Here is a 70,981-nt window from a genome sequence, read left to right on the forward strand (position 1 = left end):
GAAGGGTTAAGGAGAGGAAAGAGAAGAGGGAAGGGGAGAGAGGTCAATAAAGTCTCTTGTTTCTTACCGGTCGGGGCACTCTGGGAAGTTGTCCACATCAGGAGGAGACCAGGGACAAAAGGGTCCCAGTTGTGGCTGCTGGGTCTGGTCCATTGACAGGCAAGCTGGCCCCTGAGTACCCCGAGTGGTCAGGATGTCAGTCTCAGCGAAGAAGAATCCCACCAGAGTCGCCATTTGTTGCAGGAAGGAGGACCCCTTCCAGGGCCCGAAACTGGACTCTTGTCTAACACTTGGAAATGAATTGTCCGAGGAGACACATGTGCTGACAAAGCAAGAGATTTTATTGGGAAAGGGCACCCGGGTGGAGAGCAGCAGGGTAAGGGAACCCAGGAGAATATAAGCTGCCACAATTTCAAGAACTGGTTTCACTGAAACAGCAACAGACTGACCCTGGAACTAAAGACTACTTAAAACACTGAAGATGACCACGGTCAGACCAACAACCAACTCGAAGATGACTGTCTCTGTTTCTATGTGTAAGCCTCTCTTTGTCTACAAAACCTATTGCCCCTTGACTGCTTGGGGGCTAGTGGGGTGGTGAGAGGCAGGTGCCCGGAGAGGTGGGAGGGAGTGGGGTGCGGTGCTGTGCTGGGGGGCTGGAGGGGGGCGGCGGTCAGCCTTTGAATGGGTATCTGCCGCCTCCTCTTCCTCTCCGGCTTGCCAGCATCCAAAATAAAGCAAGCTTTTCTTTCCACCAACCTTGCCTCTTCATTGGCTTTTGGGCAGCAAGCAGAACCCTACTTTTGGATACAGTACTGTCACTAACTGCTTTGAGGGCAGCTTCAGACGCTGGTGGGCAGCGAGGGGAAATTCTCCAGGGTCAAGAGGCCAACTGGCAGTTTGGGGGTCTCCACTCCGCCTCGCGTTAGGCCCCTGCCTCCTTCTAGGCTTGAAAATGGCGGATAATACGACCACGCCGCAGTGACTAGGTGGCTGCCTAACCGGATTAACGGACGTGAGCTCCTGGAACCTCCCCTAGCTCACCAGCCTGCAAAGAGTGGCTGTTTCTATGATCCGTGTTTGCTTGCCACAGCTCCACCAATAATAAGTGCCTAGCTTGTGACCGCCCGCCAGGTCCCCGCACGTATGGGAACCTTCGCCTACTCCGCTTACCCCACGCCCTGCCGCCCGCAACGGCGGCGGCGGCAACTTCGAACTCACGCTTAGGTGACCGACGGACCATTCACCTGTGTAAGGGGCCCGCCAAGACCAAATGGCCCCCTAAGCGCAGGCGCAGTACGTGCTGGCCCCCGGCTGGTGACCCCACCCCCAGTCTTGCTAGCCGCCCCCGCCCCACAGGGCGGCTGGGGAGGGGCCTAAAGGTAGCACGGGCTCTGATTGGGCAAGGCCTAGCCACGAGGGCGCCATTCTCTTCCGGGCTGTGTGCCGCCAGGGTCTGGGGTGTGTAGCGGTGGCTGGGAGCGTTCTCTCGGCTCGTCTGCATCTGTGGAGCGCGGCAGCCTCTTCGGGGGCGTGCAGTCCCAGCTGGCCGCGCCTGGAAGCCCTCTGGGCTCAGTGGGCGCGGCCCCACACGGGCGATCGTTTTAAGGCGAGGAGAACGCGTCTGTGACTACCCTGTGCGGGTTAATTTTGGAAGCGATGGTTGAGGGTCCTGGCTTGAGACTCCTTTATGTTGTTAATTTTGATGGGAGCCCAGCTGGAAGCTGCTCCAGTTAACAATGAGTTCTCAGTCTGGAGAGTTAAAGGCACTTGAATTGTAGGTACTGATTTTGTTCCGCTGTGAGGGCTTCCATTTGAGCGGTCGGTAATGAAGTTACAAATTTTTAAGAACATTCAAGTTGTCTGAAAACGTGTGGCGAAGGGAGCAGAATGAGAGGAAAGGGGAGGAATTCTTTTTTTATCTTGAGGAGTTTCCTTTTCTAGATGGTGGTAAAGAAGAGAAAGTTTGGGAGACCTAACCTACAAACATATACCAAAAATAATCTTTGCAATCCATTTTGATATTAGCTGGTGTGAGTAAAAGATTCCGAATGAAAACAGGGTGAGGCCTAACACGGATTTATTCCAAATGGAAACAACGCAAATATTAGAGGCAAGAGGTACATAGCATGAAATGTTGAAGGCCCTGTGATAGTCTTGTCCGTTTTAAGCAGGAACACAGATGAAGGTAAAACTGAAGAAAATGAGTCTTTCCCCAAAGGAGATAGAAGATGGGGAGGGTGAGATGTCAGAAGATAAGGACAGTGGCAGTAGAGATGAGGTATCTATATGTACAGTGTGGAGCAGAGTAACTAACATTAATTTCAACAGTCAAAATCTAGAGTAAAGCACTTAAACTGCACTATTTAACTTAAAAAGTGATTTTATGAGCGCTTCCAACTAGTTTCACAAGCCCACTGTAAACTCCATACCAAAATCTAAAAAAATCATTTTTTTTAAAATTGGAGACCACTCTTAGGAGCATAGATGCAAAAATTCCAAACAAAATGTTAGCAAACTGAGCATCAGTGTTATGTAAAATGGATGATGCATTGTGACTAAGTGTGGTTTATTTGGTAAAAGTGTTCTTTGTTTGAAAAGTGATAGTGATTACCTAGAGATACTGGTTTGAAAGACAGTTTCTTTATTCTTAAAATTGCTTCCTTAAATTCCATTAGTTTGCATGCCCACCAAACATAATGTTTCCATATTTATCCTTTTGGCAGGTATTTAGATCCCTAGAATGTTCTGCTTCTGGCTGGGTGAAAGTCGCTCAGTTGTGTCCAACTCCTTGTGACGCCATGGACTATACAGTCCATGGAATTCTCCAGGCCAGAATACTGAAGTGGGTCGCCTTTCCCTTCTCCAGGGGATCTTCCCAACCCAGGGATTGAACCCAGGTCTCCTGCATTGCAGGCAAAATCTTTACTAGTTGAGCCACAAGGGAGCCTCTTCATTAATATTTGAACATAGATAGGTTAAGTTGGGTCTAGAAGAATTGAGGTGGGTGACTGGATACACAGCTAAAGAATATTGAATGCCTCCTCTGTGCAGCCACTATGTTAGGACTTGATACACTATCTCATTTCATCCTCACAGTGACCTTGTTAGGTAGACTAAATAGGGTTAGTGAGTGGAAAGTAAATTATCCAGGGGGCAGGGGGATGGTTGAAATAGGTGAATGGGATTAAGAGGTAGAAACTACTAGTTATAAAATAAGAAAGTCACAGGGGTACAGCACAGGGAATATAGTTAATAATATTGTAATAACTTCATATGGTGTGCAATCTGTAAAAATACGAAATCACTGCATTGTACTCAGATGGTAAAGAATCAGCCTGCAGTGCAGGAGATCTGGGTTCGATCCCTGGGTTGGGAAGATCCCCTGGAGGAGGACATGGCAACCTACTCCAGTATTCTTGCCTAGTGGGCTACAGTCCATGGGGTTGCAAAGAATTGGACATGACTGAGCAAGTAATAGCATAGCACGCACTGTGTTGTACACCTGAAACTAACATGATATTGTGTGGTAATATCAATACTTCAAAAAAAAAGGTAAATTATCCATACACACCTTTGATTGTAATTGAAAACACATTAAATGTGTACTCAGGAGATTTCCCTGGCAGTCCAGTGGTTAATACAGGGGGTGCAGGTTTGAGCCCTGGTTGGTGAGATGATCCCATATGCCTTCTGTCCCAAAAACCCAAAACACTAAAAAAAAAGAAACAATGTTTTAACAAGTTCAATAAAGACTTTTAAATGGTCCACATAAAAAAGTCTTTAAAAAAAAATGTGTATTCATTTGCTAGTCTTTTGATGTGGGACTAAGGCCTTGTCTTTGACTTCACTGTTGCAGGAGCTTATCTTCTCTGTATACGCAGAGTGTATCTTCTGCAAGGCCTTGTCTTTAAAATTTGTTTCTTTAAGGCAAAACAAAACTGACAAAACAACCCAGGAAAGCAATTTGAATACAGACTCCTACATCTACATTTTTACAGTTTTTTCCATTCTTTTACGGTTGCTCACCCACACCTAATTTGACTGCAGTTTTTAAGCATTATCAAGTGTGTCCAAAGCGTTCAAATTTGTTTTCATAGATTCAATAACTTTTTGGATTAATTTTATTAGTTTATATGAAATTTATTATGTAATTGAAACTGTAATACACTGGTCATATACAAGCTTTCAAGCAAAGATAGCTGAAGCTTATTAAAGATTATTTCTGCTCATGGGGGACAGAAATGCCCAGGTGTACTGAGTACTATGTAGTAGCCCATTAGCCATACGTGCTTTGCATCTCCCAGGTATCGAGTTAGTAACTCTTGTTTGGAATTGAGATGGTCATTTAATCCTTTCACAGACGGAGCTTGGTGTGACGTAGTTAAGTGGACAAAGATTGGAGAGCAACTACTGTTCTGTGGTGTCCACAATACAGTGCATTAACTCTCTATACCAGTCAGAGCCAAAACATTTCCTGATGAGTGTTTTTTGTTTTGAAACCCAGACTGTATTAGCTCAGAGGAAAATAGGAGTAGTCACATTATACTTTCCTTAAACTGAAATGCACGTGGTATGATTGTAGACTGTTCACACTGGCAACCCTTGGTTGTTCCTCTTTAAAATGTGTTGCCTGTAACGGTTTGCTTTGATTGGTGCAGCATATGGTCCCTTTCACATGCTTTCCCTGATCCCATGTCACTCCTATGGCCAGTGAACTGGTCCTTCATCTTATGCCTATAAATTTTGTTCATAACCAGTAATGCTAATCGCATCATATTGTAGTTACTCATCTCTTCCTGTGATGTGGGTTGAGATCTGTATGTGTAATCAGTTATGTTTTATGTTTTGCTGGGTCTGCCATGATATCACAGATGTAGGGATAGCTGCAAAAACCTGAAATTTACTTTCTTACAGTTCAGGAGGCCAGACAGCAAAGATCAAGTTGCTGGCAGGTTGGTAGCTTCTGCCGCACCTCTCCTTGGCATGCAGATATCTGACCTATGGCTGTGTTTTCACCAGGTCATCTACTGCCCATAGTTCTTCATTTTTGTATATGGTGAGTCTTCAGTGAGTGTTCTGCTAAAATTTTCATCTTTAGTCATTGAGTTTTGTAATACCATGCCCAATTTTTAGTGGCTCTGGATGGGAATTGATGGTATAATTGGGAAGCACGAGGTCCAGCTTCGGGGGCCTGGCTCTCATTCTTGTGTATGTTTCAGGTGCCAGTGTGGAGCCCTCTCTTGTGGTGTTTCGCAGAGCTCAGCGTGTCTGACTCTTTGCAACCCTACGGTTGGACTGTAGGCCTCCAGGCTTCTCTGGCCATGGGATTCTCCAGGCAAGAATGCTGGAGTACTCCACAGGATCTTCCCGACTAAGGGATGGAACCTGCATCTCCTACATCTCCTCCACTGCAAGTGGATTCTTCACTGCTGAGCTACCAAGAAGCCCCTCTTTAGTGTTTTACTTGTGTGCAGAGATTTGGGACTCTACAGGCACGTGGAGCCACTTAGACAGTAGTTGATTTGGTGTGTTTTCTTAGGCAGAATCTTGCATAGGTTTTAGAAACCTAGATCCTTTCCTGTAGAGATTCTGATTTGAAAGTTTTAAGTGAAGTCCCAAGAATTCCCCCCCCCCTTTTTTTTTTCTTAGACAAGCATGCCAGGTGATCCTGGGGCTGGGAGCTCTTTTACTGCACACTGAGAAATTCATCCTGGAGAAATCAGCGTGGATGCTAATGTGGGCCTGAGCAGACTTTGCACTTGCTCTCTGTGCAGTGTGACTGCCACCTCCTGGCCACAGAGGAGATATCCCTTTATTGTTGCTCTTCCTCCAGCTCAGTTGAAGAATCCACCTGCAATGCAGGACACCCTGGTTCGATTCCTGGGTCTGGAAGGTCCCCTGGAGAAGGAAAAGGCTACCCACTCCAGTATTCTAGCCTGGAGAATTCCATGGACAGTCCATGGGGTTGCAAAGAGTCGGACTCGACTCTCACTTTCACTTTTTCACTTTCCTCCTCCAGGTTGTTGTCCTTCAGAAGAATAGTAGGAAGATTACTACTGCTCCAGGAAATAAAATAAGAAAAAAAAAAAAAAGTTTCTTGGTCCCGTTTGCTGAGAAGTTAATATCACCACGCAGGAAGGGGCCAAGTTTCCAAAAGACAGGAGGATTGCCAAGCTCGAGGACCATGAGAAGAGGGCTGAGAACTCTGGGGAGGATAAAGGTAAAAACCATGAGTTGGATCAGTTTGAGGGAGGTAAACAGACCCTCTTGGGGTGTCCCTGCTGGTGACTACAGTGCCATGGTACATGGCTCTTGGAGGGCCTCTGTGGAAATACTACCCTTGGCACCCCTGGCCGATTCCCCAGACTTGGTTTGAGGAGTCCCAGTGGACATTAGGCTTCTTCTCTCCACTTGACCAGATTCAGAGTTTTATCTTTGAATATTGTATATTATTTGTTTCTCTTTGTGCTTGTAAACCACGCAGGTTAATTGTTCCCTAGATTTGACTCTCAGTGATTCTTTTATCCTAACGGCATCTGTGTAACATTTTAAATGGTATTGCTTCCAAAGCAGTAATTCTCAGCATTGGTATTAAAATACAGTGGCAGTACATTTTTAATTACTTCAAAAATAAAAGGTTGAAATGACAGTGAATTTTTTTGTCTTAGATGTGTGTATATAGTCAGACTTACGAGCAGTTACTCCCAAAGATGAATTTGTTATTTTCATTCTCAGCAAGTCTGTGCAGTAGTAATTGATTAGGTGGGTTTTCATTTAGATTCTAGAAAAGAAACCTTGTGTCCTACACGGGCCAAGGGGAGATGAGCCTTTCCCTGGGGGTGGAGGAAAATGATCAGGATCATGAGGATGACGACAAAGGCTGAGAGGAAGAGGAAGGTCACATTGCAGGTGGATTCTTTACCAGCTGAGCCATGAGGGAAGATCCCGGTATGGACTGCAGCGTACCAGGCTTCCCTGTTCTTCATATCTCCCATAGTTTGCTCAAATTCATGCCCATTGAGTCGGTGATGCTGTCTAACCATCTCATCCTCTGTCACCTTCTTCTTTTGCTTTCAGTCTTTCCCAGCATTATACCATAGCCTGGATCCACTCCCATGGCTCGGACCACAGAGAGTTCCGTGCTTTATTTGATGAGTTAGATGCCCAACATGGAAGCATGTTCTGCTCCACGGGACTGAAGTGGCTGAGTCTTGGTGTAGTCCTAAGGCAGTTTTTGGAACTGGTGGAAGAAGTTGAGTTTTTCATGTCCTCTGGAGGAGAATCTGTGCCTCAGCTCATGAGCAGAGATCGGGTCAGAGACTTCGCCTTTCTAACCATGCTGGCTATTTCTCTAGAAAGGCATTCACGGGTGCTGGCACAACTGTATAATTCAGCTGACTCATTCCTGGTGAAATTGTGTCTTTGGGAGACTCATTTGGCACAGAACAGCCTGGCCCACTTTCCTATGCTGGAGTTAGTTTCCGAAAATGAAAACGATGGCCTGCACTACATCCCTCAAATTAAAGAGTTGAAGACTAAATTCCAAAAAAGGTTCTCCGATTTAGCAGTTTATGAGAATGAACTAATACTGTTCCGTTCCCCTTTCTCAATTAGGATCATAATGTGAATGAAGAGCTACAAATGGAAGTTAGTGAACTACAGGGCAATACTACACTGGGAGCCAAATACCACGATGTTGAGATTCCAGAGTTCTACCAGGCATCTTGGGAATGGTTACCCTAAATATAAACACCATTGTGCAGAGATTCTGTCCATGTTTGGAAGTACTTATGTTTGTAAGCAGCTATTCTCTGCTGTGAAACTAAAGAAAACCTCAATGTGGCTCCCAGTTAAAAGATTCAAGGATGAATTCTCTGCTGTGTGTTGCAACGCAAGGTCCACAGCCTGATGTTGACTGACATCTTGTGGAATAAGAAAGAAATGTCAGATTTTGAATTTCAAAGCTGAAGAGTAATAAATTATGGAACTTTGAACAGTTATTTCTGTTTCCAAATTACTTTTTTTTTCAATGTCAAATTTAAAGTGCAATCTCTGGCATTGTATTTGTACCTTATAGGATGTAAAAATAACAGTTGATTATATCCTGGCAGTTTATTTTCTTCTATACTTTGCCTTTCTAGCACTTAGACTATTCAAATTTATAAACCTCTGCCCTAAAGGCAGCCATACTTTCCTTAAAGGTACTTGTGAACCAGGGATGTGAACCAGGGAGTCAGCTGGAAGAATAGAATGTTTAGACACCTTGTGCAGCCCTGTCCCATAGGAAGACAGACATACCAAACTGACCGAGGGGCTCAGGCCAGGTGTGCACTGATGGGCCTTCACCAGAGTAAATTCTCTGGGCATCACATGAGCCACAGGGTTGATTTCCAGGGGTGGAATTCCTCTTCCATTCTGCCAGGCTCTGAGAAGGCCAAAGAACCACGCTGTCGTCCAGGGAAGGAGAGGCAGATGGCATCAGTGATCCTCAGGACAGCCTCCCAGCGGAGGTCCTGGCCACTAAGGAGGAGAAACTCAGCTGGACAGTCACCGTGGAGCAAAGGGGGATGGAGGCTTTAGGACAGATCTAACCCATGGCTCCAGTCTTGGCTGGGCCATCAGTGCTCTCCAGAAGTCTTCCATTTCTCTTGTCCTCATGACCCCCTCTTCTCCCCCGAAGCCAGACCGTTCTCTCACTCTTGTTTGGTAACATCACCTACTAAATAAAGCCGTACTAGAACCCCTCCCCACCCCACCCCTGTCACCTGTACACTCGTCGTGGATCTGCAGCCTCCTCCCCTCCTAAGGTGCCTTCCTCCTGCCCCTGACCGATCTCCACCCCTCACTGCACCCCAGTCTCCATCCCCTGCCTCTTTAGGGCTTTCCTCCATCCTCTGCCTTTCTGTATTTCTGGGATTTTTGTTGGCACTGGCTCCTTCCACTGAAATTAGACATGACCGTGGAGGACTTTCCTAGTGGTCCTGTGGCTAAGACTCTGCGTTCCCAGTGCCAGGGGCCCTGGCGTGGGATCTTCTAAGCTCATTCACTGCTCGTTGTGGGTTAGCTGCTAAGTCGTGCCCAACTCTTTTGTTACCCCATGGGCTCTAGCCTGTTGGGCTTCTCTGTCCGTGGGATTTCCCAAGCAGGAGTACTGGAGTGGATTGCCATTTCTTCCTCCAGGGAAGGCATGGTCTCTAAGAGTTGTTTGTACACCCATGTTCACAATAACTAAAATCCAAGTGTCTCTCAATGGATTGATGGATAAGCAAAATGTGGTTTATACTTATGATGGAATATTAGTCATCCTTAAAAAAGGAAAATTCTGACACATGCTATAAATTGATAAACCTGAGAACATTATGCTAAGTGAAATAAACCAGACTAAAAACAAAACAAAACCCAGTATGATTTTACTTATTTGAGATGCTTATAGTAGTCAAAAATCATAGAAGCAGGAAGTTGAACAGTTATTGCCAGGTCTATGGGGAGGGAGGCTGGGGAGTTCTTGTTTCATGGGTATAGAGTTTCAGCTTTATAAGATGAAAAGAGTTCTGGGGATAGATGGTGGTAATAAATGCATAACATTATGAACGTATTTCATAACATCAAACTGTGCACTGAAGAAAATTAAGACTTTGTTGTGTGTATTTTACAATAAAAAAAAATCTAAGGAAGAATCCCCCAAACTTCTCACCTAACATGGGACCACAGAGCCCCATGTAATAGGGGCTCTCCTGTCTCTTTGATCCCCACTTCATTCCCCACGGCACACCAGATATTTGCCCTCTTTCTGTGCCTTGAGTCTTTTGACATGGCTGTTCCTGATGCCCGGAGTACTTCTCTCCAGTTCTTCTGACACTTGGATCAGAGCTTAAGTGTTGCCACTTCAGAGAAGCCTCCCCGACCGATCTCAGGGTGACCACCTCCACCTGGTCTACCTCGTCACTCCTTGTTCTGTCTTCACTCAGGCGATGTTCTTACTCCCCAGATGTTCCGTCCTTCTCAGTGCATCATATCAGGAGGCATGTGTTGTCCATCTGCCCCTTTCCAGGCCATGTTCACATTGGTTGTTAGGTTAAGATGATTTCTGTCAGGTTTCTTTATTATAAATCACTTGCTTAGGGACTTCCCTAATGGTCTAGTGGTTAAGACTCCATGTTCCCAATGCAGGGGCCCAAGTTTGATCCATGGTCAGGGAACTAGATCCCACATACTGCAACTAAGACCTGGCATGGCTGAATAAATAAACTGATATTTTAAAATTAAATTACTCATTTTTAATTATCTTATAGAGACTTTGCAACTCTCTAAATATCCTATTTCTTATCCTACTTCTCCCTTCCCCCTGCCCCCACAACCCACCTTAGCATCTGTCACTAACTCTTGCCTGACACAGTTCAGTTCAGTTCAATCACTCACTTGTGTCTGACTCTCTGTGACCCCATGGACCACAGCATGCCAGACCTCCCTGTCCATCACCAACTCCCAGAATTTACTCAAACTCATGTCCATTGAGTCAGTGATGCCATCCAACCATCTCATCCTCTGTCGTCCCCTTCTCCTCCTGCCCCCAATCCCTCCCAGCATCAGGGTCTTCCAATGAGTCAGCTCTTCTCATCAGGTGGCCAAAGTATTGGAGTTTCAGCTTCAGCATCAGTCCTTCCAATGAACACTCAGGACTGATCTCCTTTAGGATGGACTGGTTGGATCTCCTTGCAGTCCAAGGGACTCTCAAGAGTCTTCTCCAACACCACAGTTCAAAAGCATCAATTCTTCAGCACTCCGCTTTCTTTATAGTCCAACTCTCACATCTATACATGACCACTGGAAAAACCGTAGCATTGACAAGACGGACCTTTGTTGGCAGAGTAATGTCTCTGCTTTTTAGTGTGCTGACACTGTTATTACCAGGGTATTTGCCAAATGGTGGTTTTCAGTTTTCCTCATTTTACATTTATGGGTTAGAACCTATCATGAGAAAGGATTTTTCCTCCACCCTCCTTTATTTTATTATTTTTTACTTTATTTTTTTTTTTAGCCACACCGCTCAGCTTGTGGGACTCTTAGTTCCCTGACCAGGGATTGAACGTGGGCCTTCACAGTGAAAACATGGAGTCCTAACCACTGGACTGCCAGGGAATTCCGCTGCCTTTATTTATTTATTTCTTCACTCATTCAAATATTTATATTGATATGGATTCACAGATTCTTATTTTATTCTGTAAGTTCTTATTCTATGGATTATCACCCATTACTAGCATTATTTCATCTGTTGTATTGTCCCTGGTTTGGCATGGGGACAGGACATTCGGGTTGCCCCCTTGTGTCTACTGACATGTCCCAGTACGTCCCCCATTATTCTTTGAGCTCTTCCTTCCCTTCTGACCCCATAAGATGTTGGAGGCTCATCTTGTACTCTCCTTGCCACAGCCCTGGAAATAGCCATTTCTCCGAGGAGTCTTGGTGCCTGTTATTGGAGAATGGCTTTAGACGCCAAGATCTAGGAGCTGGGTGAGTTCACTGGTGTTGGGCAATATGAGTTTCAAGCCGTCTCAGTGGTCAGAATTAGGAAGCGTATATGCACACACATTCTCATCCAAAGCTATTTCTCTATCTTATCAATATGTATTTCTGAAAACCATGAGTTCGCAGTGGTGCCCCCAGTTCCAGTGCAACACCATGGTGTTCACTGTAGCCTACCCTCATTCCTGCTTTCCTCTTTTTATTTGGCTATGCTGGGTCTTCATTGCTTTGCATGGCTTCCTCTTGTTGCTTTCAGCAGGTGCTTCATTGTGGTGCGAGGGCTTCTTACTGTGGTGGCTTCCCTTGTGAAGCACACACAGCTCCAGGTACATGGGCTTCAGCAGTAGCAGTGTGTGGGCTTGGAGGTTGTGGCTCGAGGGCTCTAGAGCTTGGGCGCAATGGTTGTGGCACATGGGCTTAGCTGCTCCTAAGCATGCAAGATCTTAGTTCCCGGACCAGGGATCGAACCCGTATCCTCTACCTTGGCAGGTGGATTCTTTATCTACTGTACCACCAGGGAAGCCCCTTCTTCCTTATTTCTAACTTGTTTTTTGACAGTGAGAAATCTGGCTTTTATTAGTCACCATGTATTTACTTACTTGCTTAGTGCTAGAATACACATAAGCAGTTTCTGAATTTTTAACTCAGCTCTGTGAACAACAAACCTGCTGCTCAGCGTGCATGCTGTTCTGTTTCTCCCCAGAGTAGATGGTCAAATACTCTTTTCTGAAGTCGCTCAGCTGAGTGTCCCCCAGTGTCCTCAGTGTCGTGATGGCCTCCGCTGTTGCACAGTTGGGCTCCTTTGTTCCTGTTTATATTCCACTTTGGGTCGTCTCCACTCCCCTATTCCCAATTGCCTGTTGATTAAAATTTTGTTTAATTTTTGCAACACAGTAATGATTCTAAGAATCGGAATTGGAACTTCCCTGGTGGTCTAGCAGTTTACTTCCATCTTAGGGAGTGCAGGCTCCATCCATGGTCAGGGAACCAAGATCCCACAGGCCACACAGCATGGCCTAAAAGTAACAACAAAGTCGGAACTACACAGAGATCCACAGAGAAGTGTCATTTCCCCTACGCCTTCCCCTGGTCCCTGGTTCTTCATACGGTGCCCCTTCTGCAAGTAAGCAATCTCACTGGTTTCTGGTTTATCTGCATTTATTACCGTATTTCGTTTTTTTTTTTTTTTTAACCGTATTTCTTTTTGCACATGTGTATAATTTCTAGTTCCCCTTCTGTACATGATAGGTAATAAATAATCACTTTTTGCATTTTGTTTTTTTCACTTTGCAGTTTCTTAGCAACCATTAGTAAACATTTGGGGCTATTATGTTATGACCCTGCTTACTCACCAACAGTTCATTTCGACAGTGTCCCCATCTTAGAAGGGGCTGTGGAGAGAGGTCAGGCTGGAGAGGCAGGCAGGGTCAGATCCTGGCCAAGGAGGTTACTTGCTGCCGTCATGAAGTGGTACAGGATGGACTGCGATGAGGCCAGGGCCAGGGTGAGGAGGCAAGGAGACCAGCCAGGAGACCCTGCAGTGGCATCGGCCTGGACATAGGCAGAAAAGATGGAGGGAAGGGGCCAACTGGGGAGGGTGACATCTGGAGGTGTGGGGACAGCAGACAGAGGCACAGAGGCATGGATGCCTCCCGGATTTCTAGCTTGGTGACCAAGGGAGAGAGTGAAGGCAGAGGATCTGGTTTGAGGGAACCTGAGAGCCTCATTGAGTTTCAGGCAGAGCTTGTTAGAGGGCCATGGTAGAGGGTGTGTGACATCACAGAAAACGATGCTTTATTTATTTTTATTTATTTCTCTGGCCACGCCATCTGGCTTGTGGGATCCCAGTTTCCTCACCAAGGATTGAACCCAGGCCCTTGGAAGTGAAAGCATGGAAGCCAGGGAATTCTGGGTGGTACTTAAATGATGGCTGCACATGGAATACCAAGAAATGAGATTCAGAAGCGGGTGTGGGAGCTTCTCTGGTGGTCCAGTGATTAAGACTCCAAGATTCCAATGCAGGGGGCTCAGGTTCGATCCCTGCTTGGGGAACCAAGATCCTCCATGCCGTGAGTGTGGCCAAAAAACAAAACAAAAGAGTGTGGCATGATGTTAAATGAAAGAAGGCAGACCCAAAAGGCTACCGGCTGTATGATTCTACTTATATGACATTCTGGAAAAGGTAAAACAAGAGAGACAGGAAATGGATCAGTGGTTGTCGGGGGCTGGAGTGAGGGCCTGGGAGAAATCTTGGGGGTGTGGAAATATTCTGGATTATATTGTGACTGCATGTGTTTACTGAAACTCATTGAACTGTGAATCCGAAAGGGTGAGTTTCACTGTGTGTAAATTACACCTAAATAAATGACTTTCTAATAGAGTGGAAGGAAGCCTAGGGGACTCTGATGGCTGTGGGGCAGTGAGTGAGGAGTGTTCAGAGGAGAGAGGGGGGCCCTGACCTGAGCCCTGAGACACTATGGAATAGAGGAATTGAGTGTCAGATACCAGAGGGGACAAGTAAGACAAGGCCCACAACCTGGCCATTGATGACCTTGACCAAAGAGGATTGTTTTTCCCCATGTGGGGTTCCGTCCTCCCCACGTGGGTCTCCATCCTCCATACCTGGGATCCCCATCCTCCTCCCCAACGTGGGGTCCCCATCCTCCCCCTAAGGGTCCCCATCTTCCCCATGTGGGGTCTCTGTCTTCCCCCTTGGAGTCCTCATCCTCCCCCGTGGGGTCCCTGCCCTCCCCACATGACGTCTCTGCCCTCCCCATGTGGGGTCTCCGCCCTTCCCCCTTGGGGTCCCCGTCCTCCCCCCTGGGGTCCCCATCCTCCCCCCGGGGTCCCCGTCCTCCCCACGTAGGATCCCTGTCTTCCCCTTAGAGTCTCCGTCTTCCCCTTCGAGTCTCCACCCTTCCTCCTTGGGGTCCCCACCCTCCCCCCATGGGGTCCTCGCCCTCCCCATGTGGGGTCTCCACCCTTCCCCCTTGGGGTCTCCATTCTCCCCACGTGGGGTCCCCACCCTCCCCATGTGGGGTCTCTGTATTCCCCCATGGGATCCTCATCCTCTCTCCCGTGCGGTCCCCGTCCTCCCCACGTGGGGTCCCCATCTTCCCCCTTGGAATCTACGTCCTCCCCCGTGGGGTCCCCACCCTCTCCTCGCGGGGTCCCCTCCCTCCCCTCGTGGGGTCTCTGTCTTTCCCTTTGGGGTCCCCGCCCTCCCCACATGGGGTCCCCGCTCTCCCCACGTGGGGTCTCTGTCCTTCCCCCTTGGGGTCCATCCTCGTCCTCCCCCCTGGGGTCCCTGTCTTCCCCACGTGGGGTCCCTGTCTTCCCCTTAGAGTCTCCATCCTCGCCCTGTGGGGTCCCAGCCCTCCCCACGTGGGGTCCCCGCTCTCCCCACATGGGGTCTCTGTCCTTTCCCACTGGGGTCCCCGTCCTCCCCCCCTTGGGATGTTCATCCTCCCCACGTTGGGCCCTTACTCTTTCTAGGCTTCCTATCAGACAGTGAGCTGAGGAGACCAGCACAATCAGGAGCCCCAGGAAGGCTGATGGAAGGCACAGCAAGGGGAAAGGCCCACCCCATCTCTGGGAAGTAGCAGTGAGTCCTGCCACCCAGCACCATAATTTAGGGCCTACCGCAAAGTGAAAGTGAGGGCTCCTGTTCAACAGTTAGTAAGACTCCAAGGCGGCAGGGCATGAAACCAGTCCAAGGGCCTTTCTAGGTGTGGGTGGCATGCTCATGAAGCTGGCCCTGCTGCCTCCTGAGAGCTGGGTTCCCAAAAAGGCACAGGAGACCCCAGTTTCTGGCTGGAGAGGCCCAGCTTGGCTCTGCAGCTGCGCCTCCCAGGCTCTAACAGAACCAGGACATGCCTCAGGACTGCCATCTGCTGGTCTTAGCTGGCCATTGCCTCTCCTTTCAGAGAAAAGGACCTTGGGTGGAACAGGAAAAGCGGCTTGATCACCAGGTGACTCAGCCCTTACTTTCACTGAAAAGAAAACAGCCCTGGAGGGGATATTCTGCCCCAGGTCGCACTGGCCACAGCACAGAACTGTCGTGCTTGAACCTGTAACATAGAGCTGATATACCGCCATGCAGATGAGGAAAGGCAATTAAGAATTTGAGGGACTTCCTGGTAGTTCTGTGGCTAAAACTCTGCACTCCCAATGCAGGGGCCTTGGGAGTGGATTGCCATTTCCTCCTCTAGGGGATCTTCTCAACCCAGGGATCAAACCAGAGTCTCACATCCCTCCTGCATTGGCAGGTGGAGTCTTTATCACGGGCACCACTTGGGAAGCCCTCTGGTCAGGGATGATCTTGTGCAAAGTCGCTCAGTCGCGTCCGACTCTTTGTGACCTTAGGGCTTGTAGCCTACCAGGCTCCTCTGTCCATGGGGTTCTCCAGTCACGAATACTGGAGTGGGTTGTCATTCCCTCCTCCAGGGGATCTTCCTGACCCAGGAATCGAACCTGCGTCACTTACGTCTGGTCAGGGAACTAGATGCCAAATGCTGCAACTGAGAGTGGGAATGTGGAACAACAACAACAAAAAAAGGTCCCACAACTAAGAGATCCCTCTTGCTGCAATGAAGATCAGGGATCCTGCATGCCGCAACTGAGAGCCAGCACAGCCAAATAAATAATAAAAAGAAAAAGAGAATTTGACTTTCTTGGCTACTGTGGTTGTCTCCTATGACCCTTCTCTTGTCTGGGCACTTCTCTAACGGTTCTTTGTGTATGAAATGGGCCTGGGGCTGCAACAGGTGGCCCAGCCCCTCATAGAGCAGCGTCAGCCCAGGAGTGGGCCTCGAACCCAAGGACGGTGGAGAGGACTTCTTTTTGGCTGTGGCTGCCAGAAAAGATGTTTCCTCGCTCCCTCTGGACTAAGATGTGTAGACATGGGGGTCACTGTTTGAACTGCAAAAAGAGGTTTTGCCACCAGGATGAAAGCTGTTCTGAAAATGAAACTGACATGGAGAAATGGGGAAAGAAAGAGCAAGAAGCAAGTATAGGATGAGCTGCTGGGTCAAGCCAGCCCTGAAGAGCTGAGAGTCAGGGTAACCAGCACTCTGTAGTGCTGAGAGCCAGTGAATCTCCTTGCATATTTAAACAGTTCTGAGCAGCTACTTACAAGGAAAAGTGTCTAATGCAAAAGTCCCTCTAACCTCCATCTGTGTCTAGCCCTGGCTGTGATGATCACAAGACCTTAAGCCCCTCAGTCTCCTGAGTGTTCAAAGGCACCAGGCCCCTCTTTCAGGGCTCCTCTCCCCAGGGCCTTTGCACAGGCTACTATGCCTGCCCAGGGTACTCTCCCTTCCCCATCTAGCTGACAGACTCCATGGGCACTTAAGGTCCCAGCCCAGAAGGCATCTCCTCAGCGAGGCTCTTCCTAACTCTGATTCACTCTAGAAACACGTGCTGAGTTTCCGCTCTGCCAGGTACCAAGTTAGGCCCCTCCCCCTGCCCTGCCCCCACACCATCACCCCTCAGCCACATAGGGGACACTGGAGGTGCTGCAGTGTGAATCAGAGGGTCATACATATGTCCTCAGAGGAAGAGATCTGGACCTGGAAGGGGGAGTGTGACTGGGTGAATCTCCAGTAAGACTGCAAAGCTGGGTCAGGAAGTTGGGGGAGCACAGAAGTGGTGAGGAGGGTTAGGGTTCTAGATATATTGTGATGTCAACTGACTTTCTGTGCTTGCCAAGCTCCTTTCTTTACTTATTTATTTGGTTGTGCCGGCTCTTGGTTGCAGCACGTGGGATCTTTGTGTGTGTGTGTTTGTGTGTGTATGTTAGTCGCTCAGTTGTGTCCAGCTCTTTTCAACCCCATTGACTGTAGCCCACCAGGCTCCTCTGTCCGTGAGATTTTCCAGGCAAGAATATTGGAGTGGGTTGCCAGTTCCTTCTCCAAGGGGATCTTCTCAACTCAGGATCAAACTTGGGTCTTCCGTGTTGCAGGCAGATCCTTGACCATCTGAGCCACCAGTGGTGGCAACTGAACTCTTAGTTGCGGCAGGCAGGATCTAGTTCTCTAACCAGAGACGGAACCCTGGGCCCCCCTGCACTGGGACTGTGGTGTGTTAGCCTCTGGGCCACGAGGGAAGTCCCAAGCAACCTGCTGATTCAGCTTCCATAGTAGATCTGCAAATAAGCTGGTCCTGACCCAATGAGAGCTGTATTTCTTCCCAGCTTATATTTACAGGTTAACATATTTTTATATGGACTGTTAAATTGTGATATTATTCACATACCATAATACATACTTTTTTAAAGTGTACAATTCAGTGGGTTGGGTTTTTTGTTTTTATTTGTTTTGGGTATCTTCACAAAGTTGTGTGACCATCACAACTATCTAATTCTAGAACATTTCTGTGACCTCAGAAGAGGCCCTATGCCATCATTAGTCTCCTCCCCATTTCCCTTTTCCCTTAGTCCCTGGAAACAAACTACTTATTTCCTGTCTCTAAAGATTTGCTAATGTTGGATATTTCATATAATGGAAACATAAAGTACGTGGTATTTTACATCTTCTTTCACTTAACATATTTTCATAATTCATCCATATTGTAGCATAGATAAGTACTTTCTCTTTATTGCTGAATTACATGCCATGTCTGGAGAGAACACATTGCATTCATCCACTCATTAGCTGTTAGGCATTTAGGCTGTTTCCATTTTTTTTTTTTTTTTTGGTAGGAATAATGCTACTATGAACAGTCTGGTGTAAGGTTTTTTTTTTTTTTAATATTTATTTGGCTTCTTCGGATCTAATTGCATCAAGTGGGGTCTTTTGTGGCATGTGGGATCTTAGTTCCCTGACCAGGGATTGAACCCGCATCTCCCGCACTGCAAAGCGAATTCTCAACCCCTGGACCACCAGGGAAGTTCCTCATGTGTGAGTTTTTGTATGATCATTTTCTTTCTTTTTTTCACCTTTCCTTCCTTCTTTTCATTTTGGTTGTGCTGCGTGGCTTGCCAGGCTCTCAGTTCTCCAACCAGGGATTGAACTCAAGCAATGCAGTGAGAGCCTGGAATGCTAACCACTAGGCCACCAGGGAACTCCTGACATCCACTGTCATTTCTCTAGGCTATATGCACCTAGGACTGCATCGGCTGGATTATGTGGCAACTCTGTGTCTAAACATTTGAGGAACTACCAGACCATTTTCCAAAGCAGCTGCACCATTTTACACTCCCATCAGTAGTATACTAGTCCTCCAATTTCTCCATATCCTCACCAATTCATTTTATTATCTGACTTTTTGATTATTGCCCTCCCAGTGGGTGTGAAGATGTATCTTGTTGTGGTTTTGATGTTCGTTTCCTTGATGGCTAATGATGTTGAGCATCTCTTCATTACTCAGTATTTGTCATATCTCTTTGAAGAATGTTTATTCAAACCCTCTGCTCATTTTTTAACTGGGTGTTTTGTTTTCATCTTTGTTGTTGAGTTATTGGAATTCTTTGTGCACTCTTGATGTTAATCCCTTATCAGATGTATGATTAGCAAATATTTTCTCACAGTATATATTATTATCTTTTCACTTTCTTGATGGTGTCCTTTGCAACACAAAAGTTTTTTTTTAATTTTTTTGATTTTGCTGAAGTCCAGTGTGTCTCTTTTTTCTTTTGTAACTTATGCCTTTGGTGTTGTATCTTAGGAAACCCTTGCCTCCTGTAAGATCAGGAAGATTTCTGCCTACATTGTCTTCTTCAAGTTTACAGTTGTAACCCTTACATTTGTTGATCCATTTTGAATTAATCTTTGTCAGTGGTAGGAGACAGGCATCCAATTTCATTCTTTTGCACGTGGATATCCAATTGTCCCAGCACCATTTGTTGAAGAGATTGTTTCCCCATTGATTTATCCTGGCACCTTTGTCAAAATCAGTTGACCATAAAAGCATGGATTTATTTCTGGACTTTCAGATTTATCCCTCTGATTTATGTGTCTGTTCTTAATGCCAATATCACATAGTCTTGACTATTGTAGCTTTGTAGTAAGTTTTGAGATGAAAAAGTGTGTCTACCATCTTTGTTCTTTTCTAAGATTGTTTTGACTATTCTGGGTCTCTTGAAGTTTTGTATGAATTTTAGGATCAGCTTGTCAACTTCTACAGAACAGGCAGGTGGTATTTTGATAGGGATTGTGTTGAATTTGGAGAGAATTGCCATCTTAACAAAATTAAGATTTCCAATCCATGAACACAGGATTTCTTTCAGTGTAGTTTTCAGTGTACAAGTCTTTTACTCTTGTTAAACTTATTCCTACAGATTTTTTATTTTTTATTAATTTGGCCATGTGGCATGTGGGATTTAGTTCCCTAACCAGGGATCAAACACAGACCCCCTACATTGGAAGCAAGGAGTCTTAACCACTGGACTGCCAGGAAAATCCTCATTAAGCTTATTCCAAAATGCTTTATTCCTTCTGATGCTAGTGTAAACAGAATTAATTCCATTTTTGATTGTTCATTGTTATTGTATAGGAAATATAATTGATTTTTGCACACTGATCTTGTATCCTGCAATCTTGCTGAACTTTTCATTAGCTCTGTTAGTTGTTTTATGAGTTCTGTTGGATTTTACATACATAAGGTCATGTCATCTGAACATAGAGATAATTTTACTTCTTCCTTTTCAAACTGGATGACTTTTTTTCTCCCCAAAGTCACCCTGAATATAACCTCCAGTACAATGTTGAATAGAAGTGGTGAGAGCAGACATCTTTGTTTTGTCCCTAATCTTAAGGGAAAAAACTTTGTCTTTCACCATGGAGTATGATGTTAGCTGTAGGTTTTGTGTAGATGCCCATTATCAGATTGAGGAAGTGCCCTGCTGTTTCTTTGCTGAGTGTTTTTATCGTGAAAGGGTTTTGTGAAATGCTTTTCCTGTGCTATTTGAAGTGAGCCCAGTATATGGTTTCTGTCCTTTATGGTTAATACATTTTTAAAAGCAGGTAGAGGAATAGGAACCAGGAGAATGGGAGACAGGAGACAGGGAGACTTTTTACTGTGTATTCTTTTCTCTGTTTTTGGTTTCCTGCATGTATTTTTTATTCAAAAACGAAATTCTCTTTTAGAAAATTATGGCAACAGAAGCCCTCTGTGAAGTCCACCATCTTGAACACGTTTAAGTCTACAATTCAGTAGCGGCGGGTGTGTTCTCATTGTTGTGCAAACTCCAGAACCTTTTCATCTTGCAAAACTGAAACTCTATACCCATTAACAACAGCTCCCAGCTGCCCCTCCTCCCAGCGCCCCCGGCAACCACCTTTCTACTTCCTGTATCTATGAGTTTGACTCCTCTGCGCTGTGCTCTGCTCTGCTCTGTTTAGTCACTCAGTTGTGTCTGACCTTTTGGGGACCCTATGGACTGTAGCCTGCCATGCTCCTCTGTCCATGGGATTCTCCAGGCAAGAATACTGGAGTGGGTTGCCATGCCCTCCTCCAGGGGATCTTCCCAACCCAGGGATCAAACCCAGGTCTGCCGCATTGCAGTCAGATTCTTTACTGTCTTAGCCACCAGGGAATAAGCCCTTGATTACTCAAGATACCTCATATAGTGAAATCATACAGTATTTGCTTTTTGTCACTCACTTATTAGCATAATATCTTTAAAGTTTATCCATGTCATCAGTTCAGTTCAGTTCAGTCGCTCAGTCGTGTCCGACTCTTTGCTACCCCATGAATCGCAGCACGCCAGGCCTCCCTGTCCATCACCAACTCCCGGAGTTCACTCAGACTCACGTCCATCGAGTCCGTGATGCCATCCAGCCATCCCATCCTCTGTGGTCCCCTTCTCCTCCTGCCCCCGATCCCTCCCAGCATCAGAGTCTTTTCCAGTGAGTCAACTCTTCGCATGAGGTGGCCAAAGTACTAGAGTTTCAGCTTTAGCATCATTCCTTCCAAAGAAATCCACGTCATAGCATGCATTAAAATTTCCTTTCATTTTGTTTATCTATTCACTCGCTGATGGACATTTGGGACCTTAGGCTATTATAATAGCTAAACGTGACTGTTGAACAGAGTGTGCAAAAGTCTTTCAGACCCTGCTTTCAATTCTTTCGGATACATACCCAGCAGGGTTATTGCTGGATCATAGGGTTGTTCTGTTTCCAATTTTTTGAGGGCCGTTGTTTTCCATGATGGCTGCACTATTTTACGTTGATAGCAACAGTGCACAGGGTTCTAGATTTCTCCACCTCTTTACTTATACTTGTTGTTTTCTGTTTTGTTTTTTTTTTTTTAAATAGCTCATCCTAATAGACATGAAGTATAAATTATCTTTTAAAATTTCAGGTTTCTGAATCTACAAAACTGAGATCCAGACCCTCAACTACTTTTAATCTCACCGTCTTTCAGTCCTCCACACAAGGTAGGGCCCTAGATCTAGGTTTGACTCTCCCAGATCCAGGAGGACAACTGGAGGAATGGATAGGAATAGAGGTGGTGACCCAGTAGGGGAGAGTGGGGATTCAGGAAAGGCAGGGCTCAGATAAGGTAGCCACAGACTAACGTTAGACTGAAGGGCCTGGAAGCAGCTGCCTTGTTCTCTGGAGTATCTGTGATCTCCACACTCTGGAATACCCATGAGAACTCCTGAGTACTCTCTGGCTAATCCCAAGTTCCTCCAACAGCTCTAACCTATGTGGACATCATTCACAGAATCAACATTTATTGAACACCAACTGTTTGCTGACATTGCAGAGCCCAGGGTTCAAAGAATGAATTCCACATGACCTCAAAAAGCTCACTACTGAGTAGGGAAACAGATGTGGAAGCAAACTGTGCTTCCACAGGCACTGTGACAGATGGTGCTGAGAAGTTTCCGAGCCAGTCTGCAGGTAACAGGAGTCTCTCCAGGAAGAGGTGGCTGAGTGTGGAAGGTTGACCAGGAGGCAGGGCTGAGGAGAGGTGGTCTCAGGGGGAGGCATGCAAGAAAGGATGCAGGTGGGATAGCCCAGAGGGCCCACTCGGGGAAGGTCAGTGGTCCAGCTGGCTGAAGCCTGGAGATCACAGTTGAGTATAGGACCAGGACTTGGGTGACACACTTTAGTCCCCTCTCTGCAGCAGGAAGTGGGCTTTCAATGGTGGGATTGTAACAGGAGGGAAAGGGGCAGGGCACAACTTTTGAAAGAATAAGGACACGACCTAAAGTGATCAGAATCAAATAAGACCACGATGGCAGACAAGACTAGACCTTGCTCCTCAATCAACAAGTGAAAAGACACACCCAAAGGTGCCATGACAGTTCCAAGTCACTGTTAAAAGACGTAGGAGTAGATGGTGGCCCCGGTCCTGGAAATCTCCACCCCCTCTCCAAAAGAGTTGGAATAGTTCTCCCACTCATTAGCATATCAAATTACCCAGCCTATAAAAACTAACCAAGCCACATTTCGCAGCTGCCACGCTCGCCCTCTGCGGTGGCCCACACTCTATCTGTGGAGTGTGCTTCTCTCTGAATCTGGATAAATCTACTTCTTCCCTATCACTTTGTCTCTCAATGAATTCTTTCTGTGATGAGACATTAAGAAACAGCTTCATGAGGTCAGGAAACCAGGTACCATTGGTTGTGCCTGGGTATGAGTCTCAGCCACATGGGTTCAAGTCCCAAGCACGGTTTTGGCTGGGTTTGAGTCCCAGCCACATGGGTTTGTTGTAGCCACGCGTTCTGGGAAACAAGCTCACTCAGAAGGACAATGCAGACAGTGGAGTGCAGTTTATTACACCAGTGGGACCAAGGCAGAGTCTCCTCTTAGCCAAGGACCCCAACCAGTTTTTGTGAAAACCTTATATACCCTAAGTGTACTTGCTCAAACCCACCTCCCCAAATTCCTTGGAACTAGTCTGGACAAGGTAAAAGAGAGATACGATCAAAGTTAACCCATGATTCATGTGTCATAAGCCTAGATAGTTAAACAGTGGACATATATTAATAGGCCCGTGGTCATATCCCGATAAACACAATGGAATTTACCACTTTGTTCTGGTACAGAGATAATTAGCATATTCTTTTAGGCAATGGAGAGTCCAAGTACAAGTCCTCAGGCTCTTTTATCCGGGGTGTCTGGTTTCTCATTGGTATGCCATTTCTATAGACAGCGGGTACAAAGTTCAGAGTCCACTGGGAGGGTGACCATGCGTGTAGCCTAACATTCGCAGCCTGGCCTAAGATGGAGTCCAGCTCTGTCTGTTTCCTCCTTCAGGTTGAAGTCCCAAGCAGAGTTTTGGCTGGGTTTGAGTCCCAGCCATGTGAGTTCGAGTCCCAAACTGGGTTTTGGCTGGGTTTGAGTCCAAACCATGTGGGTTCAAGTCCCAATGTGTGGTAAACAGTTTCAGGCTGAGGCACTGGAGGGTCACCCTGGTGGCTAGAAGTCATTGAAATCTTTTAATTATTAAAACATGCTTGTGTCCATTGATTAAAAAAAATATTGATGTGGCTACAGATAGAGTAAGTTACAGGGGAGAGACTGGTGTCAGGGAGGCCAGTTCAGAATTGCTGCTTTAATCCAGGCAGGATGATGAAGCCTGAAGTAAGAGAGAAGCACAGGGAAAAGTAGGGGGAGGATTCCAAAGATCCCTGAGGGCCAGGCTGTGGGAAGCCCCTGCCTTGGGGAGAGAGCAGTCTAAGACACCTGCCTCTGACCTGGGAGGACTGGTTGCTGTGTCTTATTTATGGAGGTACGCAAGGTGGCAGTTCAGAGTGGAGGAAGAAACTGACTTTGTAACCCTTGAAATTTGAAGATGTATAGGACACCAAAGGGAGCTGCCTGGAGCCCAGGAGGAAGGTGGCTCCTGCAGAGACCCTGTTTGGGTGCCATCACGGGGGCAGTTGTCCCTGAAAGGTGGAGCCTAAACCAGAGAGGGTGCCCCAAGCAGAGGGCAGGAGGTGGGGTATAGACAGAAGAGAGTTGAGGTCACGGGGCCAAAGAGCTCATCCAGGGAGAGAGCACAGAGGGAGCAGACAGAAGGTAGACAAAGAGGAAGGAGGCAGCCGAGAAGTCCCAGGGAAGATGCGGTCAAGAGAAAGAGGTCCAGGAAGCTAAGGCCAGAAAGTGTCCTTTGGGCTGGCCACCAAGAGGGTGCCTGGCCCTCCTAGGGAAGAGCGCTGGAGGCCCTGCAGGGTCTGGCAGCAACCCTTCTCCACTCTTGCCAGAAGCTAGTTCCTATAAAGGACCAAGGAAGGGAAGGATACTGAAATGAGAGGTGTGGCTGATGAATAGGAGTAGGCCAATTATGGAGTAGGCCCCAGGAGGCAGGTGGGATGGGGCTCCTGGCCCCAAGGAAAGGTGTTGTTTTAGAGAAGGATTCCAGCTTCCCTTGGGCCTTGAGGGTGGAGAGCCAGGGCCTAGCGCTGTTGTAAGTGAGAAAGTGGAATGCCCTGGGGGAGGGTCTGTTTTTCTCCTGGAAGTAGAAGGTGGGGTAACTGTGGAAAGGGAGGGGAGGGGGGAGGGGGGAGAGGTGAGGAGCCTCCTGGGAGAAGAGACTCGGAACAGATGCTGGAGAGGTGGGAACGTGAGCTCCTGGGGGACTTCCTAGGCAGCTGCCGAGGACGGAACAGTTGGAGATTCCCGACCTGTGTCACACAAGATTTCTCCCCAGTGCGGTCAACCTCCGGGATGTAGGAGACGGGAGAGCTGACCGAGGGCCTGAACTGCCAGCCCCTCTCCATCAGGCTCAGAGGCCTCCTGGGCACTGTGTGGTTGGGGAGCTGAGGGCTGACCCCCGAGTTGGCGGATGAAGCTTCGCAGGCTCTTGGGAAGACAAATGCTGGGTCTTTTGACTGGATCTCTGAGCCCCACAGGCAGTAGAGGCACAAGTTGCCTTGAGCATGAAAACATTGGCCTAAATGCCAAGCAAGGCCTGGCAGGGGAGGAAGCGCTTAGGATCCCTCTTCAGAAATCTGGCTGAAAGTTCTGGAAAGCATCTCAAGGCCTCAGGGATGCCCCAGAAGACAGAAGCAGGATGGGTTGGTGAAGGGAACCTGGTCATCTTTACAGCCTCACAGCAGACACCCCAGGCCTCTGGGCTCCGGCTGGCTTGAGCACTGGACTTCAGGCTGTGAACTGTTCTCCTGGCGAAGAGGGGTGCCCACTGGTCCCCTGGGCAGCTTCCTTGGGTGCAGCTCTGGTCCCCCCACTACGGACCTACCTTCAGTGGACAAGCCTTCCGGGGATTACAGTGCGTGCATGACATTCCATTTGGCTTCTCAGTAATCCTATCGACCTGGTAACCAATTCCTTGCATTGAACTCCTGTTTTCATTTTTTCATTTTTGGCTGCTCCTCACAGCTTGCTTGCAGGATCTTAGTTCCCAGACTAGGGACAGAACCCAGGCCCTTGGCAGTGAAAGCACAGTCCTAATCACTGGACTGCCAGGGAATTCCCAAACTGCTTCTGTTTTAAATACCTGATGTGGACTTTCGTGGTGATCCAGTGCTGAAGAATATGCCATGCAATGCAGAAGATGGGGGTTTGATCCCTGGTTGGGGAACTAAGACCCCACATGCTGTGGGGCAACTAATCCCGAGTGCTCTAGAGCCCACATGATGCAAGGAAGATCCCGTGTGCCACAACTAAAGCAGCCAGATAAATATTTAAAAATAAGTAAAAATAGGTAAGTATCTGATGTGATTTTTCTTTGATGTTTGGAGCCTAATGGAGGCCTTTGGTTCCTGGAGGCCAGGAACTGGGAACTGGCATTAACCCTTCTGAAGATCAGCAGACTTCCTCTAGGGGCCTGGGAGACCCTCACATTCACATGAAGCCCATTGTGGTTGGGTGGGTCAGAAGGGTCCAGAACTGCCCACGGGTGCCCAGAGTGGGAGCCTCAGGGCAGACAGAAGCAGTGGGTACTGGGAGCTGGCCAGGCCATGGCAGTGCGGCTGTGCCAGACCACAAGCAGAAGAGGTGGCCCACAGCTACTCAAGTCCCTCTGGGGCTCTGGGCTGGTGTCAGAAGCTGGTCAAAGTCTCCAGTGTGAAAATTCAGGGAAAAGAACTAGAGTGATGCCTCTAGGGGTTATGGTAGCCTCCCACCTCTCCGCTACCCAGTCCCTCCTCTACCAAGGGGTATAGTGCTCTGGGCCAGCAGATAACCCCAGCCAGCCAGGACAGGTGGGATCACTCTCAGGTGGAACTGCCACCAAAAAAACCCAGCCAAAGAAAGTGAAAGTGTTAGTCACTCAGTTGTGTCCAGCTCTTTGCGACCCCATTGACTGTAACCCACCAGGCTTTTCCGTCCGTGGGATTTTCCAGGCAAGAATACTGGAGTTGGTTGCCAGTTCCTTCAGAGGATCTTCCTGACTCAGGGATTGAACCCAGGTCTCCCACATTGCAGGCAGACGCTTTACCATCTGAGCTACCAAGGAAGCCCAAAAAACCCAGCCAAAGGCAGCATTTAAGAAAGCATCTATCAAAATATGAAACGCCATCCCCTTTGATCCAACTGTTCTACAATTAAGTATTCCACAAGTGTAATTTGCACATGTGCAAAATGAAGTATGTAGAAAGGTTTATTGGACTTCCCTGGTGATCCAGTGATTATGACTTTGTGCAGAGGGCACGGGTTCCATCTCTAGTCAGAGAACTAAGATCTCACATGCTATATCACTACATGTAGTGCCAAAAAAAAAAAGTATTAATAAAACAGGAGACTTCCCTGGTGGTCCAGTGGTTATGAATCTGCCTTGCAGGGCAGGGGATGTAGGTTCGATCCCTGGTCAGGGAACTGGTACCTGTGTGCCACTAACTAGAGAAAGCCCATGAGCCACAACAAAATAAATGATTAAAAAATTTTTTGAAGATTATTTACTGTGAAACTTGTAATAACAAAACATAGGAAACAACCCTAAATGTCCAGCATGGAGACTGGTTAAATAAATGACCCTTCCACTCCAGGACCACTCTGTAGCTATCGAGAAGAACGAGGCAGCCCTGCATACACTGATGCGGAATGAGTTAGGACATAAACCTAGTTACTGAAGAAGAAAGGAGAGTTCAGCACAGTACATACAGTATGACTGCATTGGTATGAAATAGAATACATATATCTAATTGTGAACACACTAGTGGATCTGGAAGGATAGAGAGACTGCTGCTGGCCCTGTCCTAGGACAGAATGGCTAGAGGACAGGGAGGGAGGAGATAGTTTACTGTGTATTTTCTCGAACTTTCTGAACTTTGTGCCATTGGTGTGCTTTAAAACTCAACAAATAATTCACTTTTATAAAACTGGAAGAAAAAAAAAAAGGCAGATTTGGAAACAAACCTCCTACACCCCTGCCAGTCTACTCTGCACAGGTGCTGTGGTCCTGGTTACAGGTTGGAGATGGGGGGTTGGGAGGACTCTGATGGCAACAGAATAAAGCTGGAGGTAACTAAAGAGCCTCTTGATGAAGCTGAAAGAAGAGAATGAAAAAGCTGGCTTGAAATTCAGCATTAAAACAACTAAGATCATGGCAACCAGTCCCATCATTTCGTGGCAAATAGATGGGGAACAAGTGGAAACAGTGACAGATTTTCTTTTCTTGGGTTCCAAAATCACTGTGGATGGTAACTGCAGCCATGAAAATAAAAGATGCTTGTTCCTTGGAAGGAAAGCTGTGACCAGCCTAGACAGCATATTAAAAAGCAGAGACATTACTTAGCCAATAAAGGTCCGTCTAGTCAAAGCTTTGGTTTTTCTAGTGGTCATTATGGATGTGCGAGTTGGACTATAAAGAGAGCTGAGCACCGAAGACTTGATGCTTTTGAACTGTGGTGTTGGAGAAGACTCTTGACAGTCCCTTGGACTACAAGGTGATCCAACCAGTTTATCCTAAAGGAAATCAGTCCTGAATATTCATTGGATGCACTGATGCTGAAGCTGAAACTCCAATACTTTGGCCACCTGATGTGAAGAACTAACTCATTTGCAAAGACCCTGATGCTGGGCAAGATTGAAGGTGGGAAGAGAAGGGGATGACAGAGGATGAGATGGTTGGATGGCATCACCTACTCAATGGATGTGAGTCTGAGTAAACTCCAGGAGTTGGTGATGGACAGGGAGGCCTGGCGTGCTGCAGTCCGTCAGGCTGCAAAGAGCTGGACACGATTGATTGACTGAACTGAACTGAGACAGCATATTAAAAAGCAGACATCACTTTGCTGACTATGACCAACCTAGACAGCATATTAAAAAGTAGAGACAACACTTTGCTGAAAAAGGTCCATATAGTCAAAGCTATGGTTTTCCCAGTAGTCATGTATGGATGTGAGAGTTGGACCATAAAGAAGGTTGAGCGCTGAAGAATTGGTGCTTTTGAATTGTGGTGCTGAAGAAGACTCTTGAGAGTCCCTTACACTGTAAGGAGATCAAACCAGTCAATCCTAAAGGACATCAACCCTGAATATTCCTTGGAAGGACTGATATGAAAGCTGAAGTTCAAATACTTTGTCCACCTGCGAAGAACCAGCTCATCAGAAAAGACCCTGATGCTGGGAAAGTTTGAAGGCAAAAGAAGGGGATGGCAGAGGATGAGATAGGTAAGATAGCATCACTGACTCAATGAACATGAATTTGAGCAAACTCCTGGAGATAGAAGACAGAGAAGCTTGGTTGTGCTATAGTCCATGGGGTTGCAAAGATTCAGACACGACTTAGTGACTGAACAACAAGAAGCCTTAATTACACATCTGAGTATTTGGGTAGCCCCCCATTTCCCTTCCAGACTCTCAGACTCAGGTTGCTTGAGGACATGGATTGAACCAACTCTGCCTTATTCCTAGTACATGAGCATACCCTTGCAAAAGGGAACAGGCATTCCTGCCTTCACTTAATAGATGAAAAGTAGGGAGGCAGAAATCCACACAGTGAAGAAGCAACATTTTATGTTTGCCCATCCGCCACGTCAGGGCAGGTTCACATCTTACCGTTTCCACTCCTGCAAAGTCTTGTGCACTTGCTAGGGACATCATTTCGTTCAAAACAATATTCTGTTCTTCCCTGTTCTGACTGTAGCCAATTTACTTCATTTGATGTTTATATATACTTTTTATTTTTTAAATTTATTTTTAGATGCTCTGTGTTTTTTTTGCTTAAATTTCAGCTTTGAGGTATAATTGACATACAATATTTTAAGATATTTAAAGTGTACATTGTAGTGATTTGATAAATCTATATACTGTGAAAGGATTTCCCAAGTAGTTAATTAACACATCCAACACCTCACATTTTTATCCTTTTTTTGTGTGTATGAGAATATTTAAGTTGTACTATTTTAGCAAATTTCAGTTATATTATATAGTGTTATCAACCATAGTCACCATGTTTTACATTAGATCCTCAGACCTTACTCATCTTTTCTGAAAATTCATTCATTATTATTATTATTATTATTATTATTATTTTGGCCGCAGTGGGTCTTCATTGCTGCATCCGAGCTTTCTCCAGCTGTGGCAAGCTAGGGCTACTCTTCGCTGTGGTGCACCAGCTTCTCATCGTAGTGGCTTCTGTTGTTGCACAGGCTCTAGGTGTGAGGGCTTCAGTAGTTGCTGCATGTGGGCTCAGTCATCGTGGTGCATGAACTTAGGTGCTCCTCGGCACGTGGAATCTTCCCAAACTAAGGATTGAACTGTCTCCAACACTGGCAGGTAGATTCCTATCCACTGTACCACCAGGGAAGTCCAGACCTTATTCATCTTATAACTGAAAGTTAGTACCCTTTTACCAACTTCTCCCCATATCCTCCACCTCCTAGCTATTGCAATCATGTTTTAATGAACATGAGAGTGCAGATATCTTTCAGCAATACTATTTTAATATTTTGAGGAACCTCCATATTATTTTCCATAGTGGCTGCAACAATTTACATTCCATTACTTTTAAATCAATCTTCTGGCGTTTAAGAAAGTGTTCCCTCCTTTTCTCCAGCCAGTTGATGCCTTGTAAATGCCCATCTGGGGTTCCTTGGTAGCTTAGCTGGTAAAGAATCTGCCTGCAATACGTGAGACCCTTGTTTGATTCCTGGGTTGGGAAGATTCCCTGGAGAAGGGATAGGCTACCCACTCCAGTACTTATGGGTTTTCCTGGTGGCTCAGAATGTAAAGAATCCATCTGCAACGTGGGAGACCTGGGTTCGATCCCTGGGTTGGGAAGATCCCCCGGAGGGCATGGCAACCCACTCCAGTAGTCTTGCCTGGAGAACCCCCATGGACAGAAGATCCTGGTGGCTACAGTGTCCATGGGGTCCCAAAGAGGTCAGACACGACTGAGTGACTAAGCACATGCCCAGCTGCCCCTCCAGCCTCCGATTCTTCCCAAAGAAGACACCAGCAGATGGGAATTATCCTAATTTTCATGCCCATACTCCATTCACTGAATGGACACTTACTAATGTCCATTTTATGCACTTTTATGCACTGGGAACTGTCTGGACACTTAAGAGGCATTAAGCCATCTATGTCAGTTACACAGGTACACTTACCTTTAGCGTCAAATTGGTCTGGACCAAGGGGAAGCCCCTTGGTTTGACAATCCTCAGTCAGTCTCCTCTTCTCATGTTTCTTTCCTGAGCTTCTAAGTCTCCCTTTACTGGCTCCTTCCCCATAGGCTATAAGCTATGGAGAAACTTAAGTCGTAACCACTCCCTCTCCCAGGGACGCTTCCCACAGGGGCCCTACAACTTCTCTATCCACAGCAGTGTGGCTGCTATCCCATCACACTTGCCCAAACCTCTGATATCTCTTAATACCAAATCCAGTAGACCTTCTCAGGACTACTCTGGAGGCACTGGGCACTGTTCTTCTCTTCCCTTTTTCTTAAACTCTTTCTTCCCTTGGCTTCCAAAACTCCCCTTTCCTAGCTTGGCTTCTAACTCTGGGCCTTTTCCCACCACTGGACCTGAGTCTGCCCAGCCTTCTCCTCTCATTCCGTCTGCTATTCTAGGCTGGTCCCTCATGTTATCTGTGTCTGCAGCCAGGCGGCCACCTTCTCAGAACCAATTGCCTAAAGTGACTGGTATTTCTCATGCACGCAGCATGTCCAACACTGAATTCAGGAGCTTCTCCCCAAACCTGCAGCCCTGTTGGTGTTACTCCACTTACATACACACATTCAACAGGTAACGGAAATAAACGATCCTTTATTCCTCTCTATGAAGTGCAGTGAAAGTTGCTCAGTTGTGTCCGACTCTTTGCTACCCCATGGACTATATAGTCCACAGAATTCTCCAGGCCAGAATACTGGAGTGGATAGCCTTTCCCTTCTTCACAGGATCTTCCCAACCCAGGGATCAAACTCAGGTCTCCCGCATTGCAGGCAGATTCTTTACCAGCTGAGCTACAAGGGAAGCCCAAGAATACTGGAACGGGTAGCCTATCCCTTCTCCAGTGGATCTTCCTGACCCAGGAATCGAACTGGGGTCTCCTTCATTGCAGGTGGATTCTTTACCAACTGAACTATCAGGGAAGCCCATAATTAAAGTCTGTCAATAATAAGACTAACTAGTATTGAGGGCTTATTATATATCTCATTTAATACTTGTTACAACCCCAAAGTCAGGTGCTATTATTATCCCCATTTTATAAAGAAACTGGGATGACAGAGTAGGGTCTATTTCAATCCTAGTTCCAGGATTCCCTGGTGGTCCAGTGGCTGACTCCACATTCTCAATGCAGAGGGCCCAGGTTTGATCCCTGGTCAGGGTACTAGACACCCCTGCCACAAATAAAAGTTTGCATGCTGCAACTAAGACCTTGAATAAATATTAATGTTTATTTTTAATAAATTTTAAAGATATATCATATATAAATATAAAATAAATGAATTTTAATGCTAATTAATAAACAATAATTTATTGATAGATATTATTTATATTATTTAATAAATATGTAAAAATATTAAAATTTATTTGGTTTACTGTGAGCAGCACACAAACAATATTTAATCTCAAGAAACCTCTAGTACTAGGAATTGTTCACAGTAGGAACCACCCTGGTGGTCGCAGGATGTTATAACTGCAGGCTGAGGAGAAGAACTTGTCAGGCCAGCCACAAACCAGGGCCTTTGACCACGTAAAAGTGGTCAAATAAATGCTCAAAAAAATAAATTCTAGTTCCTAGCTATGTGCCCCTGGACAAGTTAATCTATCTCTCTGCCTCAGTTTCTGTAAAACAGTGGTAATTTATTTTTAGAGGTATAAAGAACTGGAATAGTGCTTAGAAATTCATAATTATTATATAAGTATCAGCGATTACTACTTTTTTTTTAAAATCTCAGGCTGGCTCCAAAGCAAAGCACTTGAACACTCATATACTCAGACTTTCTCCACTGCTCCCTTTACCTAAATACTTCATTCATTCAACAAATTGTCACCACTACTTGTATTAGGCAATGCTTAAGGCACCAGGAATACAGCAGAGAACAAAAGCTGTATTCTTTGAGGCTGGGGAAAAAGCAAACGGGCAGTAAACAGATAAAAAAAAATGCTAGGTAGTGGTTAAGAACCTGCCTCAAACAACAACAAAAAGAACCTGTCTCCATTAGGGTGGTGTGGTAGTAAGCCTCTGCGTGGCACTTTTCATTGAAGGGTAGGGGAAGGCCTCTTAAGAGGTGATATAAGCTGAGATCTGAACTGACAAGTCAGCCATGCCAATATTTCTATAACTCATCCTTGTCACTTGATCATGTTCCCTGCTTATCTCCCTGGCCTCTTCCCATGAGGGTCCAAAGCTTGCTCTGTGCCAAACTGCTTGCAAACACTGGGGTTTTATTCTACCACGCCTTGGCTTATGCTGTTTTTTCTGTTCCCAGTCACCCAGTACGTGTCCGCTTGGCCCCATCCCAGAGTTCAAAATGAAAACCTCCTTAGGATGCTCACCAGATATCAGAAAGCAGGGTACAGACCAGAGCACGGGCCTGTCTCCTCCCTGATCAGACAGCCCCAGTGGGGAGCTGTGGGCTTCCTATTCACTCAGTCACAGGAGTGTTTTTTAGTAAGAATTGCAAAATAATTTGATGGCTCAGAGAATCCCCACCAGCCCTTGTTAAAATACAAAACCCTGGGCCCAGCCCCACATCTCGTTAATTAGAAACCCCAGAGGTGATTCTGAACATTAGTTCATTTGGGGAAATATCGTCATAGCTGAAGATACCTTAGTTTTGTACCAGGTACCAGATGCCAGGGATATAACCTCCTACCTGGGCAGCTCAAAACTGAAGAAAGTGCTCTGGGTTGAGTTTTACACCAATTAAGTTTTGCCAGTGATCCATCTGAATAACTGGCAAAAGCACAACGCAAAGGCAATCTTCTATTCCGTCCAGGGAACCTTCCTTCAGACTCTTTTGACTGACTGCCGGACCATCTGACACTGACTTAGCAGCCAACGTTTTTAAAAAGTAGGTGCTTTAGTCCCAAATAACAAAGAGGGAACTTTTAAGTGGTCAAAGGCCCTGCTTTGTGGTTGGCCTGACCCAAGTTCTTCTCCTCAGCCCGCAGTTATCCCGTGACCACCAGGGTGTTGCCTACTGTGAAAAATACCTAGCAAATGAGGTTTCTTGAGATTAAATATTGTTTGTGCGCTGCTCACTGTAAACCTCACATACTAGACTATATCAGCAGCTCTCAGGAGGGAGTTTCTGAGAAGGGGCCTCGGGGGAATCACCAGCAGACAGGGCTACTTTTTAGCGCGGTTCATTAGCGGGGGGAACTAAGGTGGGCGCTCAACGCGGTGGAGTCTGAATTCCCGAACGTCTCGGGCTCTTTAGAGGGGAAACGGGACAAACTCTTATCTGCACTGCCTCCAGGATGCTTTGTGTAGAACGTGGGCCGGGGCCGCCCGTGAAGCCTCTCAGGAGACTCAAGCCCTCCGAGGCAGACAAGACCCTTACTGAAAAATCAGAGACCACGGGTATCCACCACTCGGGAGTTACTGAACACGCGGCGCCAAAATGTCCGTTCCAGCGCGCAGGCGCCGCGAGCGCGGGCCGTGGATGGGCACTCTGGGTACCGCGCGCCAATGGCCCAATCAGAGCTGGCTTTGCACAAAGCGAGTCCCGCCCCAGGCCGCCGCCACGAATCCCCTCCCCCTTCCTTGGCCGCCTCGGCCCGCCCACTCCGGCCCGCGCCCCGCCCCGCGCAGTTCTCAGCTAGAGGCTCGCGATTGGCTCATGAGAGGGACGCGAAATCTGGTTGGTCGAGGCGGAGTCACGAGGGTGCCGTCGTCGCCTTTCCAGAGGCGATTACTGGGCAGGCTCAGTCTTTCGCTTCAGTCTCGAGCGCTAGCTGGCAGCCAAGCGTACGCGCTCAGGGATTAGTGGCCGCCATCGACGGTGCTTAGGTTCCTCTGGGCTCGTCTGCGCCACTCGCTCGCCACACACTCCGCCGTCATAAGCCGCCATCATGGTAAAGCTCGCAAAGGTAAGAGGCCTTGCCCGCGCGAGCACGGACATCAAGGCCCGTTTTTCGAGGAGCGCGCGCACTGCGCCGCCAGGAGGAGGGCCTGCGCGCCGTCCCGGGCGCGTTCGAGGGCGCCATGCTGTGGGAAGTCTCGCGCGATTAGCTGGGTGGTCTCGCGTTTTTAGCTGCTTGGTAGCGAAGTGAAGAGCTTCGGCAGGTGCCGCGCGGGTGGTGAATGCGGCGGGGAAGGACTTCGGGGCTGAGAGCGGGGAGGGGGAGCAGGGCCTCGGACTGATGAGGCGAAACTCCTGCGACGGGCCGGAGCGGGGCCCCGCCTCCTGACGCACGTGCCGCGGCGCGGGGCTCGCCACGTGGGCCGCGGCGTGTGGGGCCTGCGGAGGGACCTGGCCTTGGGGGGAGGGCGGCGGTGCACCTCGTCTCCGGTCCAGGTTCAGCGGCGTGGGCGGACGGGAGCGGGGCTCCAGCAGGAGGCCCTGCCGCATGCTTTCTGCGCCGGGCTGCGCGCACGTGGTGGTCTGCGACTTACCCCACGTGGCCCTTCCAGGGCTGAAAGGGGCGGGGTTGGTAACCTGGGAAAGGAAGTCTTAATAGAAGACGACGGGTTAAGACGTGTTTTTTTTTTTTTAAAGCTGCCTTCAGACGAGGGTGGTGGAATTTGGTGCCACAGTTTACCTCAAAGGCTTTTTCAAGGTGGTTTTCCTCACGTGAAGGCCCTTGAATTGTTGGCAGTTATATTGGTCCAGTTGTCCGCATTGAGAAACGGTGCGGTGAAGCAAGGTTCGATTCTGGCTGGAGGTGTAATTTTTTAAACGGGTGTGCTTAAAGAACGTAGCAAGAAGAGACTATCCTTTTTATCCAAAGCAAAAGGTGGTTTTTTAAAGAACTTGAGAGAAAATACGTAGGAAATTGAGTGCTAAGTCGCTTCGGTCGTATCCATCTCTTTGCGACTCCGTGGACTGTAGCCCGCCAGGCTTCTCCGTCCATGGGATTCTCTAGGCAAGAATCCTGAACTGGGTTGCTATACCCTCCAAGGGATCTTCCCGATCCAGGGTTTGAACCTCGGTCTCTTATGTCTCCTACATTGGCAGGCGGGTTCTTTACCACTGGCGCCATCTGGGAAGCCCTGTGTTAACATTGGTATGAAGGATAATTTTTATATAAATTGTAGTTAACAGTATGAAGAGGGAGTACTAAGGGAGATTACTGCCGTTTTGCCATGAAGAATGGCTTGAAATGAGGGAGGGTGTAATGTGTCACGTCTGTTTTAGGCCGGTAAAAATCAAGGTGACTCCAAGAAAATGGCTCCTCCCCCAAAGGAGGTAGAAGAAGATAGTGAAGATGAGGAAATGTCAGAAGATGAAGACGATGAGAGCAGTGGAGAAGAGGTAATTGTATATAGTTCAGTGTTGAATTGCCTTAAACTACAAAATGGAGACTTAAAGCAGGTGGTATTGGATGTCAGAAAATATTGGCAGAAAAACCAGGATTCTGTTAATTCACATAGGACCTGTTGTAACGGTCAAGCATTTCACGGAGTTGTATTGACCTGTCAAGATGGCACAAGAATATTTGAATGAACTTGAGAGGAAAGATCTGTAGGTGTGTGTGTGCGTGCACATGTGTGCACACCTTCTGCAGGGCTTGGTGTGATATATTGTAGTAAATCACTAGTTTTCCACATTCAACGAGTTAGTTCCATATACCAAGATAAACAGTGAGTTCTACATACCAGATAAACAAGGTGAACAGTTAACTGTCCTGCGAATGGCAGCTCTGAGCATTATATTCAGGTCTGAGGTTAGCCTTATCAGATTCTTCTAGCTTCCAAGTAGGATCACTTGGTCTCTGTTACCCTATATAAGTTTGATAATACTAATCACTGTTAAAGTGTGGTTTGAGAGTTGTCACCTTTCATTGTATTAGCACTTATTTAGAACTCCCAGCTATTGTTGGCTCACTGTAAAGATGACTCATTGCTTTATTTGTTCATATTTCTTATTTAGAATTTAATGAAGGTTTTATTGTGGCACACATTACCTGATAAAACCAGTAGTTAACAAAAAGTTCTGAGTGTAACTTTAAATATAGGCAAGTGATGGTTTTTATCAAGCTAATGTGCTCTTTACTAACCTTGCCACTATTGATTATCCCACTTGCTTTTTTGATGTTCATTTTCTCTTTGGTCCTAAGAATGAGCATCCAGTGAACTTCCTATGTCAAGTCATAATCCTTAAAGCCATGTATAAAGAGCCAACTCAGTAGAAAAGACCCTGATGCTGGGAAAGGTTGATGGCAAAAGGAGAATAGGGCAGACAGAAGAGGATGAGATGGTTAGGTAATATCACTGATCCAATGGACATGGATTTGAGCAAACTCCAGGAGATGGTGAGGACAGGGATGGCTGGCTGCAGTCCAGAGTTGGACATGACTTAGTGACTGAACAACAGTTATTTTCAGATGGGAAAACTGTTGAGGCTTAAAATTAAGTTTTAAAACTCTGTCTAAGCCCACGTGGCGGCATCTAGTCTATTTTCAAGGTCTGTGTTAGAGTTTCCTGCAAGATTAAGACTGTGACTTCAAGTGTACAGAGCATGTTACTTTGACTCTGCCTTTTAACTTGCTCACATCTGGTGCATGTGGTGTAGAACTGAGGCAGTGCTAGAATTGAGCATTCATTTATGGGACAACTCTTTCAGTTTGAAAACAAGCTTGTTGTTTTCTGTTTATTCTTAAAGGTGGTTATCCCTCAGAAAAAAGGCAAGAAGGCTACCACAACTCCAGCAAAGAAGATGGTGGTTTCCCCAACAAAAAAGGTTGCAGTTGCCACACCAGCAAAGAAAGCAGTTGTCACCCCTGGCAAAAAGGCAGCAGCTATGCCAGCCAAGAAGACAGTTACACCTGCCAAAGTAGTGGTAACACCTGGCAAAAAGGGAGCCACCCCAGGCAAAGCATTGGTAGCAACCTCTGGTAAGAAGGGAGCAGCCACCCCAGGCAAGGGAGCAAAGAACGGCAAGAATGCCAAGAAGGAAGACAGTGATGAAGAAGATGAAGATGACAGTGAAGAGGAGGACGATGATGACGAAGAGGAGGATGAACCAGCAGTGAGGAAGGCAGCTGCTGCTTTTGGTGCTGCTTCTGCCACAGATGATGAGGATGACGAGGATGACGATGATGACGACGATGATGAGGAGGAGGAGGATGAGGATGAGGAGGACGAAGATGGTAAGGCATTGTATTGGTAGTTCCTGGACTCCTGTTTGCAAGGTACATTAGGGATGAGGTGTGGGTGGTAAAACTACATCCTGCTAAAAACCTGGGGGGTTAGATGAGAATCATCCCAGGGATTCTCTGGACTGATTGTGATGCACTCGATTGGTACCCATGAAAGATTGCCTGCTTGTGTTGCTCAGTCCTTTTGATGCTTTGCAACCCCACAGACTATAGCTGCTCCTGAGTAAGATGCTTCAGACAGCTCATTCTGTATTTTACTTACCAGAGCTCTAAGCACAGTGGCATGAATAAGATTACATTTATTTTCCTTTAGGTCTCCATAGAACTGGTATAGAACTCAGTTTTTGACTAGGTGGCTTCTCTTTCAGACTCTGAAGAAGAACCTATGGAGATTGTACCAGCGAAAGGAAAGAAGGCTCCAGTAAAAGCTGCTCCTGTGAAAGCTAAGAGCACTGCTGAAGATGAAGATGAAGAGGAGGAGGAGGATGATGAAGAGGAGGAGGAAGAGGATGACGACGATGAAGAGGAGGACGATGAGGAGGAAGAAGAGGAGGAGGAGGAAGAAGAGGAGGAAGAGGAAGAAGGTAATGAAGTTGGATTCTCAAGTAGATTGACGTGAGTTTTGTTTAAAAGGAGGTACTTGAGTATGTGTGGATGACATAGATTGTTTGAACTCTTGTCCAGAGCCTGTCAAAGAAGCACCTGGAAAACGAAAGAAGGAAATGGCCAAACAAAAAGCTCCTGAAGCCAAGAAACAAAAAGTGGAAGGTAACTTAGAGAATTGGGGGGTAGGAAATGATACCACATAGCACAAGTGATGAACAGTAAAGGGACTTAATACTGAAACCTGATGTTATATTTCAATGTGCTGATGTGCTGTGTACAGAAATAATTTGATTAATATTTAAGTATACTGGAAAATTGACTAATTTGAGAAAATTTTTGTGCAGGCACAGAACCAACTACGTCTTTCAATCTCTTTATTGGAAACCTGAACTTCAATAAATCTGCTCCTGAATTGAAAACGGGTATCAGTGATATTTTTGCTAAAAATGATCTTGCTGTTGTTGATGTCAGAATTGGTGTGTCTAGGTAAGTATGGGGGCGCTGTGTCATAGCATCACACACTGTTTGTGGGTCTGCTGTTGCTTTTTCCTTTCAATTTTAGGACCTTAGCTCATTACTCTTAAACATGAATATCTATTAGATATTATTGAATTAAATAATTTGATTATCAAATTGTGAAACCCCCAAATTGAAATTTTCATAATTCCCCTTAATTTTTGATACAACACAAACTAAATATTTCTTAGACCTGAAAAGCCATAATAGTGAATGCTTTTAAACAGGATTCTCTTAGTGCTTAAACAGGTTCTTTTATCCTGTGCTGTTAGTTGTTAAGCAGCAGTGTAGCTAATGGAGATCTCAGAGGTAAACTTGGATCATTAGGTCTTGATACTTACAGATCCTGTTCTGTAGCCCCATCTTAAAGGGCTTAACTTAATTTTGTTAATAGTATAGGTGCTTCTTAATCTTTGTTTGCACTATCACGTTAGTGTTACTGCTTACCCAGAGTACTTATTACTTGTGATTCTTGTGGGGTTTGTCCCACCACGCCCTGACCTGTAATTTTTAAAATTTTTGTCCCTTCACTTTAAAGGAAGTTTGGCTATGTGGATTTTGAATCTGCTGAAGACCTGGAAAAAGCCTTGGAGCTCACTGGTTTAAAAGTCTTTGGCAATGAAATTAAACTAGAAAAACCAAAGGGAAAAGACAGTAAGAAAGGTATGTAAATCTTTAGGTAAAACTGATACTGATAGCTTGTTCATAGCTATGTATCTAATCTAATGTAGACAAGCCAGGGTAAGTAGTTTAACCTTTTTCTTTTGTCTTCCTCATACATTGAGGATTAAATGAATTAGAATGTTAAATGTTTACATCAGTGCTTGGCACTGTTTGCTAGACTTAGTCAAATTTGCTAGACTTAGTCAATTGGTTCAGTATATCTAAATTAATAGTCTTTTCCTCACTGGACCTAGAGCAGATCTCTTAACTACTCCCTTTGCATCTTTTACCTTTTTCTAGATACTTGTCACCTTTCAAGTGTGTGTTCATCACCATTTTATTTTTAAATTTTTTAAAATAAAACTTTGGGGCACCTGCGTTGTATACCTTGTGAAATCCTAGTTCCCTGACCAGGAATCAAACTGTGCCCCCTGAAGCAGTGGAAACACAAGAGTCCCAACCATTGGACCATGAGGGAATTCCCTACAGTTTTTTTTTCCCATAGTCTTTTAAATTAAAACATACTGAACACTTACTTTATATACATAGCATATGATATTTAGTTCTCTTTTTAAGTATTCAGCACATGGTTAGCTGTCAGCTGTGAAAGCAGTTTGTTTTGCCATTGCTATATCTCCATAATACATAATAGAGTGCCTTTTACATTATGAAATCTAAAAATTATTATTTTTAAAAATGTTTATTTTTTGGTTGTGCCCTGTTGCAAGCAGGGTCTTAATTCCCCAACCAAGGATCAAACCTGTGCTCCTGCATTAGAGGAGCTCAGTCTTCACCACTGGACTGCCGGAGAAGTCCATAAAAATTTTAGCAAGAACTTGTACATTGGTCAGTCAGGGTCTTTTAAGCCATTCAGTTCATTTTTATGTTTTTTTTTTTTTTAATCTAGATCGAGATGCAAGAACACTTTTGGCTAAAAATCTGCCTTACAAAGTTACTCAGGATGAATTAAAAGAAGTGTTTGAAGATGCTGTGGAGATCAGATTAGTCAGCAAGGATGGAAAGAGTAAAGGGTATGTTTTGTGTCCACTGAAATGTTACATCAAAATTAATGCACTTTAATTTATAGAAGAAATGTTGATTTAACTTTCCTATGTTTGTGGTTTTGGGCAAATTATTCTATAACCTGAGTTTCCTATCAGTACAAGTGAGGATAATGTACCTAATTCAGAGTAATTTTATTATAAACTAACATAAAGTACTACCTAAGGCCTAGCTTTCCTGAAGTATTGGGTAAGCTTTCTGTAGTGGGAAAGTTTTAGTTGAAAAGTGGAAAATGGCAGAAACCTTGAACATTTCAATTAGTATAAAACAAAGGGCATTTTTATTTTACTTGTCTGAAATAAAGTCCTATTGCTGAGATTAAGAGAGAATTAATACGGTTTTTAAAACCGAGTGAGTTCTTTACTTTTTTCCCCCCTATTGTAGGATTGCTTATATTGAATTTAAGACAGAAGCTGATGCAGAAAAAACCTTGGAAGAAAAGCAGGGAACAGAGATAGATGGGCGATCCATTTCTCTGTACTACACCGGAGAGAAAGGCCAAAGTCAAGACCATAGAGGTGGAAAGAATAGCACTTGGAGTGGTAAGAATTTAAGTTTCCTTCTGGGTTCTGAAATCTAGGAGAGAAAACAAATCCTTTGCATCTTTGTACTTTATATAGTTGATAAACTGGATGTAGATTAGCATGTTATACCTCTCTTTGTAATTGTCTTGAATGAGAGCTATATGAAATATTTTTTCTAGAACATAGATAAATCTAGCTTCCTTTGTATCTTTTATACTGTAAAGAACTTAGATTGTGGGCATTTAAATTAGAATATTATTCTAGGAAGACACAGGGCTATAGTCAGCTTGCACATGTGCACAGTAGGAATGGAAGGAACCAGCATGTAAGTACTTAACAGGTATTTGATGTTGAATAGCAAGTAGGATGGAGAAGGCAATGGTACCCCACTCCAGTACTCTTGGCTGGAAAATCCCATGGACGGAGGAGCCTGGTAGGCTGCAGTCCACGGGGTCGCGAAGAGTCAGACATGACTGAGCGACTTCACTTTCATGCATTGGAAAAGGAAATGGCAACCCACTCCAGTGTTTTTGCCTGGAGAATCCCAGGGACGGGGGGGCCTGGTGGGCTGCCATCTATGGGATCGCACAGAGTTGGACACAACTGAAGCAACTTAGCAGCAGCAGCAGGAAGTAGGATTCCACCTGTATTAACGTTGGTGTGTTACCTCTCTCAAGCACAGAAGCTCTTGAAGAACACGGTACAGCTGTGACTTAAGTTGGGACACACTGCTTCAGAGTCTTAACTTGACATCTCTTTATTTATAGGTGAATCAAAAACCCTGGTTTTAAGCAACCTCTCCTATAGTGCAACAGAAGAAACTCTTCAGGAAGTATTTGAGAAGGCAACTCATATCAAGGTGCCCCAGAACCAAAATGGCAAATCTAAAGGGTAAAGTATCTTTATGTCGCCAGTTACAGGCTTTTTAAGAGTTATCTTGTGGAGGTGAAATCATGTTCTGACATTTAGCAGAAGCTGCATTGTTTAAGGATTTGCTTGAGGAAAAAGGCTTAGTGGCAACAGTGGAGTCATGTGCTTGGTGACTTACTCTATTGACTTAATCCTCAGGTATGCATTTATAGAATTTGCTTCATTTGAAGATGCTAAAGAAGCTTTAAATTCATGTAATAAAAGGGAAATTGAGGGCAGAGCCATCAGACTGGAGTTGCAAGGACCCAGGGGATCACCTAATGCAAGAAGCCGTAAGTCACTTTGTTAACAGGAATTTGTGGTTGGGTCCAGAGATCTACAGAACAACATTTGCTTCTTTCTGTTGCTGCTGAGTAAATGATACTGGATATGATGACTGATTATCTGAGAAGTAACTGATGAAATCTCAAGAAAATTCCTCTAGATAGTCAAGTTCTGATCCAGCAAGTCAACACTGAGCAGCAAATTGACTTGTGATTTACTCTCTTGTGTTTATAGCTGCCTATTTTAGGATTGCTGTCACTTACGTGGGTTGCTGCTTCTGTTTTCCATAAAAAGATTCTTAACTGCTCTGGTGATCAGTGTAAACATCATGTGGAATTTGGTCCAAGCCCTTTGCTGAATTAAGCATTAATTGACCCAAGTTGCTTTAACCTGCTTTTTCACATATAGACACTCCAAGTGAAAGGCTAGCATTTGCTAAGGCAAGCATCCTTAGGCAGTAGTCAGGTGCTAGACTGTAACATGTAAATCCAGTATTGTCATGGATTGTAACTGATACAGTTTTTATTTTTATTTCCCAGAGCCATCCAAGACACTGTTTGTCAAAGGTCTCTCTGAGGATACCACAGAAGAGACGTTAAAGGAGTCCTTTGATGGCTCTATTCGAGCAAGGATAGTCACTGACCGGGAGACTGGATCCTCCAAAGGGTGAGTAAGAAGCAGGAAATGGGTGGCTCTCCCACCTTGAGTCTTCTCACTGAGCTCCTTTCTGTCGATCAGTGACAGTTGAGGATTCGCACGAGAAGAAGAGACAATTCACGGGGCTAGCGTTGTTGGCTTCTGTTTTCACAAAGGCCTATTCAGCTGTTTTGTGAGACATTCTGTTTCAGCTTTCTGTAGGGAAGTGCTCTGACCTAGGTCTTTCCCAGTTAAGGCTTATGGGATTGCTGTAGAACTTGTGAGATTAAACTTGGCATATGGGTGCTTTATAACCGGCAATTTCATTTGGTGTTTTAGGTTTGGTTTTGTAGACTTCAACAGCGAGGAAGATGCCAAAGCTGCCAAGGAGGCCATGGAAGATGGTGAAATCGATGGAAACAAAGTCACTTTGGACTGGGCCAAACCTAAGGGTGAAGGTGGCTTTGGTGGCCGAGGAGGAGGCAGAGGTGGCTTTGGAGGCAGAGGTGGTGGCAGAGGTGGCCGAGGTGGCTTTGGTGGCAGAGGCCGGGGAGGCTTTGGAGGTAAGTGTGGAGGGCCACCCTGCTGTGTTCACTGGATGCTGTTTACGTGGCCATGCACTTCCAGACCTGCAGATCTGTGTTTCCGCATCAATCCCCAAGTCCTCACTCACCCTGCTGGGGAGGGATGACTGGCAGTTTTGGAGCCTGTTTAATGATGCCTTCCTTTTCTGCAGGGCGAGGAGGCTTCCGAGGAGGCAGAGGAGGAGGAGGAGACCATAAGCCACAAGGAAAGAAGACAAAGTTTGAATAGTTTCTTCTATCCCTGTCTCTCCCTCTTCCATTTGAAAGAAAGGACTCTGGGGTTTTTACTCTGTTACCTGATCAATGACAGAGCCTTCTGAGGACATTCCAAGACAGTATACAGCCCTGTGGTCTACTTGGAAATCCGTATAGATAACATTTCAAGGGAGATAACCCTGTTGGTGTTGACTGGATATTCGTATAAACTTTTTAAAGAAATGAGTGATAGAGCTAACCCATATCTGTAAGTTTTGAATTTATATTGTTTCTTCCCATGTACAAAACAATTTTTTTCCTACAGAGTTTTTTTTTTTTTTTTTTGCGTTGGGGGGTGTAAAGGAAAGCAGAATGTTTTATCATGATTTTTGCTTCAGCAATTTTGGGACAGATTAAAAGTCCTAGAACTCTGGTGCCAGCCTTGTACTTCCTGTCTTAGAGTGTTTCTCCTGGAATATCACTGAGTGGAGCATGGTGGAGTCCGTTCTACCACTCCACATCTGCTCCACCCCTGATGAAGATGTTTCTGCTTTGGTTTTGAGTGTCCCAGCCATAAGTTTTGGTGAAATGGCTACTGAAGTAACCAACTGCAGCCTTGTGTATCTTCATATGAAAGTCTGCTATGATCTTATCCCACTTACAAATAGTCCTGAGTGTCAGGTGTCCTGAAAAAGTGCTCTGGAAAGAGGGCTAGGAATGCTTTGGTTGAGCCTCTTAAATAAGCGTACAAGAGCAGGTGCCTGATGAGAATTCTTGTGGCGTGAATGGGCCAAAATGAAGGCTTCCAACAACTTTGGGTGAAACTGACAAGAAAGGCCTTCAGTTTTGCACTGGGTTAATTCAGACATTGTGCAAGCATTCCCTGCCCACCCCACTTCCAAATAAAGGTCACATGAGAGACCTAGGTCAAGGGATTAACATTTTAGTTGAAAAATAGTGCCCTAGGTGATAGAATGAAAGATACTAGTGTAATAGAAGGCCAGCTGAAAGATACAAACCAGGGGAACAGGGCTGCATAATAGGTGATCCAGTGCCATCACAGAATTACCAGCTGAGCTCTGTCTCCTGTCAGATCAGCGGTGGCATAAATAATGTCACTTGAGTCATCCCCAGCCTATCCCCACCCCATGGGAAAAAAATGGCTTGTGTGAAACTACCAGTCCTTGGTGCAGTTTCTGGCTCTGAGTTGCTGGTGGAGTGAAAGTGTCTAAACCTTGAGCATGTGATGCACCGTGTTTCAGTTGTACACTGTGACCCATGGACAGTAGCCTACTAGGCGGCGCTAGTATTCCAGGCAGGGATACTAGTGAGTTGCCATTTCCTACTCCAGGGAATTTTCCCGACCCAGGATTGAACCCTAGTGTCCATCGGCAGGTGGATTCTTTGCTAGTGCTGCCTCACTACCTACCAAGTCTACCTCTTGTGTGACAGGGCAGGATAAATACCTGCTTTGAAGCAGGGAAGATTGAAAATTTCTTTCTGCTGGAAAGAAAAGCCAGCATAGGGACATCATCCAATTAACCAAACCTGAAAACTAAAAAACTCTGAAAATACAGGCTTCCCTCCTGACTCCTCCCTGTCTGGCGCCCACATCGTGGATGTGCTGCCACCTACTGGGAGAGTGAGGAAAGCAGCCTATATTTTCTAGATGTAAAAGATTTAATTAGAGCCGTTTGTGCTAGTGCGTGCTGGCTGAGTCATTTCAGTCATGTTGGACCCTGTGACCCCATGCACTGTAGCCCACCAGGCTCCTCTGTCCATGGGATTATCCAGGTAAGAATGCTGGAGTGGGTTGCCACTTCTTACTCCATGGGGAATGCAGAGATCAAACCTCCATCTTCTGTGTCTCCAGCATTGGGAGGTGAATTCTTCACCACTCAGCCACCTGGGAAGCCATGTTGTCTGTCACCTCTTGAAGCAAACGTGTAGAATTTGACTGGATGTGTGGAAATTTGCATCACTGGCAGATCAGTCTGTCACAAACTGGACGTTTAGGAAGGGCCTGTATGATTGGTCTCTAGGTCTCCAGGGCCTTTTCCATTATCCAGCAGCTGTCTCTTGTGGGTACCACCCCTGACTGCTTGTCTAGTGTCTGGGTTTAAACTTGAAGGTGTAATAAACAACTCGGCCATCTAGAAACATGAATTAGCATTTGCTGGCTTGCTAACCCACTAGCAGCTAATGCTGCTTATATTGTGCCCATGGTGTGCCAAGCTTTGATTTCAGCGTGTCTATAACCTGCTGTGGGGCAGGATGAGCAGCAAAACAGTTCTTCCTTCCCCTCAAGTGAAGGAGATTGTCAAGCCCTATATACTACTAATTATTCCAACCAGGAATATTATGGTGATTTCCATTGGAATGAAATGCTACAGGGTTACCCTGTTCCATTTAGGGAGTCCAACAAACCTCTTAATCCTAGGCCTTCACAGTGGTCTCTTGGAGAGGGTTTTGCAGCCATTTTAGAAAAGCAGCTCCCTCCAGCAAATGGTTGTCGCCACTTTCCTCACTCTTCCAGTAGGTGGCAGCACATCCACGAAGATGTGGGCGCCTGACGAGTCAGGAGGGAAGCCTGAAGTTTAGTTTCAGGTCAATGCGTCTTCAGACTCAGTTTAAGTAGTGGTGGTGTTTAGTCACTCAGCCATGTCCAACTCTTTGTGACCCCATGGACTGTAGCCCTCCAGGCCCTTCTAGCCACAGGATTTCCCAGATAAGAATACTGGAATGGGTTGCTGTTTCCTTCTCTAGGGCATCTTCGTGATCCATGGACTGAACCCCTGTCTCCTGCGTTGGTGAAGTGAAGTCTCTCAGTCGTGTCCGACTCTTTGTGACCCCATGGACTGTAGCCTACTACGCTCCTCTGTCCATGGGATTTTCCAGGCAAGAGTACTGGAGTGGGTTACCATTTCCTTCTCCAGAGGATCTTCCTAATCCAGGGATCGAACCCAGGTTTCCCGCACTGTAGGCAGATGCTTTGCTGTCTTGAGCCACCAGGGAAGTCCAGGAGGTCCTGCATTGGTAGGTGGATTCTTTACCACTGAACCACTAGAGAAACTCTGGGCTTAGGAATCTGCAGAAAGTCCACTCAGAGCACAGAAGTGCTGTGGAATCCCCACCCAAAAAAGTGGATACTAATTGGGCCCAAGAACTAAATTTTGTTGAATGCTTGTCTGTGCTCTTTATCTCTCTGAGTTGTCACTTATCCATACTTGCCCCACTAATATCTTCATTGGAACTCAGTCTTTGTCTCCCCTCAGCCTTAAAGGAGAAGGAAATGGCAACCCACTCCAGTGTTCTTGCCTGGAGAATCCCAGAGACAGAGGAGCCTGGTGGGCTGCCGTCTATGGGGTCGCACAGAGTCGGACGCGACTGAAGCGACTTAGCAGCAGCAGCCTTAAAAAGTGCCAAAGCTTTTCTCATCCAAAAAGAGCTTGTCTCTTGACCCTACCTCCCTGCCTAGCTGTTTCCTCTAAACTTTATTGCCAAACTTCGAGAAGGGCCACACTGCTGCTTCCCACTTCTTTGCCTCTGGCAGGGTGGCTGCTGTCCCCACACCAGCATTGAGTTCGTTAATGGGTTCTCATGACCAAAGCCTATAAATCCAGTGGTTGGTCTTCCCTTAGGTTATGGTTTCCCTGCAGCGTCTGACAATTCCTTTCTGCCTGAAACTTCCTTTTCTCCAACTTAGGAAAGGGGTGGTGGTTGAAACAGTAGACCAGTGTGAAGAGGGACAAGAGCAAATACCCCTGGGAGTAGCGCCTCTCAGAATTTACCCAATTAATATGTGTGAGCCAGTGGCTGTTCCTCCATGTCAGGTAACCCCGTAATTAGAGGAGAAAGACTTGATCCTTCTACTTGGAAATGTGAAGAGAACACTTGTATAACTGCCGACTTCTGAGTGGAGGGACTTGATTCTGTCCTATCCCATGGCCCTAGGATAGTCTGTGACACATAGTAGATACTCAGTAGATAATGACTGAAGGAATTCTGGAGAAACGCCTTCCCTCAACTGCAGGAAACCTATGGCAGCAGCAGGCAGGAGTCTCTAATGCCAGGAGTCCTTAACATATATTTTTGAAGTTCTTAACCTTTTTGTGTTGGAAATTCTTGGGTAAAGCCTTTGAAAACTTTTCAGAATAACGTTTCCCATTTTTTAAAACAGGATTATAAGGGAAATAAATATATTGAAAAAAGTTTTCAAAATACTAATATACATCATTTGTGGTAGAATTACCTGTTCACTAATGCATTAGGTAGGTGTGCGTGCATGCTAAGTTGCTTCAGTCGTATCCAACTCTGTGCCACCCTATGGACTATAGCCCACCAGGCTACTCTGTCCATGGGATTCTCCAGGCAAGAATACTGGAGTGGGTTGCCATTTTCTTTTCCAGGGGATTTTCCCAATCCAGGGTTCGAACCTGGGTCTCCCACATTGCAGGCAGATTCTTTACCATCTGAGCCACCAGGAAAGCCCCAGGTAAGATGTATCTACATTTAAAATACAGTTCCTGTTGCATGCATGCTCAGTCGTGTTTGACTCTTTGTGAACCCCCCCTGCCAGACTCCTCTGTCCATGGGATTTTCCAGGCAAGAATGCTGGATTGGGTTGCCATTTCCTCCCCCAGGGGATCTCCCTGACCCAGGGAGTGACCCTGTGTCTCTTGCATCTCTTGCATTGGCAGGCAGATTCTTTACCATTGCACTACCTGAGAAGCCCAGAATATAGTTAGGGAGTTTGGTTCTGGTGATGATGGAGTGGCTTTTAACAGATTAACCCTCCTGTTGGTAATTATAAACTTGACAAAATATAAAAATCAACTTCTGAGGTGTTGAAGACCAAACAATAGAAGCTGAAACAGATACCATCTTGAAAGCAGCTAAAGACACTGGGAGGGAGATACATGTTTAACCAGCTTTTTCCTTGAGGGTATGCCCCCCACCCCCCACGGGTTGGCATGAATCTTTGGACATAGACTTTAAGCAGAAAGGGAGTCTTACTAAACTGAGAAGTCAGGTTGGAGCAAACGTGAATCTGGCAACTTACCTGAAGATAAGAGATACTAATTGCCTTCAAATTCTTGATTGAGTCATATTTATGAGCAGCGTAAGACTCTCATGTTGTTGTTCAATGCTCAGTTGTGTCCGACTCTGTGACCCCATGGATTGCAGCATGCCAGGCTTCCCTGTCCTTCACAGTCTCCTGGAGTTTGCTCAAACTCATGTCCATTGAGTTGATGATGCCATCCATCTCATCCTGTGTCATCCCCTTCCTCTCCTGCCTTCAATCTTTCCCAGCATCAGGGTCTTTTCCAGTGAGTCAGTTCTTCTCATCAGGTGGCCAAAGTACTGGAACTTCAGCATCAGTCCTTCCAATTAAATTTCAGGGTTGATTTCCTTTAGGATCGACTGGTTAGATCTCCTTGCAGTCCAAGGGACTCTTAAGAGTCTTCTCTAGCAATACAGTTCAAAAGCATCAGTTCATCAGTGCTCAGTCTTCTTTATGGTCCAACTCTCACATCCATACACATCTACTGGAAAAACCATAGGTTTGGCTAGATAAACCTTTGTTGGCAAAGTGATGTCTCTGCTTTTAAATATACTGTCTAGGTTTGTCATAGCTTTTCTTCCAAAGAGCAAGCATCTTTTAATTTCATGGCTGCAGTCACTATCCACAGTGATTTTAGAGCCCAAGAAAATAAAGTCTCTCATTGTTTCCATTTTTCCCCCATCTTTTTGCCATGAAGTGATGGGGCTGGACACCATGATCTTTGTTTTTTGAATGTTGAGTTTTAAGTCAGCTTTTTCACTCTCCACCCAGGGGAAAGCAGGAAAGGTGAGAAGGAGCTGGCTATAGATCCCAGCAGATACCTGGTGCTGGAGGGAAGTTTGGAGTTCAAATTCTGCCCAGTTAGAAGGGTTTGATAAACACTTCAAGTGTTTCTTCGAAACTCAGAAGGGTCATACATTAGACATACAAAATAGCACATTCCAGGCCTAAGGATTAAGCACTAGGACTAAGGGTAAAATACAAAACTAAAGTAGACTCATCCTAACAAAGCGTAAAACCTAAAACTAAACCCCCGCATAATCAGTGGGGGAGTCTGCTGGGAATTTAATTGCATACTAGAACAAAATCTAACTGTTCAGGGGAAGATAACAATCCAGACTGCAATATGTCATTCATATTGTCCAGTAAGCAAGAAGATTAATAGAGATGCAATGAACCATGACAGTGTCCACAATCAAGAGAAAAAGACAAACAACTCATGTTGAAATTTGTAAGCAAGCACTTTGATCATTGTAAACATGTTAAAGAATATTGAATGAAGAAATGAGGAATTTCTGGAGAGAATGGAAACTCTAAGAACTGAATGGAAATCCTAGAAGTGAAGTACTATGTTTAAAATTTAGCTAGAAAGGCTTAGTAGCAGGAGAAAGGATCCGTAAGGATCCAAAAGGATTGGTCTAGAAAATAGACCAATGGCAGTATAGAATTCAAAACATGCTACTCCTAAATAGGATATTAAATAAATCTGTCTGCTTTTCTCTTTTTATTTATTTGGCTGCATCAGGTCTTTGTTGGTGGTGCACAGGTTTGCTCTGTGTTATGTGGGATCTTAGTTCCCCCCACCAGGGACTGAACCCAAGTCCCCTGCATAAGAGGCAGATTCTTAACCATTGGATCACCAGGGAAGGTCTGCTTTTTTTTTCTCTCTCTCTCTTTTGCTAAATTTTTTTATTGCAGGATAATTGCTTTACAAAATTTTGTTGTTTTCTGCCAAACCTTAACATGAATCAGCCATAGGTATATATATATGCCCTCCCTTTTGAACCTCCTTCCCATCTGCCTCCCCACCCCACCCCTCTAGGCTGATATAGAGCCCCTGTTTGAGTTTCCTGAGCCATACAGCAAATTCCCATTGACTATTTTACATATGATGATATGTTTCCATGTTACTCTTTCCATACACCTCACCCTCTCCTCTCCTCTCCCCATGTCCATAAGTCTGTTCTCTATGTCTGTTTCTCCATTGCTGCCCTCCCTGTAAATAAGTTCTTCAGTACCATTCTCCTAGATTCTGTCTATATGTGTTAGAATACAATATTTGTCTTTCTCTTTCTGGCTTCCCTTGTGGTTCAGCTGGTAAAGAATCTGCCTGATTTTCTTTTTTAATGTTTTTTTTTTTTTTTTTTTTTTAATCTGTTGTTACAGGGCTCCAGCCAAGAACTTAGACATGTAAAGGAAAAAGATACTTTTCCTCCCCAACATGATCCAAACTAAAGCTCTAAGAGAAAAAGTTGGGAGAAAAAGAAACAGAGCCTCAATGGCAATATCAAATTGTCTATCATATGTGGAACTGAGTCCAAGAAGGAGAGGAAAGAATGAATGGGCACAAATAAATCTCTTAGAAAAATAATGGCAGAAAAATATCTAAGTTGATGAAAAACAACTTCTGCAGAGCCAAAAAGAAAATCACACACACCTCAGCATATCATAACTGAGTAGTTGAAAAAACAAAATAAACTTTTAAACAAAGCCAGGCAAAAGAATGAAGGCTAAGCCTCAGGGGAAAATGACAAGATAATGGATGATATTGTTACAGTGTTAAAGGAAAAGTATCAATCTAGATTTCTGTATCTACAAACTTTTTCAAAAATAAAGGAAAATAAGTCATTTTCAAACAACTGAAGCTGAGAGAGCTCATCACTAAGTATACTTGAGTTTCAAGAAATGCTGAAGAAAGTTTTTCATGCTGAAGGGGAATGATATCAAATGGAAAGCTGGGTCTTCCAGAAGAAATAAAGAGCACCAGAAATACTAAATAATACCCTTTGAAAGACTTCTGTCTAAAGCAAAAACTTAACACATATATGCTGGGGTTTATAATATATGTAAAAGTAAAATACATGACAAAAATAGCACAAACTAAGGAAGTGGGTCAGTGAAGTTGTATGATTTTGAGATCCTTGTATTAGACTTAAGCTAGTATAAAGTTAAATCAGGGTAAACAGTGATAAATTAAAAATATGTATTGTATGTTTAACCCTGATTGTTCAGTCACTCAGTAGTGTCCAACTCTTTGCGACCCCCTGAACTGCAGGACACTAGGCTTCCCTGTCCTTCACTATCTCCTGGAGCTTGTTCAAACTCCTGTCCATTGATGCCATCCAACCATCTCACCCCCTGTCACTCCCTCTCATCCTACCCTGAATCTTTCCCAGCACTGGGGTCTTTTCCAATGAGTCAGCTCTTCACATCAGGTGGCCAAAGTATTGGAGCTTCAGCATCAGTCCTTCCAGTGAATATTCAGGGTTGATTTCCTTTAGGATCGACTGGCTTGATCTCCTTGCTGTCCAAGGGACTCAAAAGTCTTTGCCAGAACCACAAATTAACGCATCAATTCTTTGGTGCTCGGTCTTCTTTATGGCTTTATAGTCCAACTCTCACATCCATACATGACTACTAGAAAAACCATAGCTTTAACTGTACAGACCTTTGCCGGGCAAGTGATGCCTCTGCTTTTTAATATGGCATTTAGGTTTGTCATAGCTTTCCTTCCAAAGAGCAGATGTATTTTAATTTTGTGGCTGCAGTCATCATTCTCAGTGATTTTGGAGCCCAAGAAAATAAAATCTGTCCCTATTTCCACATATCCCTCATCTATTTGCAAGAAGTGATGGGACTGGATGCCATGACCTTAGTTTTTTGAACGTTGAGTTTTAAGTCAGTTTTTTCACTCTCCTCTGTCACCCTCAAGAGGTTAAATCTTTAGTTCTTCTTCACTTTCAGCCATTAGAATGGTATCATCTGCATATCTGAGTTTATTGATATTTCTCCCAGAAATCTTGATTCCAGCTTGTGATTTATCCAGCCAGGCATTTTACATGAGGTACTCTGCATATAAGTTAAACAAGCAGGGTGACAATATACAGCCTTGTCATACTCCTTTCCCAATCTTGAACTAGGCCATTGTTCCATGTCCGATTCTAACTGTTGCTTCTTGGCCTGTGTACAGGTTTCTCAGGAGACAGGTAAGGTGGTCTGGTATTTCCACCTCTTGAAGAATTTTCCACAGTTTGTTGTGATCCACACAGTCAAAGGCTTTGGCGTAGTCTATAAAGCAGAATTAGATTTTTTTTTTTAACTCTCTTGCTTTTTCTATGATCCAACAGTTGTTAGCAATTTGATCTCTGGTTCCTCTGCCTTTTCTAAAACCAGCTTGAATATCTGGAAGTTCTCAGTCATGAACTGTTGAAGCCTGTCTTGGAGAATTTGGAGCATTACTTTGCTAGTTTGTGAGATGAGTGCAATTGTGCGATAGTTTGAACATTCTTTGGCATTGCCTTTCTTTGGGACTGGAATAAAAACCTTTCCAGTCCTGTGGCCATTGCTGAGTTTTCCAAATTTGCTGGCATGCTGAGTGCAGTACTTTCACAGCATTATCTTTTAGGATTTGAAATAGCTCAGCTGGAATTCCAACACCTCTACTAGCTTTGTTTGTAGTAATGCTTCCTAAGCTCCACTTGACTTCACATCCCAGGATGTGTGACTCTAGGTGAGTGATCATACCATCATGATTATCCGGGTCATTAAGATCTTTTTTGTATAGTTCTGTGTGTTCTTGGCACCTCTTCTTAATATCTTCAGCTTCTGTTTTATACTTACTGTTTCTGCCCTTTACTGTGCCCATCTTTGCCTGAAATGTTCCCTTGGTACTCTAATATTCTTGAAAAGATCTCTAGTCTTTCCCATCCTATTGTTTTCCTCTATTTCTTTGCATTGTTCACTTAAGAAGATTTTCTTATTTCTCCTTGCTATTCTCTGGAACTCTGCATTCAGTTGGGTATATTTTTCCATTTCTCCTTTGCCTTTCACTTCTCTTCTTTTCTCAGCTGTTTGTAAAGCCTCCTCAGACAACCACTTTGTCTTCTTGCATTTCTTTTTCTTGGACCTTCCTGGTGGCTCAGATGGTAATCCCCAGAGCAACCATTAAATAAAACCATACAAAGAGGGATAGCTGAAGAGTCAACACAAAATATAGAATACTAATTCCAAGTGGTGAAATGTGAAAAAATAACCTAAAATAAGATAGAAGAACAAGGGTTAGATGGGACAGTAGAAAGCAAGTGTCTTGAACAGATATTTTAAGAAAGAAGCTATCTGGTTAGGAAAAAAACACATGAAAAGGTGCTCAACATCGGTCGTCATCAGAGAAATACAAAACTGCCACAAGATACCACTATCACCCAGCAGCGGGGCCATAGTTAAAACTACTGACACTGCTAAATGTGGTCAAGAATATAGAGCTAGAACTCTCAAATATTACTGGCAGAATGTAAATGTATAGGCACCCTTGTTATTTATTTTTTTGGGGCCATGTCACCTGGATTGTGGGATCTCAATTCCCTAACCAGGGATTGAACCCAGGCCTCAGCAGTGAAAATCTGGAATCTTAACCACTGGGTGACCAGGGAGCTCCCTAGGTAAACCTTGTTTTATTGTGCTTTTTTTTTCTCTTTTCACTTTTTGGCTGCATTGCATGGTGTGATATGTGGGATCCCAGCTCCCCAGCTGAGTCCCCTGCAGTGGAAGCCAGAGTCAACCTCTGGACTTCCAGGCAAGTCCCTGTGATCAGTGACCTTTGATGTTACTATTATAATTGTTTTGAGGCATAGTGAACCAGATTCACATAGGACTGCAAATTTAATGTGTGTGTATTCTGGCTGCTTCCCCTGTGGACTGCCCTTCTATGTCTCTCCCTCTCCTCGGGCCCCCCTGTTCCCTGGGATGCAATATTGAAATTAGGCCAATTATTAATGATAACCCTACAACGACCTCAAAGTGCTCAAGTGAAAGGAAGAGTCACATGTCCCTCAATTTAAATACAAGACTAGAAATGATTAAGCTTAGTGAGAAAGGCATGTGGAAAGCTGAGACAGGCTGAAAAGTGGGCCTCTGGCACCGAACAGTCAGCCAAGCTGTGAATGCAGAAGGAAATTAGAAGTGTGACTCATGAACACATGAGTAATGAAGAAGTGAAGCAGCCTACTGCTGACATGGAGAATGTCTCAGTGGTCTGGAGAGAAGACCAAATGAGCCACAGCATTCCTTTAAGCCAAAACGTGAAAGTTGTTCAGTTGTAAACTTTGTGACCCCCCGGACTATGGCCTGCCAGTCCCCTCTGTCCGTGGAATTCTCCAGGCAAGAATACTGGAGCGAGGTCTTCCCAACCCAGGGATTGACCCTGAGTCTCTTGCATTGCAGGCAGATTCTTTACCATCTGAGCCACCAGGGAAGCCCTCCCTTAAGCCAAAGCCCAATCCTAATCAAAGCCCCAGCTCTCTTCACTTCTGTGAAGGCTGAGGGAGGTGAGGAAGCTGCAGAAGAACAGTGTGAAGTCGGCAGAGGTTGGTTCATGAGGTTTAAGGAGCGACAGTCTCTCCACAACAAAAAAATGCAAGGCGAAGCAGCAAGTGCTGATATAGAAGCTGTAGCAAGTTAGCCAGGAGATTCAGCGAGGATCCTGAATGGAGGTGGCTACATTAAACACAGTCCCTGCTGGGACTTGCCAGGTGGCGCTAGTGGTAAAAAGTCTGTCTGCCAGTGCAGGAAACCTGGGTTGGGAAGATCCTGGAGAAGGAAATGAAGCGACGTAGCACAGCACACTAAACAATGGATTTTCAATGTAGACAAAACAAATTTTTAAAAATATATATTTTTCTTTTTTATTGTTTGCAGGGTCTTAGCTCCTCGATGAGGGATTGAACCTGCACCCTTGGCAGTGAAAACGCCCAGTCCTAACCACTGGACTGTCAGGGAACACCTTTATAATGGAAGAAGATGCCATACAGGACTTTCAGAGCTGGAGATGAGAAGTCAATGCTTCAGAGGACAGGCAGACTTTCTTGTTAGGGGCTAAAGCAGCTGGTGACTTCAAGATGAAACTGAAGTTCTTTTTCTGTTTCCAAACCCTGAGGCCCTTCAGAATTATGCTAAATCTACTCTGTCCATGCTTTATAAATGGAATGACAAAGTCTGGATGATAGCACAGTACCTTACAACATGGTTTGCTGAGTATTTTAATCCCACTGCTGAAAACTACTGCCCAGAAAAAAAGATTCCTTTCAAAATATTACTGCTCACTGACAATACACCTGGTCACCCAAGAGCGCTGATGAAGATGTATAGTGAAATTTGTGTTTTCATGCCTGCTAACGCAGCAGCCATTTTTTTTTGAAAATTATTTTCTTATTTTTGATTGCACTGGGTTTTCATTGCCGCGTGTGGGCTTTCTCTAGTTGCACACAGGCTTCTCACCGCAATGGCTTCTCTTGTTGTGGGGCACAGGCTCTAGGAGCACAGGCTTCATCAGTTAAGATGCACGAGTTTAGTTACTCTGAAGTGTGTGGGATCTTCCCGGACTAGGGATCAAACCCATGTCCCCTGCATTGGCAGTCAGATTCTTATCCATTGTACCACCAGGGAAGTCCCACAGCATCCATTCTGCAACATATGGATTGAGGAGTAATTTTGATTTTTGAGTTTTATTGTTTAAGAAATATATTTCATATGGTATAGCTGCCATCGATTGTGATTCCTCTGATGGATCTGGGTAATGTATAGTTGACCCTTGAACAATACAGGCACTGGGGGTTCCAACCCTCCTCACAGTTGAAAATCTGTATAGTGCTATATCAGTACTTCAGTGGAGGAAGTAACTGTAGACGTGGCGGAAATAGCAAGAGAACTAGAAGTGGAACCTCAGACTTGCCTGGTGGTCCAGTGGTTAAGAATCCGCCTGTCAGTGTAGGGACACAGGTTCAATCCCTGGTCTGGGAAGATCCCACATGTCACGGAGCACCTAAGCCTTCATGCCACAGCTACTGAAACCCACGCTCTAGAGCCCATGTTCTGCAATGAGAAGCCACCATAAGAAGCCCCCACACTGCAATTAGAGAGTAGCCTCTGTTGGTCACAGCTCGAGAAAAGCCCGTGTGTGCATGCTAAGTCACTTCAGTTGTGACTGACTCTTTTCGACCCCATGGACTGTAGCCCTCCAAGCTCCTCTGTCCATGGGATTCTCCAGGCAAGAATACTGGAGTGGGTTGCCATGTCCTCCTCCAGGGGAGTCTTCCCAACCCAGGGATCGAACCTGCATTTCCTGCAACTCCTGCACTGCATGTGGATTTTTCACTGCTGAGCCATTGGGGAAGTCTAGAGGAAAACCCAGGCAGCAACAAAGACCCAGCACAGCCCCAAATAAAAATAAATAAATAAAATTATTTTTTAAAAAAGTGGAGCCTGAAGATGTGACTGAGTTGCTGCAGTCTCCTGATAACACTTTAACAGATGGGGAGTTGCTTCTTATGGATGAGCAAAGAAAGTGGTTTCTTGAGATGGAAACTACTCCTGGTGAAGATGCTGTGGAGATTGCTGAAATTACAACAAAGGACTTAGAAAATGACAGAAACTTAGTTGATAAAGCAGTAGCACAGTCTGGGAGGGCTGACTCCAATGTTGATAAAATTTTATCAAACCGCATCACATGCTACGGGAAATCATTCGTGAAAGGAAGAGTCAATTGATGTGACACACTTCATTGTTGTCTTATTTTAAGAAATTGTACAACCACCCCAACCTTCAGCAGGAACCACCAGCCATCAACACAGAGGCAAGACCCTCTACCAGGATAAAGATTACAACTCACTGATAACGGTTATCATAACTTCTATATGCACTGGGAAACCAAAAAAATTCACATGACGTACTTTATTGTGATATCTGCTTTACCACAGCGATCTAGAACCAAACCTGCAATATCCCCAAGGTGTGCCTATATAGCCGTTTTGGAAAGCGCTTGGCTGTTATAAAGTTAAATGTATACCTACACTGAAAGTTTATAATAAGGTGAAGTTAAAGATATACCTATCTGGTGCCTCATCAACTCCAATCCTAAATATTTACTCAGGAGGAAACAATCTATCCATAAAAAAAATCTTATGCAAAAATGCTTGCAGCAGCTTTGTTCATAACAGCCAAAAACTGGAAACCACTCAAATGTCCATCAAGAGGAGAATGGATGAATCAACTGTGGTATAATGCCATGGAATGCTCCTCAGCAATAAAAAGGAACAAACAACTTAAATACTCAACAACATGGATGACTTAAAAATAGTATATCCAGTGATAGAAGGCAGAATGAACAAGCAAAACCAATCATTTTAAAATACAGATTGGAACAGTGGTTGCCTCTGGGGTTGGGGAGGGATTGAATGGAAAGAACCTCAAGGGAATTTCTGGGGTGATGGAAATAGTCTAAATCTTGATTGCGGTGGTGGTTACAGATTGAGCAATTGTCAAAACTCATAAAACTGCACATTATGATTTGTGCATTTTAGTGAATGTAAATTATACATTGACTTTTAAAATGTACAAGCAAATTAAAGTTAAATTTTAGTTTTTAAAGACATATTGGTGTTAAAGTTGTTATTTAATTTGAAATAAAGCACTATATTATATAACTACAAGGATATATTTTACAACACAGGAAATATAGCCAGTGTTTAATCTTACCTATAAATGGAGTATAACCTTTAAAAATTGTGAATCACTATATTATATACCTGTAACTTATGTAATATTGTACATCAGTTATACTTCAATTAGAAAGTAAATACGTGAACTTAAAAAAATTATAGGGTGGGCTTTGACAAGACAATACACACACAATTTTTCACATCCAATTGAATTCAATTTTCTGTTTCAATGGTATTGTGGTGGTTTAGTCCCTGAGTTGTGTCCGACTCTTGCAACACCATGGACTGTAGCCTGACAGGCTCCTCTGTCCATGGGATTCTCTAGGCAAGAATACTGGAGTGGGTTGCCATTTCCTTCTCCAGTTCAACGGTATAAGTCTTGAAAATCTTCACTTTCAAAGATAAATATCTAAGCTTCCAGGGCTTGCTTTCCTAGAAGAAGATAGGTTTTTCTCAAAGAATACCGGCATTCTTCAAGGCTCTTTTAGTTAAACTCTACTTGTCATAAGTATATTTGTTCTAAGAAAAATGAGTTATTTAGCTAGATCACAATTCAGAAACACACTATCTCAGAAAGAAGAGATTGTGGATTCATGGTTCAATTTTGATGCCCTAAAGATCGAAATCTTCCCTGGTTGCTCAGCACCAGGATCAGTGCTGAGAATCAGCACTGCAATACAGGAGACACAGGTTCAATCGCTGGGTCAGGAAGATACTCTGGAGAAGAATGGCAACCCACTCTAGTATTCTTGCCTGGGAAATCTCCTCTGGATGGAGGGGCCTGGCAGGCTATAGTCCACGGAGTAGCAAGAATTAGACAAGACTTAGTGACTAAACAACAGCAACAATTGAAATAACTTTTGAAAGAGTTATGAACTGTTGCTAGGTGTTGGCAAATTTTTCTGTGCAAAGAAATCAATATTTTGTGTCTGGTCTCTATCCTAAGAGAGCACTTTTCCAGCCCAGATCATTTGCAAAGGTGTTGTTGGCACTATATTCTCCTTCCATATTGTCAGTTTGTAGATTTTTAGAAGCATCATAAATGATGACTTTGGGACCTCAGAGAAGTCTCTTTCATATGGTTAAATATATCTAAGTAAGCCAATTCAAGGATAAAATTTTTTTTGTTCAAAACATTGCCGGAAGTGCCTTTCTTTTTCTTTCAGAAGACAGTAAGACTTCTGCTGTTTGTTTGAATAAAGCACTCGTCCTTTGAAAACCAGTGAGGAGCATTTTCTGGACTCTGTTCCCATTTCCTGACAAGCTTTCTGCAAATGGAGTGATTGAAGGACCCGATTCTTCAGAAGTTGCTGACTTTATGAATGTTGATAAAACATCTTTCAGAGACATTGGAAAAGTCTTTACTGCCTGTGCATTGAGAGATGACGACATGGAGAGTTTCATCACCAAGTCCAAATGAAATCAGCTTTGCAGGAGGTCCATCTGGGCAGAGAATGAAGCTTTTCTTCCCAGGCAAAGTTCTATTTGGCAAAGACCCTTTTTTACTGCTTCCAAAATGTCCACAGTCTTTATAGTTTGCAAAAGCCATTCAGAAAGTAAGGATTCTTTGGTACTGGCAGCATGCCAACAGTGAGGCAAACAAGAAGACCCCTCTGTTGGGACTGATGAGGCAGCTCTCTCCTCAAAGACCTGCTTCAAAATGTTGAAAGACATGTCATCTATTCTAGAATGTATCACACCACATGACAGGGTAACTGCTTTCAGTGTTTCTTTCTGATCCAATCCCCAAAACTGCCCGATAATTTCTGTGCACGTGCCATCGGAGTCTAATATGTCGTTCCGAAGGCGTGGGAGATTTTCCTCTGGGCCCCTGGTGAGCAATTTGGAGGATGCGCCAACAAAAGCTTACTGTGACGTAGCAAATCCAAGTGTTGGAAGCGCTCCAGCTTTTTTGAATTGAGTTTTCCTTACATAACCCCCACCCCCACCCCAACATCTTTTAATGATTTTCAGGACGGATAGATGTGCTGGGCCCTTTCCGTTTTGCTGATTCCATTCTTCCATTCACAAGAATTTTTCAGTGCAGGAAACTGTGGCTTTTGTCTCCTGTCATGTTCATTACTAAAGGCGAAACCGTTATGACTGATTCATGTTGATGTATGGAAAAAGCAACGCAACAGTGTAAAGCAATTATCCTTCAGTTAAAAATAAGTAAATAAATAAAAAGTGAAACCAGATAATACATTCTCTGTGTCGTACTTCAGCATTACTCCTATAACGTGACATCTTACAGAGACCTTGCTGGTCTTCTGATATGTCAGCCTGGCCAAGCGAGAGTCCCCAGTTCTTTAGTCAAGCATAAACTGGGTGTTGCAGAGATGTTTGGTAGATGGGCTGAAAGTCCATAGACAGCTGATTTTAAGTCAAGGAGATTATCCTAGATCCTCTGGGTAGGACTAATTTCAAACGGTTGAAAGGCTTTAAGAGCAGAGGGTTAGATTCCCCAAAGAAATCCTGTCCATGTACTTCCAGCCCTGTCCCTTCCCAACAGCCTCCCTAATGGATTTGGGACATGTCCACCCCCACAAGCCTGAAAGCCAGTTCCTTACACTTACAATGCAATAAATCTCTTGATATATATAGCTGATTCTCATTATTATTTTTTGATTTTTGCGTGAATTCAACCACCTAACTTGTAACCCCCAAATCCATGCACATGGTATTTTTGAGATCATACAAGATCATTCACATGTTCTTCCAGGACACGTGCAGAGAGCTAGAACTTGGGAGACGTCCAGTGTGCATCTAGTGAAGTCGAATAAGGTGACCCTGTTTTGTGTTTTTGTTTTTTTTGGGGGGACCCTACCTTTTTTTCTTTTTTGTCATGTCACGTGGTATATGGGCTCTTAGTTCCCTGACCAGGGATCAAACCTGAGCCTCCACAGTGGAAGTGTGGCATCTTAAGCACTGGACCATGAGGGAAGTCCCGACTCTGCCTTTTTGGTTCAGCTCTCACACTGTAAGCAAGTGTCCTTATGACAATCCATTTAGTGCCATGGTTTTGCATTTTTGTCCTTCTTGTTGGTGATTTTGCCATTTGAAATGGTCCCCCCCACAATGCTGAAGTGGTGTATACAGTTCTAAGCTCTGTGCAGTGTGCCTTAAGGGGAAAATGTGTTAGATGAGCTTTACTCAGGCCTGAGTTATGGCGCTGTCGGCTCTGAATCCAATGTTAATGAATCAACATTTATGTGAAATTAGACATATGTACATGTGTCTTTAAACAGAAACACATGTAAGCAAGGTTATGTATTGATTGGTTGATGACATTTTCCCCAGGAGCAATGCTTTCGTGTTCACTAATCCAGTGTGTGCACCGATTTTATAGAACATAACTACTGCAAAGGTGAAGCATTAACTGTGTCTTCCGCTGACAGTTTCTCTGCTTAAACCCTGATTGATAGTGCCAGTCACAGAACTGCTACGATTACTGTGGTTTGTTGCCTATGTTTGCAATCAAAGGAAACTTAAAAGTCAGTGAAGGTGAAGTTGCAAGTTTTATTCTCATCCAAGTTTATGGCTCCCCTGAATTCATGGCCCCCAGGTTAAGACACATCTAAATAGAGGGTCATGGAGAAGGATCACATCAATCCTGGCAGTCAGGTGGTGTGGGCTGGAGGTGGGGAGGTTCCCACAGATTCTGCAGAAGCCAGTGAGGCAGAGAAGGCCCAGTCGGGCTACTTTAGCCCTCCCTAGCATGTTGCCTGAGGTTATTCTTGCTTCATATATATATAAACTAGTCAACACTAAAGGAAATCAGTCCTGAATATTCATTGGAAGGGCTAAAGCTGAAGCTGAGACTCCAATACTTTGGCCACCTGATGTGAAGAACTAACTCATTGGAAAAGACCCTGATGCTGGGAAAGATTGAAGGCGGGAGGAGAAGGGGACGACAGAGGATGAGATGGTTGGATGGCATCACTGACTCGATGGACATGAGTTTGAGCAAGCTCTGGGAGTTGGTGATGGACAGGGAAGCCTGGTGTGCTGCAGTCCATGGGGTCACAAAGAGTTGGACGTGACTGAGTGACTGAACTGAACTGAACTTTTAAAAAAATTTATTTGGTTGCACTGGATTTTAGTTGGGGCACACAATGTTTTCAGTTGTGGCATGGGAACTCTTAGTTGGGCGTGTGGGATCTATGTTCCCTGACCAGGGATTGAATCCAGGCCCGTCGAATTGGGAGCACGAAGTGTTAGCCCCTGGACCACCAGGGAAGTCTCTCCTGTGGTTATTCTTCAAAGGATGGTTGGGTGACCCCATCTGGAAGAGCAGTGTTTGCCTCCAGTGCTGAGGAGCTGCCCTCAAGGAGGGGAGTTTGGCTGGTGTAGCCCTGCGGTCCCTCCCTGGTGGAGTCTCAGAAGATACAACTGGGTGGTGGGTAAGCCTTGATTGTTTTCAAGTGGAAGTAATCCTCATGATCAAGAGACATTTTAAGGCAGCAGATTTTGTCCCCTCTGGTTTCACCTTTAAAACTTCTGGTACAAAGTTTCAAGGTCCAGAAGCAGCACTGGTAGATAGTTGATCTCAGGCAACCAGTCTGTCGGCCAAGGAAAACAAAGGTTCATGATTGGAACACATGATAAACCCAGACTCTTAGTCCTGAGCGCTGCCATCGGGGAAGATTTCTAAATGTCAGGGTCAAAGCATCTAGAGCAGTCAGAACTGTCTCTGATGAGTTCAGGCGTGAGGATGAGGACGGTTTAAAGAGGGGCAATTGTGAGATCTCTGGAGTATGTTAGGTGTTCAACTTAACTTTTCAGGGCTTCAGGAAAAGGGCAGCTTTGATTTATTTATGTATGAATTTATTTCACTGGGTCTTAGTTGAGGCACTCAGGGTCTTTAGTTGCAGCATGTGGGATCTTTTTTTTTTTTTTTAATGTTTAATGTTTATTTATTTGGCTGCTCTCAGCCTCAGTTGTGGTATGCAGGATCTAGTTCCCTGACCAGGGATCAAACCTGGGCCCCCTGCATTGGCAGTATGGAGTCTTAGCCACTGGACCACCAGCGAAGTCCCACCGTTTTGGTTTTTGATGATGCTAAGTCAAAAGTGGGAGAGAAGTTGGAAACATGAGTTGGAAGAGTGGTAGCCAATTTTTGGAGAAAGCTAGAAGAATTTAGGATATTGTCTAGTTTATAGGGATCACTTAGGGGTTGGACACCATCTGTCTTTTTTATTTTATTTTTGGCTGCCCTGCAAGGCTTGTGGGACCTCAGTCTCACAAGGGATCGAACCCTTGGCCCTTGCAATGGAAATGCAGAGTCCTAATCACTAGACCACCAGAGAAGTCCTGGGCACTATTTGTCTTCACTCATCTATTGTTCTACCTATGATTTTAAACCTCCTTCTGTGTGGACAAACTCACCTTTTGTCTTTTTGTGAAATTAACCAGTAAACCCTGGTTCATCAGACCGGGGGGATCCTTTGGCCACCTGTGCACACAGGCCCTCTCTGCCATCCTGGAAGGTGAGGAGGACCTGCTTGGCCAGGCTCATTACAAAGAAGGGGCTGGTAATCCATCCTGTGCAGGCCTCCGTGCCCTTCAGCTTCAGGTGCTGGGAACATGAGGACTTGCTTTTGGCATCCTTGGGCCATGAAGCTGGACCTTGGTCTTTCTTGGCTGGGCTCGAATTTACCTCCAATTGTTGATGCTTCCTTAAGCACAGCTCTGTGGACCCAGGGTATCGCTCTCTATTTAGGCCTTATTGTACCCATTTTGTGAACAAGGACTGAGCTTAGCAGAGTAACTAGCTGACCAAGCTGACCGCATCTGACCTCACCCTCTGTCAGATTGCAACTTTGGCAGAACCTTTACCTCAACATCTGCTCTGTTGGGTAAGGATGTGGCTGTGCTTTGGGCCCCAGATCTGTGGCGTTCCATCCCTGAATGACCCGTCCCCACCCCCCACCGTGAAGTTGGGGGTCTGCACATTTTCCCTAAAGCCCTCGGTGCCCACCTCAGGCTCCTACCTGGGGAAGAGCGGTCACCCAGTTGGGACCACTTTTGCTCTTCCCCTGCAGGAGACTGCCTTCTCACACTCTTCCCAGGGTCACAACTACGCACACCCCATGACACGTGGCTCAGGAATGAATGGATGAAACTTGAGAAAATACTTCACGCCAGGTGGACCTATTGTCTTCAAAGGGCTGGCTGTGACCTGAGCTCTTTCCTGGAGGCTCTTGGGGCTTTGTTAGCATCTAGTCAGCTGTCCATGAGCCTGGGGGAAGTCTCAGATGGATCTGGGTGAGCTTCAGGTCTTGGCACCTGCAGTGTTGCTTTGAGAACCCACGGATCCTCTCCAGAAATACCCACAGAGTCATACACATAGAGTCTTTAAAAAATTTTTTATTTTATATTGGATTTTTTTTGTATTGTTGATTAACAATGTATTCATTTCAGGTGTAGAGCGAAGTGATTCCATTATATGTACACAAGCATCTATTCTTTTTCAAATTCTGTCCCATTTAGGTTATTACAGAATATTGAGCAGAGTTCCCTGTGCAATACAGTAGGTCCATACACATAGAATCCTGCCAGCAGCTTCAAGGGGCTCAGGAACCCCCGCACCCACCCCGCCCCACCGCCGAGTCTTTCAGTCTCTTCTCCTATTTCAGGCATCACTCAGTCAGGCAAAGTGAAGACAAAAAGTAAAAGGTATTGCAGTTGCTCTAAGACATCAGGATTGTGAATCTAGGGGCAGAGTCCTGGCCGGGGAGAAGGTCAGATAGCATGTTGCCCACTTGCAGTGGTCCCACTGGGATAAAGTAGGAATGGAACTGTCCTGCCTGGGAGTTAGCCAAGGTTCAAGGTTAAAGGCAGAGCCCTCCAGACCATCACATGTGCCTGAGACTTCTCACACCAGCTGCATCAAGTTCAGCCAACTGTACTATTTGAGGGAACAACCTCCCACCCCAAGACTGCCCTTACTGCAGGTACCAGCTGCACGTTCAGGGGCCCTGGGACCACCTTTACTTTAGATCAGCTGGCTACAAATTTCAGGGTACTCACAACCACTCTCAGGTCTGATGATTTGCTAGAATGACTCATAGAACTCGCTGAAAACTACCATACTCAACGCCACATTTATTACAGGGAAGGATACAAATTGGAACCAGGAGCAGAATGGTGGCATCCAGGGACGTCCGAGTGTGGAGCTTTGCCCTTCCTTTGCCTGTGGAGACATGAGTGGCATCGCCTCTCCCAGCCATGACGTGTGACAAAACGCACAGAGAGTTGCCAACCGGGAAAGCTCACTAAGCCTCCATGACCAGCACTCAGACAGGAGTCTCACTATGGAGGCATGAATCAGGGGCCCCTTGGTTGGACGCTATCACCAGCCCAACCTCCTTCCCTGGAGGATTAGCTGACATCACACAGTAAGTCACTTTGTTAGAATAAAGTATATACTGTGGTCTAGAGTCCCACCATGAATAACAGATAATCTCATGTTACTTAGGAGATTCCAAAAGCTTGGAGTTTCCCTCCGCGGATCCAGGACAAAGGGACCCAGGCCAGACCTTTCTCACGGGGGAGGCCAGATTTCTTAATACACAGCTCCTGACCTCAGTCTTCTGCACCTCAGTTGGGTGCCCACCTCAATTCTTTTTTTTAAACGTTAGTCACTCAATCATGTCTGACTCTTTGCAACCCCATGGCCTGTGGCCCACCAGGTTCCTCTGTCCCCAGAATTCTTCAAGCAAGAATACTGGAGTGGGTTGCCATCTCCTACTCCAGGGGATCTTCCTGACCCAGGGATTGAACCTGGGTCTCCTGTGGGCAGATTCTTTACCATCTGAGCCACCAGGAGTGGTTTAATTATTATTATTTTAAAATTTATTTATTTATTTTTGGCTGGGCTGGGTCTTCGTTGCTGTGTGGGTTTTTCTCTACTTGCAGAGAGTGGGGGCTACACTTCGTCGCGATGACTTCTCTTGTGGAGCATGGGCTTAGGGCACGCGGGCTTCAGTAGTTGTGCCTCCTGGGCTCTAAGAGCACAGCTCAGTGTTGTGGTACATGGGCTCAATTGCTCCACAGCGTGTGAGATCTTCCCAGGCTGGGGATGGAACCCGTGTCTCTTGCATTGGCAAGACAATTCTTATCCACTGAGCCTCCAAGGAAGCCCCTCGCCTCAATTCTCATTGTACGTTCTGCTTGGTAAGTGACCCCATAAGTCTCCTCCAGGCTGTGAGCTTGCAGTGGGGGAAATGCTGGAGCAGGTGGCTGAACTCAGGGTCTGAACTCAGGGTTTGGTCCACTGATAGGAAGTGACATTTGCTTCTCTCCCAGTAACTACCAGTTTCTTCCCCTGCATCCCTGCTGGTTCATCTGTGGAGAGACCCAGAGTCCTGGCTGGTCACTGTGGAAGGGCGACAGGTGGCCACTTTCACAATCCCCTGCGGGCACTTTGTGGACGTGCTTACGCTGAGCCACATCCTGTCCAGCCTGAGTCCTGCGCCATGTTGACTGAGCTTGCGGTGCTTAGAATTGGGAAGCCAGAACAGAGGACCGAGCATGGCCCAGTTTCCCATCATCCGGACCAGAGGCTGACAGGGGTGGAAGCAGAGTCAGTGGACTGAGGAGTTCACCAAAGACGGGAATGAGAGACAGGAAGTAGATGATGCTCTCAGAGGCTTGGGGTCTGAAGGCCAGAGTAAAGACAGCAGTAGCTGCAGACGATCACAGAACTGAAGGAGGCTTTTTGTTTGTATTTATTTTTAATGTGTGAGAGACTTGAGTCCATTTAAACGAACATAGAGAAGGGGTAGGGAAACGATAGATGTTGAGCACAGAAGAGAGATTTGGGGGCTTGGGAAGCTGGGCTCTCAGACTTGGACGGAGTGGCTACCTTAGAGAGGAAGGAGGGTGGGCCTTCCATTTCATTTTATTTATTTTTTTATTTTGCTGCACTTTGAGGCATGCAGGATTGTAGTTCCCCGAACAGGGATCCAACCCACGCCCCCTGCGATGGAAGCACAGAGTCTTAACCACTGGACCACCAGGGAAGTCCCAGGGGTCTTCCATTTTGAGCAGAAGGTGATCCCCCATGAATCCTTCCATATCCTTGTGAACTAAAAGGCAAGGTCATCTGATAAGAAGTGGGTAGATGTCGAGGTCAGCGGTTTGAGAAGATTGAAGAAGGTCTCAAATAGGCTGGTATATAGGAAGCATGAAAATAGACCCAAATGCACAGAAGAACTCAGTAGATAACAAATACAGCACTTCAGATTGGGGGAAGAGAGGGGCTGGTGTTGGGACAGCTGGATAAACACCTACCAAAAGAGACATTGTTTCTAATGCCTTACATTAAAATAAGTTTCAAGTGCATCAAAGGTATTGATGTGAAAAGTAAAATATTAAGAAGTAAAAGAGGGAATTCCCTGGTGGTCCAGTGGTAAGACTCTGAGCTTCTACAGCAGGGGGCATGGGTTTGATCCCCAGTCAGGGAACTATCCTACAGGCTGTGTGGTAAAAAAAACACAATAAAGTTCTAAAACAAAACACAAGAAAATTTGTTTTATAACCTCAAAGTTGGAAAGGACTTTCTGAGAATGACATGGAACCTAGAAACCATAAAAGAAAAGATGGGTAATTTACATAAAAATAAAATATCACTGAGTTATAAAAAATTATGAACAAAGTTGAAAGATAAATGACAAATATTTGCACGGTATATTGGGTAAACGTCTTTGATGAAGCCCTTCCACAAAACAATAAGAAAAAGGCAAATAAGCCAATAGAAAAATGGACAGGTCCAGCAGTTAAGACCTCGATTCCACTGGAGGGGGTGCAGGATGGATTCCTGGTTGGGGACCTAAGATCTCACACATGTCATTGGCATGGCCCCAAATAAAATACAATAAAAGATAAAATTTTTTTAATTGCAAAAAAAATTTTTTTAAGTGGACAAAGATTGTGAACAAACCTTTCTCAGAAAAGGAAACACAAATGACTCATAAACTCATGAAATAGCTGTTAACCTCACTCAGAGTAAGAGAAATGCAAGTTAAAACAACACCATGTGCCCTTTCCTACCTATTAGATAGTAGAGCTCACTGAGTTTGCCTCAGACTCTTGGGGCAAGTGAATGGAGACTGGGCTCCCTTGTGCATTGATATAAAGCATGTAGGTTGGTAGATCCTGGGGAGAAAGCGAGTTGGTAACAGCTTTCTCTTATGGGATGAGTTGTGGGCCCCCCACAAATTCATGTTTGAAATCCTAACTCCAGTACTTCAGAACATGAGTGTATTTGAAGAGAGGGTCTTTAGGAAGGTAATAACATTAAAATGAGGTCATTAGGGTGGACTCTATCCACTATGACCGGTGTCCTCATAAGAAGGGGAAATGTGGACACGAGCAGATACACATAAAGACACAGGAAGAAGACGGTCATCTATGAAGCCTCAGAGGAAACCACCCCTGCAGACACCATCTTAGACCCTGGGCCTACAGACGGTGAGGACATAAATTTCCGTTGCTGAAGCCATTCGGTCTCTGGTATTTTGTTATGGCAGCACTAGCTGAATAATACACCACTAAAATTTAAACTGATGTGGAAATTTTACTCGTAGGAATTTATGCTCCAGTTAGAGCAGCCCATGGGTTCAGGAGCACACACAAGGATATGCAAGCACCCCTGTTTGTATCATTCAAGGTTTAATCAGGAAGACAGAAGCTACTCTAGGCATTTCGAGTAGAGAGAGGTTAATACAGGGAAGTGGAGACTTGCAGCAGCACAGGAGGGGCTGGGGGAGGAAAGGACAGAAAGACAGTGAGACTGAGAGGGTGGCAGGGAGGTGCCACCCGTGACCCCAGGTGCCAGCAGGACCAAAGCAGGGGTTCCCCAGGAGGACACTGGGAGCCTCTGGAAGCTGGCACCAAGGATCTCAGTTGCCCAGAGCACTGAAGTGAGGGTCTTGCAAGGGGGACCCCAGAAGCCAAGAAAGACCCCAGCAATGATTTTTGCTGCTTGCCCATAGCTGCATGTAGAGAGCAATGGCTCCTACTTCCTTCAGCCTTTGGAATCTGGTGACAGTGCCCCTCCTGGGCAGAATCCAGCCTAGAACATACTGGAAAGGGATTCTGGGAATGCAGTGGAGATATACAAGGGGACAGAGATGGTGCTATATTGCCATAATTGATCTAGCAATTGATCTAGTAATTGATCTTTCCTCATCAGGGCTCATTCATAGAATGGGACACTGAGCCTTTTCAAATGCACTGTGACAACTCGACCTGGATTGGTGATGTGGAATGATCTTTCAGGTTCACTTTTAAGTGAAAAAGCAAAATGTGGCAAGCCTCCTGTGCTTCAGTTTGTGTAAAAGATAAAAAGAGGGTGAGAGTTCCATATGTGTTTGCATAAATTACCTTGGAAAGCCTCCCTAGAGCCAGGTGGCAGTGGAGGCCTGGGTGGGTGGGAATGTGTTGGGGGTGGGGAGTGGCGGGGGGCCAAGGGAGGGAGAAGAACTTTTCATCACTATATTCTCTTTTGTGACTTTTGTGCGAAGTGTTACATCCATATTCATGTAAAACAGTTAAAAAATAGGGGGCTTCCCTGGTGGTCCAGTGGCTAAGACTCTGTGCTTCCAATACAGAGGCCTAGGGTTCGATCCCTGGTCAAGGAACTAGATCCCACATGCCACAATGAAGGGTTTGGATCCTGCAATGGTTGACCTTGTGCAGTCAAATAAATAAATACTTTAAAAAAGTTAAAAAGCAAATGACCAAAGAGAAAGAAAACTTCCCAGCAAGACAGAGGGGAACCTGAAAGCCCCAGCCAGCCCCTGCGTGGTTGTGTGGCTTTTCTTGCCCAGGGACTGTCAGCAGCAGCGGTGGCCAGAGAGGATGCTCAGGGAATCTGAGGAAGCCAGGACGTGTCTCGAGCACAGAGCCTGGGCCAGAGACAAGGCTGGCTCTGTCCACCTGGATGTCAGCATTCGCCAATCCAGCCCCCAGGGAAGCTCAGTCTGAAGCGAGTAGTTCCACCCCAGCGAGCTGAGGTGTGTCTGGCCCTCTGCTGGCCCAGCAACACAGTGCAGACTCGATGTGCAGCCATCATCTGACAGGGCGCCTGCTGGTCTCTGGGGCAGGAGTACCTGGCCAGCGGCAGGGGTGTTGAGTTCAGGGCCTGCCCTCTACCCCAGGCCCTCAGTCTGAGTGTCCTTCTACAGGTTCAGACTCTTGGCTTGCTTCTTCCTGGTTTTTTCTCTTTTGTTTTTTCATTTTAAAAAGCATGTCTAGAAATGGTTTTGCTGTCTCAGG

General features: G+C 45.3%; 1 protein-coding gene, 1 long non-coding RNA gene and 3 other non-coding genes across 10 annotated transcripts; all 5 read left to right on the forward strand.

Moving 5' to 3' along the window:
* Positions 1–1,736: 1,736 nt before the first annotated feature.
* LOC120854260 lies at positions 1,737–8,105 on the forward strand. 5 transcript variants are annotated; one of them, XR_005718939.1, is made up of 5 exons: positions 1,737–1,781; positions 2,175–2,281; positions 4,923–5,059; positions 6,023–6,223; positions 7,081–8,105. It is a non-coding gene; the product is annotated as an uncharacterized LOC120854260 (long non-coding RNA). The 5 variants fall into 5 exon arrangements; XR_005718938.1 differs by having other exon boundaries at positions 1,737–1,777; positions 2,172–2,281; XR_005718937.1 differs by having other exon boundaries at positions 1,737–1,777.
* A 26,580-nt stretch (positions 8,106–34,685) lies between these two features.
* On the forward strand, positions 34,686–44,587 carry NCL (nucleolin). 2 transcript variants are annotated; one of them, XM_040228115.1, is made up of 14 exons: positions 34,686–34,929; positions 36,198–36,314; positions 37,665–38,151; positions 38,529–38,744; positions 38,824–38,928; positions 39,111–39,252; positions 39,821–39,945; positions 40,853–40,976; positions 41,392–41,549; positions 42,299–42,422; positions 42,600–42,733; positions 43,265–43,391; positions 43,701–43,924; positions 44,098–44,587. In XM_040228115.1, exons 1-14 carry the CDS (start codon positions 34,912–34,914, stop codon positions 44,172–44,174), a joined length of 2,178 nt encoding a protein of 725 aa, XP_040084049.1. In that variant the 5' UTR covers positions 34,686–34,911; the 3' UTR covers positions 44,175–44,587. The 2 variants fall into 2 exon arrangements, with proteins under 2 accessions (XP_040084049.1, XP_040084050.1); XM_040228116.1 differs by having other exon boundaries at positions 38,845–38,928.
* LOC120855200 lies at positions 38,968–39,037 on the forward strand. Its single transcript, XR_005719170.1, has one exon. It is a non-coding gene; the product is annotated as a small nucleolar RNA SNORD82 (small nucleolar RNA).
* On the forward strand, positions 42,826–42,905 carry LOC120855207. Its single transcript, XR_005719176.1, has one exon. It is a non-coding gene; the product is annotated as a small nucleolar RNA SNORD20 (small nucleolar RNA).
* Positions 43,432–43,565, forward strand: LOC120855192. Its single transcript, XR_005719166.1, has one exon. It is a non-coding gene; the product is annotated as a small nucleolar RNA SNORA75 (small nucleolar RNA).
* Positions 44,588–70,981: the final 26,394 nt, after the last annotated feature.

This window comes from Oryx dammah, unplaced genomic scaffold (assembly GCF_014754425.2).
Source record: "Oryx dammah isolate SB20612 unplaced genomic scaffold, SCBI_Odam_1.1 HiC_scaffold_27, whole genome shotgun sequence".
In the NCBI taxonomy this organism is placed as follows: domain Eukaryota; kingdom Metazoa; phylum Chordata; class Mammalia; order Artiodactyla; family Bovidae; genus Oryx; species Oryx dammah.

Coding starts and splice junctions, on each gene's coding strand:
- NCL (XM_040228115.1), top strand. Junction 38,745..38,823: donor AGAGGAGGAAGAGGAAGAAG/GTAATGAAGTTG, acceptor TGGATGACATAG/ATTGTTTGAACTCTTGTCCA. Junction 40,977..41,391: donor AAGGATGGAAAGAGTAAAGG/GTATGTTTTGTG, acceptor CCCCTATTGTAG/GATTGCTTATATTGAATTTA.